The sequence below is a fragment of the Sciurus vulgaris genome (assembly GCF_902686455.1).
Source record: "Sciurus vulgaris genome assembly, contig: HiC_scaffold_139_arrow_ctg1, whole genome shotgun sequence".
Classification (NCBI taxonomy): domain Eukaryota; kingdom Metazoa; phylum Chordata; class Mammalia; order Rodentia; family Sciuridae; genus Sciurus; species Sciurus vulgaris.
Window position 1 is genome coordinate 1153931 of NW_027632914.1, and position 72089 is coordinate 1226019.

At 43.2% G+C, this 72089-nt stretch overlaps 4 pseudogenes across 4 annotated transcripts; 1 reads left to right on the plus strand and 3 right to left on the minus strand.

The window, feature by feature from the left end:
• Positions 1-31130: 31130 nt before the first annotated feature.
• On the minus strand, positions 31131-32123 carry LOC306652196 (guanine nucleotide-binding protein G(I)/G(S)/G(T) subunit beta-1-like; annotated as a pseudogene). The gene has a single exon. The product of its transcript is annotated as a guanine nucleotide-binding protein G(I)/G(S)/G(T) subunit beta-1-like (transcript).
• A 3623-nt stretch (positions 32124-35746) lies between these two features.
• On the minus strand, positions 35747-38228 carry LOC306652201 (Golgi phosphoprotein 3-like; annotated as a pseudogene). Its single transcript has 2 exons — positions 38035-38228; positions 35747-37462 (listed from the first exon to the last, which is right to left on the minus strand). The product of its transcript is annotated as a Golgi phosphoprotein 3-like (transcript).
• Positions 38229-52915: 14687 nt separating this feature from the next.
• LOC306652197 (uncharacterized protein C14orf28 homolog) lies at positions 52916-54545 on the plus strand (annotated as a pseudogene). Its single transcript has 2 exons — positions 52916-52921; positions 53627-54545. The product of its transcript is annotated as an uncharacterized protein C14orf28 homolog (transcript).
• A 12441-nt stretch (positions 54546-66986) lies between these two features.
• LOC306652200 (KH domain-containing, RNA-binding, signal transduction-associated protein 1-like) lies at positions 66987-68463 on the minus strand (annotated as a pseudogene). The gene has a single exon. The product of its transcript is annotated as a KH domain-containing, RNA-binding, signal transduction-associated protein 1-like (transcript).
• Between the last annotated feature and the right edge of the window lie 3626 nt (positions 68464-72089).

The following is a 72089-nucleotide window of genomic DNA, read 5'->3' on the forward strand; positions in this document are numbered from 1 at the left end:
CAATGTGGATCAGAGAACAATTCTTGATTCTGAGACTCTGCTGTCATTTGAATGCATTCTTGTGTTGGAATGTAATTCTCAAATTCACATATTGATGGTAGTTGGGAGTGGGGGCCTTTGGGAGACAATTGGGATTGGATATGGTCATGAGGTTTCTGTCCATAAAAACAGGTATTTCTTGACTGACACTCCAGACACCGAAGTCCTCGAACATGTTTTGTTGGTTCACATAAATTATTTAGTTCAGACTTGCTGGAGTAGTGCTAATGTCAAAATTGGGTAATATTCATAAAAATAATGTCTAATACTTAAAAAGCACTGAGATAAAACAAGGCCACATGGGAGCCTCATTCCATGAGAATTTCTGATCCTACTCTTAACATAATAATTAGGTCATATCTAGAAGCAAAATAACCCATTTATAATTCAGAGTTGAATGACCACTTCAAAAGTTAGTACCCCAAGTTCATTCCCACAAATTGATTCCTTTGATGACCTGGAGCCAATAATTTCACTTCTTTCACCCTGAGTTGCTGTATATACAAACTGAAGACAAAATTATTGATTCGAATGTCCAATAAGATGAAATGTGGAGAAACTTTTTAATCAGTAGATCAAATATAAAGACAGGATCTTCAAGTAGAACATTAGCACTACTCCAGCAAGTCTGAATTAAATAATTTATGTGAACCAATAAAACATGTTTGAGGACTTCAGTGTCTGGAGTGTCAGTCAAGAAATACCTATTTTTATGGACAGAAACCTCATGACCATATCCAATCCCAATTGCCTCCCAAAGGCCCCTGTCCCTACTGCCATCAATATGTGAATTTGAGAATTACATTTCCAACACAAGAATTGCATTAAAATGACAGCAGAATCTCAGAACTTCAAGTGTCCCTGGACATCAGCCTCCCTTCCCATGGCATTAATAGAAAAAATGAATGTAACTGGGCTTCCTCATTCCCAAGCTCCCTTGCAGCTGGGGGGAATACAGGATGAAGCTCTGGCCAATGGGACAGAGAGGAGTGTGTGTGATTTTCCAAGTCATGCCCTTAGAGCAAAGGGGATTTCTTTTTTTATTTAATTATGTTTTATTATTGCATTATAATTATACATGATAGTGGAATTCATTGTGATGTATTCATACACGCACATAATATAATTTGATCAATCTCATTCCCCACCCCTGGTCCCTCTCTATTCCACTTTCCTGCTCTTCTGCTCTACTTATCACCTGTTATTATCCTTTAATTAATGCATTATAATTATAAATATGTATACATATATGTATGTAAGTGTGATTTACTGTGGTATATTCATACATGGCCCTAACATCATTTGGTAGATTTAATTCCCATTACTTTCCCAAGCCCTCCCCTCATTGTCACTCTTGATCCCCTTCTGCTGGGACCCTCTGCATTTACAAACATCAGTACAACTACACTCTCTGTACACAAACACACACACACACACACACACACACACACACACACGCACATATACACCTTTCCACACATACAGACATTCATCCTCATGTGTGTATAACACATATGAGATGAACATGTACAGGTAGAAGCCACTCAATCATTACCTTGCCCTGACAGAAGACAACATCATCCCAGCCCCCAAATTAATGCCATGTGCCCACACACATGTGGCAACACATGCATAGCCCATTTGGAGCACACACATGGCACACCCATTTGTCAGCAGTGCAGGAAACACACACACCCTGAGGTCCTTTCTGAATGTAAACAAATGCTCGCTCATCTGTTTTCATCTATGGAGCTTCTGAGCTGCCTATAATTTGATGCAGGGCAGCTGTCAGATTCCCTGGGTGCCAGAAGATGGAGTATCAGATATGAGGGAGCTGGGGAGGGTTGGTGAAAGAGAGCAGAGGGAAATCAGACCTGAAGATGAAGGAGGACCAGGAATCCGCTATGGACAGCTGTGAAGACCATTCATGCATTCTGCTTTAAGCAATGCCTTCATTTATTTGTTTGTGAATTATATGCTTCCTCCAGTAGAATCCCAGCTCTCAAGGGGCACAAGAATGTTTTTCTGGAAGCTTCATCTCCAGTGAATAGAACAGGGTGTGACATACCTGTGCCCTTAGTGAGTAATTGCAGAATCCGTAAGTGCTAATGCCATTCTCCCTGGGCTATGAGGTATGCGACATGTCTTGCATCTGATGCGATGAGCTGTTTTAAGCCATTCATGAGCAGTTAGAATCTTATGCCCCTTCATAAGCAGGTGAGATTACTGTTCCTTTCACCTGAGAAGTGGTTTGGAATAAGTGAGTTAGGCAGAACCAAGATTCCACAACCTGTTTGGTGACTTCAAAGCTGTGGACAAAGCACAGGAGGAGGGATGAAGAGGAGGACAGAGAGAAAGGGAAGGGGCACAACTTCACAGAGAAATGGAAGAACTAAGCCTGGACACCCTCATGATCAAGTGGCCATGAACACTGGACCTAAGTGCACCTGGGAATGATGTAACCCAGAGGACAGAGGGAAGGTAGTGCAGTGTGGGCCTCACTAAGTAGGTTTTTTTTTTTAAATATTTTGCTGTCTCTGGGCCACAGTTGTCCATAATCTCAAGAACTGGTCTAGGGTGTAGTTTCTCAAAGGGTCCTTCCTGGACTGTGTCATAGTTTAGGTATGAGGTGTTCCCCAAAACTCATGTGTGAAGCAATGTCAGAATTTTCAGAGGTGAAATAATTAGATTATGAGTTGTGGACTAACCAGAGGATCAATCCATTGATATGGATTAATCTGTTGTAGCTCTGGGCAAGCATGGTGTGGCTGGATGAAGTTGGTCCCTGGGAGCCTGCCTTTAGAGTTTATATTTTGTCCCTTTTGAGTGGAGCTTTCTCTGCTTCCTTGTCATCATGTCCAGAGATGCTTTCTTGTACTACATCTTTCTACCATGATATTCTGCCTCACCTCGGACCCAGAGCAATGGAGTTGACTGACTGTAGACGGAAACTCTGAAATCAGGAGTCAAAATAAACTTTTCTTCCTCTAAGTTATTCTTATCATATCTATTGGTCATAGCAATAAAGAATTGACTAAAATTGGGAGATTTCAAGTAGTGGTATTTTAGTAGCTATCAGCAAGAAAAGAACTAGCAATAAGGTAATGATTATTATTCCCATAGATCCCATAGAGAGGAGGTATAAGACTGGGAAAATAGGTGATGTGCCCAGGTGGGAAGTAGTCACCACATACTGCCGGTGGAGGTGGGTGACCATGTGTGGGAAACACTGGCCTAGGTGACCTTGAAGGAGCCTTCTGCTCTGTGACTTTAAGGCACAAAGGTCCTGGTCAGATTGTGGACAAGTTAACTCAAGAGGGGCCCCATGGAGTTCTCTGCACCCCTCAACACCCCCACTCTTGGATGAGGAAGTGAATCATACAAGCTCACCTCAGAGCTTTCCTCAATCCTCTGGAAGCCAAGAAGTATCTTGAGAGCTTGGGAACCATTCTGAAGGCCTTAGACTCTGCCTAATATGGACTCAGAGGCTTTGAGCTAGCTATTCCCTCCTGGGCCATTCTTCCCTGTGCTCTAACTTGGTCATCCTTATCTTCAGCTCTCACTCATGTGTCACTGCTCTCTGTATGCCTGTATGTGACACATGCCTTCAACATTCTCCAGCTCATGGTGCAGACTTGTCTTCTGGGCTGTAAGCATCCTATTTACTATTTATTTGACAATGTGTTGAGAGCCCAGTGAGTTCCATAAGAGAAGAGGTGGTGTGAGAATTTGCTGATTTCTAACAAGGCTCTTGTTTTTGCTGAATGAACAAATAGCCCACCACAGCCTCCTCCTGCCTCTGCCTCCCAAATATGATCCTATTTCTTGTTCAAGTCACCTAGGGCAGCTTTCTTTCTTCAGGGCAGATGTGAGGCCTTCATAGTAGAACCTATTTGTCAGCTTATTTTAAAAACAGCTAATGGAACTGATCCTCAGTCAACCAGAACATGTGCCTATGGTTTCAAGAGAGTTAATCAAGGTCCCCAAATGGGTGTCCTGGCCTACCAGGCTCTGTGTGGCCAGGAGAGAAACTCATGCCTCTCGGGACACCTGTTAGATTTGCTTATATGGTTTGCATTCAACAAAAGTCTTGGCAAACACAAAAGTTTTACGCCCAGCTGCCCAGGAGATTGCCCTGCTGACAGGTCTTCATGGAGACCACAGATGCACATCTGTTCCCTCATACTTCCTCAGCAGGGCATCTGCTATGAATCCATAATGCAAGACCCAGGGCCTTTGGCAGGGGGACTCCCTCCAATCTTCCCCCAGAATCCCAGGGGATTCCCTCTGCCCATGGGACAGCAGAAAAGAAGGGTTTTCTGTTCTCTTCAGGATGGGGACAGCTGACAGTCTGGGAGAAAAGGCCAAAGATGGGCTGGGCAAACTTGACCCTCAGAAGACATACGCCTGTGGTGTCCAATGTGCACAACACTCATGATCCTGTGAATGTGGGGTTGGGGATCCAGGAACAAAGTGGGGTACCTGTACGTGTTCCTGGGAGGTGGAAGCAGCTTCTCATCTTGGAGTTCTGATCCCTGGAGCCTACTGCTTCCCAGCTTTCTGAAGCTCTTGGACTCTATCCCACCCCAACCTCCCTTTCTGTCCCCTGCTCTCTGGCATTTTCCTCCTCTCACCCTCACCCTCTTTTTCTGTCTCTTTCAGTCTGTCTTCCTCTGTGCACTTCTCTCTGTCTCAGTCTTTCACTTTCCATGTGTCTTGCTTCTGTGCTTGCTTTCTGGGCCCCACATACTGCCACAAATAGATCAGTGTGTTAGTAGTTGGAGAAGAAGCTGCTGGGAACTTGTGACATTGTGCAAAGTTGGCTTTGACTTGGCTGCTCATGTCTGGTTTTGAGCCTGATGAACCCCTCGTTCCTTTCCACTGAGTCCATCTTGCACAGCCAGATTGTCTCCCAGCTGGGTTCTGTCTCCTGTCTCTCTCCACATGGTGGGAGGAGTTTGCAATTGCAGGAGACTCAAGTTCATGTATAGGAGCCCTGCTTGACCTTGAGCATGTCTTTACCTCTCTAACCTCATGGGTTCCAGCAGAAAACCCTATCTAATCACTGTGCCCAGATCACAAGAGTGGAGGGAAATTAATTTGAAGAACATTCTTTGTACACCAAAGCAGGAACATAAGCAACCACCTCCAAGGTCAGGCCAGAAAAACAAATGAGGAGAGGGACTAGCTGGTACACAGGGTAGCTGGGCAGAGTAGGAACTATGGCATACTGGAGAGTCCAAGATTTGAGGATCTGCCACTTGGCTCTAGTTGATTACCACCATGCACAGTTGTGTGAATGGAACATGATCGTATCTCCAGAGTTTCTAAAGCTGGAAAACAGATCTCTGTTTAAATCTGTTCATTCAGACAGTTTAATTTTACAAACTGGGTTTGGCCTGGTTTCCACCAACCTACCATTTCTGCACATGCGCTTGAGCTCACACCTTCCCAGGGCAAGGACCTGACCTGGGTTTCCCCACTGGTCAATCAATAGGGTTGAGCTGGAATCTGTGGGGCACATGGCAATGCTGGAGCCTGAACTTCCACACACAGCCAGGCCAGCATGACTGCCCACAGCATAACCTTCACCACCAGCCTCTCCATGCCCTAGCAAGGGAAGGGCTGATGTGGAGCATGGTGGGTGGGGCCTGGGCAGTGTCTCCAGGACCTGCTCCAGAGTGTCAATTGTGATTGGTCCATAAATTCAGGCAAAGCCACACCAGCCTCTCATGTGCATCCCAGGACTGTGACCTGGGCCTTGGGTTCTGTACTGAAAATGACCTTCTTCTACCTCTCAACAAGGTGTGTGGCAGAATTCCTGCAGATGACACCTGCCAGCTGTGTGAATCATGGGTGTCTCCAGAGCCCAAGCTGGGGTCCATCTGTATGGGAGGCATAAGGACTACCCTAAAGAAATCAGCCTCTCCACATCCCAGAAGGTATGGAGCTGGCCATTTTGCAATTCCCATCCAATAAGTGGGGGCTTTCCAGAGGCAGCCTTAGAGCCATAGTCCCTGCTGCCCACCATGGAGTTCAGACCCTCCTTTCCAGGACCAGAGCCAGTGCTTCTCCTTGAGAGGGCTCCCTGGCTGTACACAGCACTGTGCTTTGATGTCTGCATCAGCCAAGGTCTGCCAGTTCTTAGGAGCTGTGTGCAAAAGAGAGGAAGAAATCAGAGAGAGGACAAAGAACATGCTATGTCTTTGAGAGACAGAGAGCCAGGATGCATATCTGTGTCCAGGTGTGCAAACCATCTGCATGCAGCTGTGGTATAACTCTGACTGGAGTAGAAACAAGTGGGGACTCATGTATACTGTATGTCCATCAGGGAAAGCAGCTGATAAACTCTACTTCACCACCTGGTGAACTGCTGTCTGCCAGGGAAACAGTGAGGCAGCTCCAAGTGCTCAGAGAAGACATGCCCTCCAACAGGAGAAGAGAAGGTAGCAAGTTGCATGCAGGTATGTTGCCAACATGCCATTTGAACAAGGCTCATGCCCATTCCTCATTGATTTATTGATCATAAGTCAGGTACCAGGTACTGGCCTTGACCCTGAAAACTCAGCAGGAAAAGAAACAGGCCAGATGCAGGACTTCATAATTTTTTATTCTTTTTCTTCCTTTATTCATTTATTTTTTGCATAGATGATCCTGTATATGAAAGCAATCTTGGAAGATCATCCAGAAAACTGGTGCCTGTGGGGATGGGAGCCAGGAAAGGGTGGGATACTTCCTCAAAGAATGTGGCACTTTGTGTTCTTTCTTCTATCTTCGGTGTCTTAGCACTACAGTGGTTTCAATAGAGGACTACAGAACTGCTGCCCTCTGCCCTGGAACCCTAGAGAGGACATTCAGAGCTGTGTTCTTGCTGTTCCCCCACCACTGGGGTCCTCTCTTTGGCTCTCTGGTACCATACTCTGGTGGATGTGCCATGTCCTCCTCCAGGGGAAGTTGGTTGACATGTTGAATCCTTCCAACAACTCCCTGAGGGAATTGCTGGAATTTGACAGATGGGAAAATGATAGATTATAGTTTAGAACTGTCCTGATTTGTGCACTGTTCTGGTTTTCTTTATTGCTCCATAATATGCCACCCACCAATCTAATAGCAGAAAATAGGAATAACCTTTATTCTGCTCATGAATCCGTGGTTTGGGGAGGTCTAGGTGGGTCAGCAGTTTCCTGCTCCTCTCTGGGGAATTGGAAATCAGCTGGAGGTTCACATTTTTTCTGGGAAGGCTGAATATAGGAGCTGCAGTGTCCCATCTTTGAGACCCGCACTGTGGTGTCTCCAACACAATTTCAGGATAGCCAAGCTTTGAACAGGTCAGCTCAGGGCTCCTGAGGCATGAGTCTGGAGAGAGAGAGAATCTTCTCAGACCAAGCCTTGAAATTTGCAATTTCACTTCCACCACATTCCACCCCTGAGGAGGACTCATTGTCAACAGAAAGGAAACTAAACTACTTCTAGAAGAAAGAATGTCAAAGAATTTGCAGACATATTGTAAAGCCACCATGTGTAGGAGGAGAATGGCAAGATGGGGGCTTGAACCAGACAGTGAGGCTACAGACATACCTGGGGCTGCTCTGCTGGGGATTAGGGGTGTCTTCTCTTTGGAGGAAGAAGGATACACTCAGGCCTCAGCACATAGCAAATAAATGTTCCTTGATTCTATTGCACAGATATAAAACCCTGAAGACTCCAGGTCTCATCAGCATAACTGGGTGAAAGAGAGGGTGGAACTAAATGAAGTGAGCAGAATTTTCCCTGGGCCCCTGGTGGGACTGGCTAATGAGGTGCTGAGATTTACTTGGAGGGGCTGAGATGCTTTGCCTTGGATAGCACTGCAACCAGGGTCTGGATAGCAGCACACTCTTCTGCAAGTGGCCACCCAGGGACAAGCTGACTGGCTTGCAGGAAGGGAAGGATGACCACCCTCCTGCAAAAGCACCAGGAGCTGTGACTTTGGAAGCAAGCAAGGTGGTGGGGTGAGGTGGCATAGGGACAGAAAGGGATATCTTCTGATTCTTGTTGGAATGCCATAGGGTGACGAAGGCTGAGCATGCCTGTGGAGGACACCTTGACCAAGATGGAAAAGGAGCTCCATCTGCACTCATGAATTCACTCATCTCAACAGGCATCTGTGGGCCATCTGAACTGTGCCAAGAGGTCTGTAAGAAGTTGAGCTGGGAATCACACCAAGGTCCTGACCTCATGGGGTCTGCACACCTGGGCGGGGAGAGAGACAGATGACACAGAATACACTGGAGGGGTGGGTGTGGCCTGGGCATATCTCAGTGATGGGCAAGTGGGTAAAGACCTGAGAGGGGAGGAAGGGCCAGCCACACCTGCTACCTCTTATTCTGTGGAAAATGGACAAATGGTCACCCTTCAATGCCCAAACCAAAGGGAAGGCCATAAGCCCCCACCCCATGGAAGCAGGCATGGCCTGTGACTCACTTTGTCCAACAAAGTGAAGGAGGGGAAGAGACCTGTTTTCTCAGGTGGGATGTTTGAGCATACTTTTCCCTGAAGGTTCTCCTATCTCAACCCAGTAGGATTCTGCCCCAAGGGCATTGACAAGGTCAAGACACATTTTTGGTCATCAGGACTTGCAGGGAGGGTGCTGCTGCATCTAGTAGATTGAATTTATTTGCTAGCACTAACAAAGTACCCCAGACTGGGGGCTTCAATGACACAAATGTATTATCTCCATGTCTGGAGGCAGGAAGTCTAAGGTCCAGGTTTTTCCCTCCTAGGGCTGCAAGAAAGATTTGTGCCATGCCCCTAACCAGTCTCTAGTGGCTTGCCACTAGGCTGTGTGTTCCGTTGCTCATAGAAGAATCACCCTGAACTCTACCTCGCATTCTCCCTGTGTGCTAGTCTCTGTCCAAATATCCCCTTTGCATAGGCCATGGGGAATTTGGATGAGGGTCTGCTTACTCCAGTATGACCTCATCTTTATGAGTCTCATTGGTGACCACTCTCTTTTCAAATGCAGTCACCTTTTGAGGAGTTAGGACTTCATCATGTCAAGGTTGGGGGGACATTATTAAACCCCTAACACAGGTGAGGCCAGAGTTGCAGCTAATACCCTGCACTGCTCAGAACAGCCTGTGCAGAGACTTAAGCTGAAGTTGGGGAATGCTGTGAGAGAGCCTGGGGTCCTGGGGTGCAGATTACCTAAAGCAGAGTAGCAGCCCACTAGCAGGGACTGCAGTCCAATGGAAATGGACACTTTTGTTTTAATGAGTCTGGAAATAATTCTCTTGTTTTTAATGCTGCATAATCCAGCCCCTGTGACAGGTACAAGTCACTTGATTGGATTTGGAGCCATCCCAACCCCAAGCAGGTTGCAATGTTATGATCATTTTGTGACATCTGCAATGGAGCAGCAAGGGAAAGTGACCCACTTCTCCTCAGGTTCTCTGGCTTTGTCCTAGCCCTCAAACTCAGAAAGGTGCTTACCCAAAGTCACAAACTCCCCCAGTTGACACTTAGCAAGGAGCATGGCACATAGAGATATTCCCTGTGTCTTGGCTGGAAACTGAGCTGCCAGTAGCATCAGACACCAGACTCTCAGTTATCACATCTGCAGGGATTGTCCTGCTCCAAAAATATGTTAAATTCTCCAAGAATAAGTGAGGCACCTTGGCGATTGGGCATCTTAAATACTTTTATATCAGGGTGGGAAGATAACAGAGAGTCACAGTCATTGGTAAAAAGACAACTGTCAGCTGGGCACAATGGTGCACACCTGCAATCCCAGTACCTCAGAGATCGAGATGGGAGATTTGCAAGTTCAAAGGCAGCCTCAGCAACAGTGAGTCACTAAGCAACTTAGAGAGACCCTGTCTCTAAATAAAATACAAAATAGGACTGGGGTGTGGTACAGTGGCTGAGTGTCCCTGAGTTCAATCCCCAGTATTAACTCACCCCTCTCCAAAAAAAAGGAAGCTGTCACTCATGTTAGCAAGGGGATGGCCTGAGAGTCAGTCTCCACCTAATTTTTTATATAATCACCATGTGGTCCTGCATGAGCTTTTCATTCCATTAGCATTGCTTGTGTTGATTTGGGGAGATTATGCCTGGGTCATGTGCTATCAGGAAGGTCATTTTTCTCTTTCTCAGTTCCCCTCAAGGTCTAGATGCAAACAGCACTGATTTTATTTTATTAATGATCATAGTGCCAAAGGCCTTGACTTCAAGTGTGAGGAGGTTTGTACTTAGTATGGTAGATGTCATGGTTTAAATAGGCAGTATCCCCTGAAAGCTCATGTGTGAGATGATGCAGAAGGGTTCAGAGGTGAAAGGATTAGATCATGAAAGTTGTAACCTAATCAGTGTGTTAATCTGTTTGGTGGGTTTGTCACTTGAATGGATTAATGGGTGGTGACTATAAGTGAGGAGGACGAAACTGGAGGAAGCAGGTATACGGAGTGTGCCTTCCAGTTTATATGTTGTCCCTGGCCAGTGAAGAGTGTGCCCTCTCTCTCTCTCTCTCTTTCCTTTCTCTCTTTCTTTCTCTCTCTTCTCTGTCTCTCTCTCTCTCTCTCTCTTTCTCTTGCCATGAGCTGAACAGCATTCCTACACACTTCCACCATGATGTTCTGCCTCACCTCAATCACAGAGCAATGAAGTCATTCAGCATGGATGGAACCTCTGAAGTTGTGAGCAGAAATAAGCTTTTCCTCATCTAGATTTTTTTGGGGGGTATTTTGGCGATGGAAAGCCAGCTAACACAGTGAATAAGAGAGCCAGCAGGACACTTGGGTGCTGGAGTGATCAGGTGAGCCTCATGCTTGAGGGATCAGGCATCAGTCAGTTTTTGATGAGACAGATGATCAGAGGCAGGTCTAGGAAGAGGCAGTTCCAGAGACACACCTGAGGGGAGGAATGGATGAGGCTGCAGCTTGGGCAGGATGCTGGAAGAGAAGGGAGCAAGTGAGAAAGCCCAGGTATGCCTCTGGACTGTGCTTGCCTCTCTGCCAGCTGCACTGTTTGGCTAGGCAAAATGGGAAGGAATTGGGAGCAGTTGAAACCAGTCCTGGCTCTCCCAGTCACTTGGTCAGATGCCTCAGGGTTCCCTTGTGTGAGCACTGCCCATGACCTCACTCTGGTCAATGGGCCCCTGAGAAATGTTCTCATTCCCGGTCAAAGTACTGGTGTAAACAGGTGGCTCCAAGAACAGACCATTTTCCCTTGTTTTGGGCAAAGATGCAGTAGATAGTACCTGGTATCATCCTTCCAGGTGTTCTTATAAACTCCTTGGCATATTCAGAACCACTTACTTCATTGGGAATATGGTTCCTTGTAGCCCAAAGTATCCAAACCAATATGGCAGTGCCAAAGACAAGTGGACTGTCTGAGTTGGTGACACCTCTAGCCATGGAACCCAAAGAGGAATGAGAAGCCCGGGAAGCAGCTCTACTGGGGACCAGTAAGGAAAAAGTATATTTTCTTAAAATCTTCCATTGATATGACAGTGAATGTCAAGGTGTGGAGCTTAGGACAGAGGCAAGAGCATGTGAATCAGCAGGGTGAGCCTTGCTAGAGGCCATGGATGATGTCAGTGGAGAGCAAGTGATCAGAAATCCTGGGTAAACAGAGACCAATTCTTCACATTTTCAGATATTGCTGTTAGGAGGCCATGAGCTCAGGGACTGGCTAGGTTTCTGCACTTCCAAGCCCTGCCTGGAAAATAAATCCACATTCCTTCTACCTATGCAACCATCATCCACTTCTCACAGGAAATATTCTTCCCCTCTTCTGTGCTTTTGTTTCCTCCACCCCCCCCCACTTGTACATTTTTCAATGTTTCAAATGCAGCTGTCACCACACACTCTGGGAATCTGTGCATCAGCAGAGTGGCCTACAGGAGAGATGAAGCCTGTGGGAGCAGGAGGAGGAGGGCCTGCATGTGTGGGGTGCAGGACTAGGACTGTGGATCAGGAAGCACAGGCTTGATGGTGAGTCAGAGTTAGAGGGTGTGCAGGAAGCCTCGAAGGACCCCTGCACTGCTAACCCCTCTCTCTCTTAAAATATCCACATCTAATGACTTAAGCAGAAATAGATGAGAGAAAACTGAGTCACAAAGAGAGGTGCCCATTTTTATATAGCCAGGGATAAAGTTGGTGTGAGAGCCAGATGTACCACTCAGTCCTGTTGTATTCCTCCCTTTCACTGAGAACGAGATGAGAAATCAAGAAAAGTTCTGAGCAGAGGACTCACAGGGTCTGTTCCATGTTGGGGGACATCATCCATAGTGCTCTGGTTAGCAGGGTAAGTTGGGAGGGGTGAATGGCTGGAGGGAAAGAGGTGAGAGGTCAGGAGAGGTGGAGCTGGGATCCAGTGGGGGACAGTGAAGGACTCCAGGGAACTGAATCCATATGTTCCAGAGATGGGACTGATTGTCCTGATGAACTGCTAAAAGCAAGGTGACAAATGTGATTCCCAGGGAAGGATGACCTTGCCATTGACTGAGATACTCCAGGGGTAGCAGGTTTACAGGAAGGTGTTCCAGTCTATTCAGGCTGCTAGAATTAAGTGTGAAAGACAGGTAGCTTATATACAATGTTAAGTCATTCCTCACTATTCCTGGAGGCTGAACAGTCTGAGATCAAGGTGCCAGCATATTCAGTGTCTTGCCCTTTCTTCTCAGGGAAAAGCTTTTCTGTATGCATCCCTTGTGGGGGAGGCAGGTGAATGAACTTCTGAGCCTCTTTGATAAGGGCACTAATTCCACTCTTGTGGCCCCACCCACATGACCTAATTCCCTCCCAGAGGCCTCTCCTGATGCCTTTATGGTCAGATTTCAGCCTATGACTTGGTGTGGGGCAACCTGCATTCAGGCCACAGTGAAGGCATGAAGATTTTCACTTTGATAGGTTTCATTTAGATTTATCTGGACAGTTGGGTGATGAGTCATCAATCAGGAGAGTTTCAAGCAAGAGGCATTAATGCAAGGGCATCTGGGAGGTGGTGAAAATCTCCAGCTTCAGAGGGTCTCCCAGGAAAGAACTACTCTTCTCAGACATGAGGGCCACTGTGCCATCCCTGGTAAGACCCACTATCACTTGAGCCTTTTCCTTGTCCATAAAGATAGAGCTTGAAGCACCTGGTCTCCAACATCCCATCCTGCCCTAAGATCCTGCAGTGGAAAGTCTTCAAGGTGGATTGGTCCAGGCTGACCAAGAGGATGCTGCCCACATATATGTACTAATCAACACTAGGTGAAGGCCTGGGTTCCCTGGGTTATCAGGGGACTGACAGTGTGGGTATACCTGGAGTGAGACCTGTGATTACCCCCACATCTTCAAGCTCTCAGCAGGAGGCATCCTCAATCAAACCGTTGGTTATCTCCAGGAAGTTGGAACCACTCAAAAAACCAGTTCAGTGATACCAGCCACTCTGCAGCCATATCCCCAAAACCAGTTTGCAGCCTGTTTCCTCCCAAATCATGAGGCTGAGAACTACAGAAACAACCAGAGCCTTCCTGTACACTGTCCCTCTTGTCACAGGGCACTTGGATTTCTACTGCAAACAATTAAGGATGCAGACTTTACAAGATAGCCATGCTCGGTGGTATCTCAGTTGATGCATTAGAAACAGGGCCCTGGAAAATGGGAAGGTCTGTCTTTGCAGGTTGGGTGGCTGTTCACAGGGTCAGAGAATTGCATGGCCACTAGAACAGAGTGAGGAGGTTTCAGAAGCTTGACTGAAAACTCTCAGCAGCCACAAGGTCAAGGTCAGGAGAGTGCCCAACAGGTTGTGCTGAGACCCACAGGAACACCTGCATATGCAGCCTTCAGTGAGAGGTTAGGTGGGGTGGCTAGGAGCCAGAACTGTTGGAATGTTGGTGCAGTTTTTTGGCACAGATCTGACTCTGGGGTCCCAGCAAGTCAGGTCCAGTCACTCACCCCAAAAGCAAACTGGAAAGTAATGGGAAAAAAAAGAAGAAACTTTCCTCACCATCACCATATTAGAGAAAGCAAATAAGCTCCATTGTCTTGCTCCTGTCCTGGGGATGCTTGCATGAGCTCTCAGATTAGATGGAGAAGGAGTTAAGATGGAGTAAGAGGACTGAACAAGGATGCAGTACATGGCAACTGATCCCATATTTGTCATCTTCCTGCGGCTCCTAGGAGGGGCTCCTTGTCTGTTGGACCTGTAGACCTGGAAGGGGCAATTGGGTTCTCATGGGATGCGTGTGTCTGCTTGGCAGTGTCAGCCTCCTCATCAGGTTATCTGTTGCAAGGATCTGCTGTTCCTGTGAGGTGCAGGGCAATGACTGGAGACTTCTAGGCTACTCCAGTGCTGTGGAACAGGACGATGTAAGAGCTGGCACTGAATGTCCTTGTCAACCTTGGAAATCCCTTAGTTATTCTTATCTGAGTCTTGAAGCGGGATGAGATGCGAGGTAAATTTAGGGATAATAAACTTTGCGCTACCAGTTTTATCAGAGCAGTCCTTAAATGAGAACATACCTCCATGCAGAGCTGAGCAGGAGTTTGAAGAAAAATACAGAAGGAAGGCTAAATGCCAGGTTTCCTCCTGCTTTGAGTTGCTCATTGGGGTATCTGCAGGCCCAAGTGAAGAGGCTGTGCTTTCAGAGTTTGTGCTAAAGGAATTAGCAGCTTCTAATTCTGTTTTAGGGACCTACACACTCCGTTGGCTGCAATCCTGCCTCTGTCATTTCCTATCTGTGTCATCTTGGTTGAGTGACTTAACCTCTCTGTGTTTAGAAGCTTGATATGAAAAAATGGATGCATACTGATGCCATTCCATCATATCATTCTGAGGACCCAAAGGGTGTAAAGCCCCAGAGTGACACTAGGAACACCATGAGTGTACTTAAGATTTGCTCTTCCCCAGGATTGACTGACCCTATAGCCAAATTACAGATTCCCCTTACTCTGAAAGCTTGCCCAAAACACATCTGGATTCAGAAGTATCTTTGTACCCCAGAGGAATATCTTAGCCATGGGTGTCTTCCCCCTCCATGAGCTCTCTCATCAGATAACATCAGGGTGATTGATTGTGGTGTGGGACACTCAGAAACTTCAGATCCAGGACCTGCAGCCAAGACACAAGGATGCACAGAAAGAGACCCCAAATGACATTCAGGATAGTGATGGTGATGTGTCAAATGGTAGCCCCTGACCAATGGTCAGATATTTGGGAGCACAGTAAGAGAGTGGGGGTGTAGAAAGAGCATCAGCAGATCATTACCATACTCAGAAAATGCCAAAGAATCAGTTACAAGTGTCAGAGCTTGCAATTGTGTGCAGAAGTCCATAGGTATGCTGGGGCTCAGTTGGTCAGAAGGACAACCATCTGAAGAAGAGAACAATAAAGGAACCCTAGGAATTGATGGAAGGAAAGGAACTTTAGAAAAAGTGCACTCCAATGGACTTGGTGTTGATTGTGGCATGGAGAAAAAGATGACAGGAGCACTTGGATGCACAAATTCATGAGTCATTTGTGTTAAGAATAAAGTGATTAAGCCTGGTTCCTGGCACATGGAGGCTGAGCCATGTTCAAAGCCAGTCTCAACAACTTAGCAAGTCCTAAGCAACAAAGGGAAACCAGGCTCAAAATACAAAAAAAAAAGTACTGGAGATGTGGCTCAGTGGTAAAGCAGCTCTGGGTTCAATTTCTGGTACCAAAATAAAAAGAAAGGACAGGGCTCTTCCTACTACTGCCTCTCCAGCTTAGTCTCCAATCAAGCTTCTTCCTTCCTCCTTCAACTTCCAATCCATATCCATCCTGACCAAGAATAAACATGATTAAATTCTGGTGGGTTGTGCTGACACCCAGAGGAACATCACCAAAATACCATTTTTTAACAACTTGCAACAGTTTTGCCTCATGCAGAGAACACTTTGCCAGGTTGTGAATTCTCGTTCTTCTTCAAAATTTCCAATATCAATTTGAATTATTTCAGATCCAATATTCTAATGAATATGATTGATATTGGTGATCAAGTCAGAGAATTTCAGTATTTTACAGTCATGTTTTAATTTTACATGGATAACATTTGCCCCACCCAACTCAGGATTAGGTACTATAAATCTCTTGAATTGATAGAGTCAATTCATAAAGTTCTACTGAAAGTAAATACAAATAAAACCAGTAATTAGCTAGTTTTATTTTATTTTTTCTAGTTTTGGCTATTTGCTTCTTCTTGATCTTTAATTATAAAACATATTTGTTCCATATTATTTGTTCACACTTGTATTTCAATTTTGCCAAGTACTTTTTAGTGATATTACCTGCAATGCTTCACAAGGTGGTTCCAAATCAGGCCTTGATTTTTCATCCCAATTATATCCCACACATCCACCTCACATAACTACTTTCTGGCATAACTGCAAGAGAGAGATGACTAACATATGGTCCCTGTCTCTCAACTTTTGGAAAAAATTGTTTTGAAGTAGTAAAGGATAAGGGATCACTTGACACAGGTCCTGAAGAACACAGAACAGGTATGTTTTTGAATAATGTTTTATGTATTGAGAAATTTTGTTTACTTGCTTTTTTTTTTTTTTTCTGAGTTCTCTTCTTTCTCTCTCTCTGTTTCACTTTTTTTGTTTTGTTTTGTTTTTTTTGAAACAGGAATGGAACCCAGGGATTTGCCATTTAGCTACATTCCAGTCCATTCATTCACAAGTTGATTGACATTGGGGTTATTCTCAGTATGGGAGTTTGGGGGCAGCTATGAAGGAATGTTTGGAAAAAAAAAGTACTGACCAATAGCATTAGTATGTGTCATACTCTAATTAGCATAAGTTTGGACCAATAGCATTGGTACTTCTTTCAAACCCTAATTAGCATAAGTTTGGACCAATAGCAGTGGTACTTCTTTCAAACCCTAATTAGCATAAGTTTGGACCAATAACAGTGGACCAAGTGCTATATTAACCCTTGGCAGCGCATTCTGACAGAGAGAGGTGCTGTGGCACCAGGTTTGCAGCGTGGAGTGTTTCGGTTCTGTGGAGCTTATTCCCTGTCATGAGACCAGTTTCGCGGAGGTTATTCCTGGATGTGGAGGAGAATCCAGAAAGAAGAAGCAGTGGTTGGTGCATGCTGGGGTCTGCTGCGACACCGGGTGGTATGGCCCGCCTTCAGGAGCTGCAACACATCTAGGCGTCAGAGCCCTGCCCCTTGTGCAGATGCCCACTGGCCAGCAGAAGCAGTGACTTTTCATCACAGAACTCCAGTTTTGAAGGTATCGTTATACGTTAGGTGATTAGTAAGTAACTATTTCAATTTCTCAGTTTTAATTCCTATTAGTGAAATCTCAGATTCGTGAAGAACAGAAAATTGTTCCCCACAGTTCTGGAGGTCAGAGTGGGAAAATTCTGTCCTAACAGCTGTGTCCTCATTTGGCAGAAAGTTGGAAGAGGGTAAACCCATTCTAGAAAGCCCTTTTACTTTTCATTTCCTTTTAATTTTATTTTAGTGCTATAAAAAGGTTTACAGAAACCCAGAAATACTTCCTCTATTTTTTTATTCATTGGTTCTTTGTAGTTATACATGATAGATGAATTGATTTTGATATAAATACACAAGCATAGAATATACCTTATTCTGGTTAGCATTGTGTTCTTATGAATGTACACAGTGGTGGGATTCATCTGTTGTTTTCACATATCTACGGGGGAAAACTGTGTGATTCTTTCCACTGTCTCTCCGTTGCTTATCCCTACTCCCTTTCCTCCATTCCCTCTTGTTTAATCTCCTGCTCTTTTGTTCTTCCCCTCACCCTTTCCATTATGGGTCAGCTTCCACACATCAGAGAAAATATGTGACCTTTGGTTTTATGGAAGTGGCTTACTTCACTTAGCCTGTAAGTCTCCATAGCCACCCATTTGATGCCAAATATTATTGTCATTCTTTTATTTTTCTGAAAGTTGGTATCTTTTTTAAGTCTACTTTAAAAAATTGTTCTAATTAGTTATACACCACAGTAGAATGCACGTTGACATATCCTACATAAATGGAGTATAGTTACTCATGCTTCTGGATGTACATGATTTATAATCACACAGTCATGTAGTCATATATGTATGTAGGATAATAATGTTTGATTCATTCTACCATCCGTCCTACTGCCCACACCCTCTCCTCTCCCTTCACTCCACTCTACCTAATCTAAAGTAACTCTCTTCTTCCCTAGCCCTCCCTATTGTGAATTAGTATCTGCATATCAGAGAAAACTTTCAATCTTTGGTTTTCTGGGATTGGTTTATCACTTGGTATGATATTCTCCAGTTCCATCTAATTACAAGTGAATGCTATAATTTTATTCTTCTTTAAGGCTGATTAATGTTCCATTATATACATACACACATTTTCTTTATCCATTCATCTGTTGAGGTCACCTAGGTTGGTTCCATAGTTTAGCTATTATGAGTTGAGCTGCTATAACATTGATTTGATTATATCACTGTAGTATGCTGAGTTTAAGTCCTTTGAGCATAGATGGAGGAGTGGGATAACTGGGTCAAATAGTGGTCCTTTTCCATGGTTTCTAAGGAATCTACATTCTGTTGTCCTTAATGGTTGCACCATTTTGCATGCCCACCAACAATGTATGAATGCATCTTTTTCCCCACATCCTTGCCAACATTTATTTTTGCTTGTATTCTTGATAGTTGTCATTCTGATTACAGTGAGATGAAATCAGAGTAGTTTTGATTTGCTTTTATGTAGTTGCTAAATAACGTTGAACATTTTTTGATACATTTGTTGATTGATTGTATTACTTCTGTGAAGTGTCTGTTCAGTTCCATAACCCATCTATTTAGATTGGATTATTTGTTTTATGGGTGTTTTTCAGTTCTTTATATATCCTGGAGATTAATGCTCCATGTGAGGTGCATGTTGTTCCCACTCTGTAGAGTCTCCTTTTACAGTATTGTTTCCTTTGCTGAGAAAAAGTTTCTTAGTTTGATTCCATCCCATTTATTCTTGTTTCTATTTCTTGTGCTCTGGGAGTCTTGTTAAGGAAGTCTGGTCCTAAGCCACCAACATGATGAAGATTTGGGCCTACTTTTTTTTCTATTTGGTAAAGGGTCTTAGGTCTAATTCATAGATCCTTGATCCATTTTGAGTTGAGTATTGTGCAGGGTGAGAGATAGGGGTTTAATTTCATCTGACTGCATAGGTATTTCCATTTTGCCAGCCCCATTTGTTGAACAGCCTATATTTTCTCCATTGTATGTTTTTGGCACCCTAGTCTAGTATGAGATAATCATATTTATGTGGGTTTTTCTCTGTTTTCTATTCTGTACCATTGGTCTATCTGTCTGTTTTTGTGTCAATACCATGTGGCTTTTGTTACTATTGCTCTGTAGCAGAGTTTAAGGTCTGGTATGGTGATACCTCCTGCATCACTTTTCTTGCTAAGAATTGCTTTGGCTATTCTGGGTCTCTTATTTTTCCAAATGAAATTCATTAATGCTTTTTGTAGTTCTATGAAAAATTTCATTGGGGCTTAATATAAATTGCATTAAAATTCATGCCCAAACAAATTAGTTAAAACTATGAAAAAGAATCTTGCCTTGCATTGACTTGAACAAATATTTCATGAATTAAATGGCTTTAATCCTGGAAATATGTTGAAACATTGTGCATGGAATGTTATTAGAATGATATGTTCGCTACTAATTCTTTTTTGTGTCATTATAATTGGCTGTGGTACCCTGAAAACAAGGATCTAGGAACTCAAAGTAACTGCCCACCACTTGCATTTAAAAATTAAAGATGTGGGATATGTGGAAAGCCATCTATGAGCCCTGTGTGAAATGAGAAATATTTTAGTCAGTAGGCAGGAAAGCCCTGTTCTGGGAACTCCCAGGTGGAAACTCCCAGGGGTAAGAATGCCCATCTCTCTCTGCCACCCTTTTCTAGCTCACAGCTCAAGTTCAAACACAGCCCTGGGGCCAAATAACCTATTTTCAGTAAGACCCTGCCACATGAAGAAGCAAGCACTGAAATAAGACTCCCCCACACTGAAACTTTTTACCTACTGGTCCCCTTTGTTCTGTACTACTACAAATACATCTGTCACAGGCTGCTTCTTTGTTAGAGACAGGCCCTTCTGGACAGCTCAACCAATCATGCCCCTGCTTTAAAAATATCCTTGCCTTTTTGTCTTATTTTCTGATATGTTACTTTCATACTTTTTATTTCACAGACAGCCATCCCTCCGATGGGTACTCAATACCTAGACCATGTGGGACATGAGCAAGATGACCCTACTGTGTACATCACATCCCTGGATTAAAACAGGGTTCCCTCTCTCTAGACAAACAGAGAACTCAGGTCCTTCACAGCTGGACATGCAGCAGGGAAAAGAGGCCATGGAGTACATCCCTAGAGAAACCCAACACAACACACCAAATCATCACCAGCCTACAGAAACAATACAAGGCTGCTTATAAGAGTGGATCGAATGAAAGCGGGAGAGAGCTGGGCATGGTAGTGCATGCCTATGGGCCAAGCAGATTAGGAGGCTGAGGCAGGAGGATCACAAGTTCAAAGCCAGACTCAATAATTCAGTCATGCCCTAAACAATTTAGTGATAGTTTGGTGAAACTGAAAACAAGAGAAAGACCTTGGTACAAGGCTCACTTCTTAAGCTCCTCTGTGTTCCATCCCTGATTAAGATTAAAAAAAACAAAACAAAACAACAAAAACAACAACAACAAAAAATGAAAGAGACATTTGCCCCATCAGCAGTGCAAATTTCTATACAAATAAAAGATATTTCACAAAACAAGGCCATTTGACACCTCCTACATTCCATAATTTTCTTAGCACCAAGACCAAATGTTTTACAGTGAATGAAATGCCAGACGAACCACTCAGAAGAATAACCCTTTGAAAAAATCAATGTAAACCAAGAGAGTGCAAAGGACAGCTGAAAGTATGAAGGGAAATAAGACAGTGAATGAGCACTTGAGTCTAGAGAGAGAGAGATTTTGAAAACAAATCAAGTAGTAATCTGGGAAAGCAGAAGTTCAGTATGTCACATAAAACTGCAGGTGAAAGACTCAATGACAGCCAGATCAAGCAGAAGACAGAATTTCAGTGCTTGAGGACAACTTTACCAAACTAGTACCTTCAGACAGCAATGAGGAAAAGAAATAGGAACAAAACAAGGAACAGAAGAGACCTCAAGGATACCATTAAATGACCAAACATCTAAAAACCAGGCATGTCACTGGGAGAAGAGCTACCAGCTGTGGACAGAAAGAGCATATTTGGAGGAGTTACAACAGAACTCTTGTTAAATCTGGGCCAATACATGGTCAGTCCTCTTTACTGTGTACCCAGAGCTGCCAGGGTGAGAGGCCAGGGCATGGGTGTAAGAATATATACAGCCTTGCTCATGGTAGTGTAGGTGCCCCAAGGTGGACTTGGGAGTTTCTTCAGTGGGGGGACTTAAAATGGCCCCCATCAGCCCCAGGGACAGAGTTGTTTTTTCTCCCATTTAAGGTGGTCACTATGCAGATGGTCTGGTTAGTGGGACTGAAGGTGTTGAAGCCCAAGTTGCCCCATTAGCCCTGTCTCGGTCTTCTTTTTCCTCCAATTTGGGAGGAGAGAAACATGGCCCCAAAGGCAGATATGAAATCCGAGTCTAGTCTGGGCTCCCAGATCCCTTTGATTGCATGAGGACAGACTCACGAGTACAAGTGGCCTTTCTGTGTGTGGTGCTGGTTCCCCCAGGAGAGCTTAAGGGGTTCTGCTTGGACAGACTTTGTGGGATGGCGGTATATGTAGGAAGGTTGTTTGCCATTGTTTGCACTTTACCTTCTGTCCCTTTGTCCCCATGGTGGTCATTTGCCTATGGACACTGGAGGTGCTCTGTCACAAGCTTGGCCCAGGTTGCTGTCTGTTGCTTGGGGTCCATCCTCTTTAAGAAGAGAGGCACAAGGCCCCAAACGCTGATATGAGATCTGGGAGCAAGTCTGGGCTCCCAGATCCCCCTGATGTCACAGGGACAGATGAGCTACTGGAGGTAGCCTTTCTGGGGGTGATGTTGGTCCCCTGAGATGAGCTTAGGTGTTCCTGGTGGACAGGTGTTGGGGGGGGGTGGTGGTACTCAGGGTAGAAACTCCAGTGTTTCCTTGTCTTTGTTTCCTCTTGTTCTTTTATTTTTGGGGGACAGAGGTAGTCCTCTGGCCAGGGGCACTGTTAGTGTTCTGTCACAAACTTGCCTCATTTTGCTCTCCAGTTTTGGGGGTTCCTCTACTTTTTGAGTAGGTGTTTATTGCTGCCCTGGGACATGTGAGACCTGGGAACAAGCCTGGGCTCCCAGATCCCATTGGTGATATGGGAGCAGACCTGTAAGTAGAGGAGGTCTCTCTTGGGGTGGTCATTGTTCCCCCAGGAGAGCCTAAGGGTTTCTGCATGGGCAGGCTTCGGGGGTGGCAGTAACTGTACAAACACCAGTGTTTGCTTGTCCTGATTTGCACTTTACCTTCTGTCCCTTGGTCCCCATGGTGGTCATCTGCCTATGGACATTGGCATTACTGTGTTCCAAACTTGCCCCAGGTTGCTCTCTGTTGTTTGGGGTCCCTCCTCCTTGGGAAGAGATACACATGTTCCCCAAGACTGATATGAGATCTGGGAGCAAGTCTGGGCTCCCAGATCCCATTGATGTGAAAGGGACAGATGAGCTACTAGAAGTAGCCTTTCTGGGGGTGGTGTTGGTCCCCTGAGATGAGCCTAGGTGTTCCTGGGTGGGCAGGTGTTGGGGGGTGGCATTCAGGGTAGGAACACCACTGCTTCCTTGCCCCTATTTGCTCTTGCTTTTGTGTTTTCAGGGTGCAGTGGTAGTGCTCAGGCCAGGGGCAATGTTGTTGTTCTGTCCCAAACTTGCCCCATGTTGCTCTCTGGTTTTGGGGGTTGCTCTACTTTCTGAGCAAATGCTCACTGCTGTCCTGGGAGTAGTCAGGCCTGGGGTCAAGTCTGTCCTTCCAGTGGCCTTTAATGGAACTAACTCTGTCAGCTTGGAAGGGGATGGAACTTGTTTGTCACAGGTTGACTAGGGCTGCCTGTAGTCAGGACAAACTCTGGCCACAGGCCCTGGCCAGTGGGGGGCAGCTGCAGAGGGAGAGACCAATGCATTTGATGACCCAGCAGGCCTTGCAGCCTGGCTGCCAGGAGAATATGCCTGGGTGCTGACATGGGAACCCATGGTGGGTTTCTAAGTGTGTCAGGCCCAAGGGCCGAGTGCCTTGGTCTGGCCAAGGCTGGGGAACCTGCAGTCAATGGTGGGATTGGGGCTGCCCCTGGACCTGGAGCTGCCAGGTGTCCAGACTAAGGACTGGCAAAGGAGAGGGACCTGGGCGTCTTCCCATGAGGAACCCCAGGAATTGGTGGAATGGAGGCTCCTCAGATGACAGGCTGTTTCTCAAGTGGACCCTGTTGCCACACCCTTGGAGCTGGCCTACTGGTGCTGTCCACAGGTGAGGCCATGTGCGTTCTATTTGGCTTTGGGCCCTGGTGAGAGGGGAGGAAGCTCCTACCCGAGCTGGATGGAGGCCCCACATGGAGGGACTGGGAAAGCAAACTGGTGTTCATGAGGGTGGCCCCAAAGGGAGCCACTGGCTGTGGAGCCAAGCCTGCCAGCATGCTGGGAGAGGGCCTGGGAGGAAGGGCCAAAGAAGCAACTGGCAGGCTGGTGGGGAAGAGGACACTAAGGTTGGAGGTGGGAGGGTGTCTCTGGGATGAGACAGCAGAGCCCACCTAAATTGATGTGGAGGCTGCCACAGTGGTGGTACTGGGATGGTGGAACAAGTTCTAGCTAAGGCCCAGGGATGCCACAGTCCTGGCCCTCCCAATGTAGCGAGGTCCCATGAATGGGCTTGGGGGGCCATGGTAGTGCTGTCACACATGGCCTGAGTCTCACTCATCAGAAAGCATTTGATGTGCTGTAGAACTTTCTCCTTCTCCCGATCTAAGTCCTCAGCACTGACTGGACAGGCCAGTTCCAGAGGGGGTGGCAGCTTCAGAGGTTCCCCTTTGCAGTGAGGCAGCAAAAGAAACTTCCATTTCTGTGACCTGCCGGCATCCACAGTGCTTCAACCCTTCTTCCTGGCCAATGGCTGTCCCACCCTCCCTTCTGCACCTTCTCAGTATTGGCCTACTTCAGTGGCATCCCTGGGGATGAAGAGCATCCCAGGGACAGCTCACTGTTGGAAGGGCCTGGAGCCCTCCTCTCCCATCCTGGGAGACCTCAATTGGGGCTGTATGAGCTGCTGATGGCATTTCTTTTGTGGCAGGAGCTCGTACAGGTGGTGTGGGAGATGCCAGCTCTGTCTTGGGAGATCTGGGTGCAGACATTTACCTGCAGAGTCCCAGGCCTAGGGATAAAGGAAGGCAGGTGGCCATGGGACACCAGGGGCCTGAAGGCAGATTGTGCTCCTCCAGTCACCTGGAAGATCCCCCTCTGATATTATCTTTCTTCAGGGTCTTCTGCCTTCTCAGGCTCCCCTTGGGCACTGTCTCCAGGGGCTCCATGCACAGTCTTCCCTGGACAGTGGTCTTGGACAGGCGTCAGTGCTGCAAGCTGGCAAACAGCCCCTTCCTGCTCCTGTGCCATAGGAGGCACGTGCTTGATGATTTGATGGTCTGTGCTGCAGGAATCAGTGGAAGATGCAGCAGACAGCAACATCTTCCTCACCAGACCTGGCATGCAGAGGATGGAGGACAAGTCCATGTCTCCCAGGAAGTGTAGAACGGTCTTCAGGACCCCGAACAAGCACCTATGAGGTGCTTGACTCAACCGCCAATGTGCCCTTGCAAGCTGGCAGCAGGATGACTTCTGAGTGTCCCTGTGGGACCAGACAGCCAGAGTGGCCAACCAGAGTAGCAAAGTCTGCTGGAGCTGTGATAGGATTTCATGGGGGATGCCACTGGCCAGTCCCTGGGGGACAACAGTGAGGAACAAAACTTTTCCTGGGACATACCCATGGCAGCGATTAGAGACTGCACGATTCAGAAATACAGCGGCGAGCACAAAGGGTCTTTCTACAGCAGCCAACTCAGCTTCAGGAGAAAAGGCAGTGAGACCTGTTACCAGGATGCATTTATGGAGGGTAATGATTAGAAAACGCTGGGCACGTGCAGAAAACTGTCCACACAGGGCAAGAGGCACGGTCGTGCCAGGAACAGACATGCACGTGCAAACTTCACGTGCATGTACCGGACGCAAGAGGGATAGTTGTAGAAACCACGTGCCTGGAGTATACCTAGATCCTCGGGGGACTGTGGATTGTGGGCACTGGGGTTTTGGATCCAGAGCCTGCTGATCCACCAGCTGACCCATTGAGGTTTCCTGGGCCTCTGGGAAGGGTTGTAGATATTGGTTGAGGTCAGCAGCTGTGACAATAGCAGGGATCCCTCCCCTAAACCTAACCCTAACCCTAACCCTCCCCAGAGGTTGCCAGGATGGCTGCACAGCTGGCTGGAGTCCTGTGGAGGTGGCAGGTGGCAGGAGGGCTGAGCAGACTCTAGCTGGCAGGTAGAGGGCGGCTCTTGGTGCATGCAGCAGGTGGGGACTAGGGTGACACATGTGGGTTTTTGCTGGTGGTACCTATGCCTCCAGTACAGGGACAGGCCCGTACCCCCTTCAGGGTGCTCTTCTCTGGAAAGGTGGGCAATGGCGCAGGCCCCAATATGAACACTCCACATACCACAAAGGGTGGAGGAGGGTGGTGGGCTGGAGCAGAGTTGCCAGCAGGAGAAGCCATGGGCCTCTGAAGCGGGGAGCAAGGACAGGAGATGGGCGGTGCACCAGCACAGGACTGGTTCTGCAGGTGTGCAGCCAGTGAGCAAGTGGGGATGTTGCCACCAGGATCTTACTCACTGGGACTGGGACAGGACACTGTCCTCCACTGTCGCAGTGAAGGTGTGATCTTGCCTTTGTGTCTTGCCTTGCTCTGGTGAGGGTGGGCGGTGGGGTTTGACAGCTAGGTGCTCTTGCGATGGCAGGAATCCCTCCACCCTTGTTCCACCCCAGAGCTGTCAGAGAGCTGTCCGTGGTCCTGCAAGTGCTTGGCCAGACACAAGGGGAACTGCTGGGGAGCAAGTTTCCTGGTGGTGGCAGTTTTGGGATCAGGGTCTGTGTCTTCCTGCACTTCCTCTGGGAAGATTGGATGGGACACCTGCTGAGAACATACTATGGGTGCCACCCAGTCTCTGGCCGGGGGCTTTAGCAGGGTCCAATCCCAAGGCACACTGATATTGCTCCCTCTGCCACTCCATAGAAGGTGCGACCCAAGAAGCCATGTGTCTGTAGTTGCCCATGTTATTGAATATCCATGAAATATCGAATGGCACTGTGACTTATGGAGGTATTAACCATGCCTCATTACTGCACATCAACTGTGAAAATAGGTCCTCCTTGGTGAGGACTATTTTGAGCAGATTTAGGAAATATTCGAAGCATGAGAATAAATAGTTGGAAAACTAAGACTCTTCATTGTTTTTTATTATAATTATAAATTGATATTATTTATCATAATTACAATCTTTTATGATTGTACAGATTAAGGGGTTTTTCTGTGATATTTACAGACACATTCAGTCCCACCAGGAAGTGTCCATCATTATGAAATATTGTTCACAAAATGAAGTGTCCCTGTTTATTTTACCATCTTAGCAAATGGTGCCTTAGAAATGAAAGTAGAGACATCTTGGATTACTCTAACAAATCCCATCTGCCAAGATGAACATTGCTGCCACTTACATCTAATCTCCTAAGGTGAAAAATTTAATAATGATAATTGATAGCAGTATTTTCCTAACTTTTTCACTTTATGACACACATAAAATCATAATTTCATGAGTAGAGTAAGTTGGAAAGAATCTGGGAAACTGTAGAAGAGGCTTAGTAATCAAATTAATTTTACATCTTTTACCACTGTAAGACACTTTCAGTTATCAGTATCTCAATCAGTAATATAAGTAAGTCATTACAGCCACCTCTGGATCACCCAGCATGACTGGGAATGTCAACCTTATAGAAACCGACCACAGCAAGCTTCCACCCTGGCCCATAGCTAGCCTACGCTGATACTGCAAGCACATTTAAAATGAATGAGTACCAAGGAAGAGGAATATTTTTACCAAATAAAAATCTTCCCCAAATATTGAGGATGGTAAAACATTGAGGTGAATTGCCCATGGAAAACTCAGGGACAGTCTTTCTTCCCTAGTCAGTGTGACTATGTGGACAGAATTAGTGCCACCATCTCATTCAGTCACACTTGCTGAGCAACTACAGAATGCCAATTAGAGGGGTGAGCCCTGGAGAGAGAAAAAAATACAAAATCCTTGGTCTTATTCATAGCTACTTGCAGCTCATATAGTGAGATTAACACACAAGCAGAGATTCAACGTTTTACCTGTTGTCAGGTTTAATAATCCTTAATTCAGGGATTCTTCTCTGCCCTACCCGATTAATGCTCTAACCATGCACTCATTACTTCACAGAGCATCTTGCTGCCATTCTCCTGAATAATTCTCTTTTTTCTCAAGAATATGCCTTAAATTTCACTCCTAAGTGTTTTTCTGCATGGAAGAGTATGCCACTTTCTTTCTCTCACTCACAGCTAGCCCAGACAGGTTCAGAGCTTGGAAATATGGGCACAGCACTGCCAGGCACCATTTTGTGAATACAGTACCTTCCTATATGCCTGGCATGTAAACTCAAGCAGCTGAATCCTGGGCTGAAAATAAACACAATGGTATTAAAGGAAAAAGAGTTTTCTTTACTCATCCCACTTCCCAGGTCTCAGCAGAGTTTCCATGAGCAGATGACTTGGAAATTGCCAGCCAAATTGAGGGGCTTCTCAAGAGCCCCTCTCCTTTAGTTCCAACCCTGAAAGGATCACAGCATTGAGCTGTGTGCTTTCCTTGACTCTGTCATGGATGGCACATCCATCAGGGAGTCCCATCTGAGACCCCAGCAAAACAAAATTAACTAATGTGCATAAATTAGCACTAAATGTCTACTCAGTGGAGTAATGCCAAAACCATTCTTTTTACAACAAGTAATTAACCATCGCTCGGTCTCCATCAGCCTCTTTCTTCAACCATAACTCCTCACCACATTTCAGGTTAACAATTATACTTTACAAAATGATTTTAAATGCATTTCCTCATTTGAACTTTGACACCTGGGAAGCAGACAATGTAGAGTTTTCATTGTTATTATATAAGTGAGGGAAATAAAGTTCAGAGGAGATAAATAGCAAGTCATACAGTTAAATCTTGAAGAGATAGTTGTTGAATTAAGATCTTCTGACTGAATTCAGAGTTCTTTCCACTATACCATTTACATCCAGCAAGGAACCAAAAGAAAGTTTGAGAGGAATAACATTAAAGAAGATACCATAACCCTGTTCTGTCAAACTCTAGCACACAATTCACCAGAAGTATTGAACAAAAGTATATGAGTCAACTTTGATGTATAGTTGATTCTGAGAAAACCACACACACAAATACACACACACACACACACACTTATATATGTATAAAATGTATCATCCCAGTATTTAAAACTGGGAACTACTCTCTGCATTTTCATAATTCAATATGGTAAGTGCATACAGACCATAGTAGATAGCTAGATCAGTTTATTCTTTCCATAATAACTGCTTGTTGATTGAATAAGCTAATGCTTATCTCTCACGGTTCCATCCTTTTTTGTATCTTACAATTGATCTTCAACGTCAGCTGGCCCCATCTCCTAACTGCCCACCAACTTTGATCCAGTACTGGAATAAGCTTAGCAGAAGGGGATGCCATTGATGTGGAATGAGTGAGAACCAGACAGAAATAAAACAGTGGTCTCTGCTCTGCTTACTCTGCTGAAACACAACCTACAGACTCCAGCTTCAGAGGTCACTGGGGACAGGTAATCTTTTGGGAAATAGATATTTAAATCTCTTGTTACAGATGAAGGGCTATACACTTGGAGAAATTAAATAAAAAGCCAAAGATGACATGATAGGCAGGCGATGGAGGCAGAGTTTGAATGCAGTTCAGCTTACTCTTCCATCTCCAGGGTGGTCACCCTCCCCATCCCCTGTGCTTCATAAAGGTTTCTAGCACATTCCACTTGAGCATCTTTGTTCCAGATATTTGTTCAACTCTTCCCAGATGTCTCTGGATGATGGCTAACTCCCTCACTCCTTTGGGGCTTCCCTTACATTTTACCTACTCAAGGAGCCCTTCCCTGACTACCCAAAATTGCAACTCATCATTTATTTCCTCTACGTCCATGGTTCTAGATCCCTCTTACTCATTTTTCTCTTTTTCCATAGGACATATTATTATATCTAACACAAAAACATTTAGTTATTGATTGTGTTTATAGTTATCGTCCACAGAGGTTTTGCTATATGAATTTTTGTCTTTTAAAACTCATGGATGCATCCAGAACACTAAGAATAGCAGGAATATAGCAGGTATTCAAAAATGTTTGCTGAATTTGGATGGTAGGTGTGAGAAACATGCTCACCTGTCAATTCAAAAGAATGGATTGGGCATCAAAAAGTACAGAGAAAGTGAGATTTTTAAGATTTTCTTGCAAGATCCATGTCTGAAAAAGCAGACACACCCAGGGAAGTCACAATCAGCATTTTATTCCCTAGTGTAAAAGGCCCCTCCCCCCAACCCTGATTCCTCAGTGTCTGGGTGAGCAGCCTTCCCAAACATAACCTCAACCTAGGTTTTACTGTCTCCTTTTGGGTTATTTAAAGTAATACACCTTTATGTGTGCCCATCTCGCTTTGCTCACTTGTGGCCAGAAGTCCTTCTTGGGTTGAGTGTGTCTTGTAGTTTTTCTCTGCTGGTCAGATCAGTCCTTCCCCCTCACCTCCTGTTTATCAAGGGGCCATGAATTTGTCACACTCTGGTGTTATCTGCTTTTACTTCTCCATTCTGTTCTCCCCTCCATCTGCTTTCCTTACATCTCGGTCTAACCTATAAGGCTAAACACTGTGTTCTGCAAAAGGATTATTGGACTTTCTATTTCTGACAGTAGACAGTTAATATGTGTTGAGTGGGCTCCATTTATTAAACACCTCCTGAATGCAAGACCCCAATGACACATAAGGGATCTCATTTAATTAGCCCCTAAATCCTTTGAGATAGAGAATCAAATCCCATATTATAGATATGCAGGCTGGGAGCAATAAAATTAAATTAGCCAACAATCATATGACTGGTAAGTGACAGAAGCAGATTCTGAACTCTGTTGTGTACAGCCCTAAAGCTCAGGGGTCATCCTACCCTGTCACAGCAATTCTCAATGAACTCGCTCTTAGAAAGATACTACGTCTACTAGGGAAATTTTGGCCCATGTAAATAGGTAAGTTTTAGCCGTTCATTGTTATTATTATTTTCTCACTAAACTCAGGATAAACTTAAGATGAGCCTGGTCATTTCCTTGACTTATTATTCTGGAGACAGGCAGCAATAACTGTTGCTAAAGGAGGCCTGATAATTTGCATTTCTAATCATTCAAGAATTTAATTAGTATCATCTCCTTAATCAAGTGCTGCAAATATAGCTGATGTCATCAGAGCTCACTTAATTAGTTTGAAGGGGAAGAAAGTTTTTTTTTTACATTCCGAATATGCCTCCACTGGTATAAAGATGGAGAGCCTCAGGGGTTTGAAGAGAAGGAAAGAAACCAACTTAAAAATCTAGATTCTGTGATTAAAGACTTTTTTTTTTTACTTTTTTTTTTTTTTTTACCTTCTGGTTAACATGTTTATTGTAGTATTTTCTTTTAAAACTCATCCAAGACAAAAAAGAAAACAAAGACAATGGCCCCAGAAGGAATGCACAATTTGTTTTAGTTTACAGCACAGAGACCTTCTCTTAATGGGAATTGCGCTCTTGGTTTCAGCAATAGGTGAAGGAAAAAGATCTTTCCCTTTGAAGTTCTGAGGGGAGTGTGGGTGTCCACATTAGTGAAGTTGGATAGGATTTGCTATCACTGCAGCGCTGCAAGGTTGGAATGGTCTTCCAGTCTCCATGGTAGTCCACCTGTGGTGTTAGTTCCAGATCTTGAGGAAGCTGTCCCAGGACCCCCAGGGAGCTGACATAGTTGTTGTGTCCAGCCAAGACATTTCCCTGTCTGCTTTGAGTGCATCCCAGACATTGCAATTGAAGTCATCGTACCTGGTGAGCAGCAGGCACCTGCTTTTGGAGAAGGACACAGAGGTGATCCTACAAATGATGTCATGGGAGTAGGTCATGAGCTCCTGGTCTGCATGGAGGTCAAACAGCCTGCAGGTGGCATCTTCTGAGCCGGTGGCAAATGCATTGCCATTTGGAAAGAAGCAAATGGCATTGATGTCTGACTTGTGGCCTGTGAAGTTCTGTCTGCACATCCCCTCCTGGACATCCCAGAGCTTGGCCGAGGCATCACAAGCACCAGAGACAAACAGTCTGGTGTCAGGAGCAAGAGACAGGCTCATGACATCTCCAGTGTGTCCAGTAAATGTGGTCGTCTGCTGGCAGGTCTCCATGTCCCAAAGAGCACACGTGGTGTCTCCAGAGCTGGTGATGATCTGATTGTCATTCAAGAATAGGCAGCAGGATAAGTAACCTGTATGTCCCACCAGCTCACAACCCACATGCACATTCCTTTCATGAGTTTTCAGGTTGTAAATGGAGCAAATGTTGTACATGCCACCACAGGCCACGTGTTTCCAGAAGGGGCGTAAGCACAGGTCATGACCCAGGAGGAGCACTGAGGGATGGTGTGAATCTTGTTTGTGGTGTAGCTATCCCAGATGATGAGCTTTCTCTCCTGTGAGGTGCTGACGAGAAGCCTGGAATCTGTGCCCCAATGCATCGCGTAGATTTGGCCAGGCGCCCCCTCAGTGTTCTCTTGGTGCGCATCTGTATTCGTCATGCTTCATCTTCATCTTCATGATGTTTGTGATCTGGAAGCGAGTTGCATCTGCACACGCTTTTCGAGCAACTCTAATTTGGTTTTTAAGTTGTTCCACCTCATGCCGAAACTGGTCAAGTTCATTCATCTTCTGGTCTTAGTGCTCCAATGTCACTTCAAAGACTCCACGATCTTGTCCTTGCTGGGCCTGATGCGCCCACGCTGCTGCCTGGTCATCGCACTTGTGGTCCACGGGCAGAGCCAGTGAGGCTGGTCGGGTTCGCTGCCGTGCTCCTGTCCCAGCCTGCTGCCCTTGCCGCCCACACATGCCACCACTGCCATCCCTAAAGACTTTTTTTTTTTTTTTTTTTTTTACATTTCCTGGGAAAGGTTTTTGAAACTACACTATCACTGAAATAAAAATATGATGGTAACCAAGTGTCAACCTCACCATTTCTTACAATTTCATTGAGGCATAATTTCCATAACACAGTGTAGGCATCATAAGTGAATAAACGCTGTGGTCTATCAATTCAATGATTATTTGTAAATTTGTAGAACTTGGTAAATATCACCATGACCTAATTTCTGAACATTTCTAGCACCCTCAGAATTTCCTCAAGTCTGTTTGTGATCAATTCCTTCTGTCCCACCCTATGACCCCTTTCAACCCCAGGCCAACAACTGATTTGCTTTCTATGTCTATAAATTTGTCTTTTCTGGATATTCCATATAAATTGAACACAACAATATGCACTCATTTTGAAAAGACACCATTCTTTTTAAGTGACTTTTTTCCTTTAACATGATTTTGAGGTTCATCTATGTTCCAGCATGTATCAGTATTTTGCTTCCTTTTATTGTTGAATAGTATTTCATTGTATGGATATACTCCATTTTGCTTGTTCATTCATCAGTTGATGCGCATTTAGGTTGCTTTCCCCCTTTGGCTATTATGAATAATGCTGCTATGAACATTCATGTACAAGTCTTTTAGTGGGCATAGTTGTCAAATTCTCTTGAGTAGATTCCTAGGAGTGGTATTAACAACTCTTACTTTATGTTTCCATTTAACTTTTTAAGAAGCAAACTGTTTTTCCAAAGTAACTGTTCCATTTTACATTCCCATTAATAACATGTAAGGGCAAGCATTGATTCTTAAAATTACTTCAGATGGTACAATTGGAAGTCTTTGGCTTCTTATGTTTGGTCTCTGAACTGTAACCTTATAAGAAAACTGTGAAAGACCCAAATCACACTGTATACTGTTAAAAAGAAGGAATGATGGAAATTAATTGAAATAAATTAAGTTTAGATAAGAGAAGGGAATTTTAGCAAATAAGTAGTACTCAGTTTTCAGGAAATTAAATCAACCAATTAAGTAAAATAACTCTCAAGAAAGATCAGTGAGATTTTCCATATAGATTGCTCATTTACTCTAATTCGCTCAGAGGTTTATATAACAAAGACACTGGTTTCATTTATTTCATTCTCCTTCTGTCATATCCATATCATGAAAGAATATTTTATGGACTTCATCTAGTTCTAGCATGTATCAGTAAAGCTGGGTTGAGTCAGTTTGCATATGGAAAGCTCCAAGCTGTTTTATTTTGTGTGTGTCCTTTAGACAAGATTCTGATGAGATCTACAACAGCAAAAGAAGGGTGATGCACCCAACTCCTGATCTGCAAATTTACTTGGATTTCTATTACTCAGTTCATGAGTTCATCCACTTATTTGGGAAAACATGAATATATTCTTTGAGATGCCAAGAGAAATAAGACATGAGCTGGGACTTCAAATGAGCAATGAACCTGTTCACAAATATTGTGGCACATGGAAGAAAATGCAGATCAGAAGAGAAGTGAGAACAAAGAAGGAACTAGACTAGGAAAGTCAGCACAGAAGAGGTCATTTTTGAGCTGTTGTGTTAAAGAGGAGTGGGCGTTTGTTAGAAAACCAGGAAGGGGATGAGATATGGTCCTTGTAACAAGAGGCTCCCACAGGAGCAAAGGCCTGGAGCTTTGGCCCAGCAAAGAGTTCAGAGAACAGCAAAAGCCTTCAGCACAGCTGCGTCAGCCCAAGGACAGGTGAGTGGATGGAGCAGGAAAGGAAGGTTGCCAAGGGCCTTATCTGTCTTAGTAAAGAGATCATGTTATCCCAGGAACTACTGCTGGATTTTGTGCTGGATTCAACATTGTAAGATTTGAATTTGCTCCAGTTGGTTTTAATACAGTAAAGAGGATAACTAGGATGACAACTAGGAAGCCATGTGAGTAGCCAGGCTAGAGACAGAATTAAAGAAGCAGCAGCAGATGTAACAAGGAGGCAGAGGACAGGAAATTTGCTCAGCAGGTGCGATCAACAGTCAAAGTAACTGGGGACAGAGAATGAGGACCGAAGGCCCATGATAAAATGCCGACTTCCAAGTCCTTCAGCAGGTGGGCCTTCGGCCTGGGAATCGGCATTTTAACAAGAGTTCCAGGTGATTCTAATGCAGCTTGATTACAGATACTCACCTGCAGAGTATAAAGATTCACAATTCACTGAAGCCCAGCAGAGAACCATGGATTTCACAGCTCACTGCAAGCAATGGAACCCGGAAAGCCCTAGGGATAAATAAAGTGGCAAATATTGGGTGAACTTTGCCCCTGGCCTCTCATGTCAGTCCTGTTAACTCTAGAAAAAAAATTGCACTTAAAAAATTAAAATTAGTCACCACAGACAACTAAATTTAATTGGAGTCTCTTAGCCCATATTTAAGATTCCAAAGAGGCTGTGTCATCTAATGAATTTATATCTGGTCATACAGGTAAGTAAGTTAATATTTATATGAATTAACTTTTGGTACAAAAATGCTAGTCTGCCTTTAAAATATCCTCTCTCCCCCTCTCCTTTTCTTTATTCTCTCTGCCTACCTGGAAGACAGATTTCAGTATAATTCCTTTTATACCATAAACCCCAAAAGTGAAGGAACTGTAATTGTCGAAAATTATTTTCTTTTGGTGGGCCTGTGAAAAATAAGCACCGAATACATACTTTCTGATGATGAATCTGCAGATATGCTGATGCCTTATTGCATATTGCCATAGATGTGGAATGTATAATTTGTGTGTTATGTGAATTTAAGAAAGTGGGTACTGTGCTGCTTTGTTTTGCACATTTTTAAATTAAAAAAATGTAATAAATTAAGCATTTTAATTAAGTGCTGTGGCACACTATTAGTATATTTCACTGTTTAGCTCTCTTGTGACTCAGATAACTGTATGTCCAATAATGTCCTTATTAAACATCTACATTCACTATAAGCCTGATGGAATATATTTATTTATTTTTAAGCACTTTCAAGATCATAGTTTATTTATTATTTCAGATAACAGATAGTATACATATTAGGGAATCCCTTAAAATTCAATTCTAGAGTTATACACCATCTAGTACTTTTGCAATGAAGGTTAACCAAAGAAATTCCTAAATACCTGAGAGCCCCATTATTAACATCAACTGTAGTAATAAAGGAAGACATTTAATTTTTTCAATGTATAGTATTTACATTATGAACCCAATGGTGATACGATAAACAGTGATAAGAAATAGTAAAAATAAACTTTAAAAGCAAAGGTTTCTAGTCTTACAATGTGCTAATTATCATAAGTGTGTATAAAAAATTAAAACAGCAGAGGTTTCTGTTACAAAATGCTTAATCATCTGAGTTGTAGTCATTACTTGCTACCAATTTACATGCAACATCTGCTAGGACTGACATTTGTGTTTTTCCCCCCAAGGAAGTATAAGTAGATAAATGACATTTCAGAGCAGACATTAATTTACTTGTTGACAGAAAAAAACTGTACTCAAGATTAGTACTGGTCACAAGCCTCTTCCCTACAGAAATCATAAGAACAGTTAAGACCACCCCCCAAAAAAATAATCCAAAAAGAGATGCTTAGGCAAAGAGTACCATGAACGGCAGAGTTCAAAAAAATCCCAGCATGAATCAGGTACACATTTTATTCTCTCTTTCAGTGATGAGAGGTCTATTCTGCCATCAAATAACAGTGACTAAAGCCAAGTAAGGGGCACCAGGTGTACAACTAATCAAATCTTGCAAAATACTAAGATGAGGGCAGGGTGACAAGAAATAATTTATATATAATTCAAACTATATACAGCATAACTGGAATGCAGCTCATTCCAAACTGGCTTTGTGAAATAACTGGACCTTTATGATTTAATAGTTAAAATTATAACAAGTGTAATAATACAATAGATTTAAATGGGAAGCAAAAATCCAAGGGGCATTTTATATTAAGTATTTACTGTGCTGTTTCAATTTAAAAATAATTTTGCTAAGTATACATCTCAACTGAGGTCTATGTATAAAATTTCCTAATAGATACAGATATTACCTTTGGTGAGTTGAAGCCCTTGTTGTGACTTCTGTCTGAACTGTAGGCAGAATACTAGATGTACACGCACATGTGGGAAAACTCAGTTTGATGTAATCCAAAAACTGTGCATGGAAGGTGACTGGAAGTACTTTGAAAGACCAAGTACACCAGAAACTCAAAACAGATAACAGTGAGAATGCCAACAGGGATGGAGTGCCAGTATGGCAGTGAAATCTGTTAAAAACAGAAAGAGGAAGGCCTCTCATACCAGCAGAATCCTGCATACATACAAAAAAGAAAAAGCCACCCAACATTTCATAAAACAAAAGCCAATTATAGTGTGGGAAAATACAAACTGCAGAAAACCAGAAGTCAATAGAAGAAAAACTACTGGTTCACATGAGAAAGGAAACATTTCCTTCCGACAGAGTTACTTTGTGAATGCCGCCACCACTGCCCACAGAACTTCGTTGGTGTTGGCCTTCAGACATTCCACTTCTGGGTCTAAGTCAAGAAGCTACTGCACTTTCTTGGTAGCTAAATCATACTGCTCATCCAGAAGAGGTGCAAACGTGCTTTCCAGGACATCCAAAGCATGAGCTGAGCAAATGAGAGCCAGCAAGCGATTGTGGTGAGGGTCATTCACCCATTTGTCAAGAACAGCTTCTTGTACCTTCTTGATGAGGCGCTGCTTAATGTTGTTATTGGTGAGAGGATGTGTCCTCATGTGAAAACGTAGGAAGTTCTGTTTCTCTGTTGTCAGTATACCCCTTTCCACCAAGTTTTTAGCTAATCTTTCCCACACGTTTCTTAATTGATAATGCAATTTTAATGGATTCCATGTCTCTGCAGTAAGTAATTCAATCCAGTTCTGAACTCTTTCTGGAAGCTGAGTCTCCTTAACATGCTTTAGAACTTCATCAAGAAGAACATCCCCTGTTGGCACATCAGACTTACAGATCACCTTTCTTGTTAAAATACTTTTACATCTCATTCCACAAGCCTCTAGTTGAAACCTTCCTCTCAATGCTAATTCAATTAACATACAGCCACGTAATCCAGATGATATACAGTCATTCCAAAATGATATGTAACTCTGAATCAAGATCACCTAGAAAGTCGTTTTCCAAATTTCATGACAACTTTGACTTTGAACTTTAATGGGAAAAATAACTTTTTCCTCCGAATTTTTTCATAACACCAAATGGTGTACCTTAATTTGTCTAAACAATACGAATCCCCTGACAAGCGGATCTGTGGACCCCTCCAGATTCTAAAACCGGCAAAACGCAAGAGTTCGGGGCGCTGGAGGTCCTGGGTGTTAGGTCTATTGGGCAGTCTCCAGGGTGGAATTGCAATCTAGGATCTACACAGGCTGAACATACAGAAAAAAAGCCAGGAAGAAATGCAGACTGCCGGGGTGTTGAAATGAAAAGACTGAAAGGGGGAAGGAAAAATCCAAGCAATCTGTGCAAGGAGGACCTGGAAAGAATCGGGCCGCACGGGGGAGCGCCAACTCAACACTCCTCCCGGCAAGCTGGGCGCTCCGGGCTGCTGGGCTCAAGAGCGAGGAGGGCAGGTGCGCGGCCCAGGCCAGCGCCCACCTGGAGCCCACCTGGGGTCCGGCCCCCAGCGCAGTCGCGCCCGCTCTCTCCGCCGCGACCGCACCTCTTGGTCCTTGAGGCCCAGCGGGAGCACCTCCTCCATCAGTGTCAGCCGCATTTCCTTGGAGTCACCCTCCTCGTAGTCGTCCTGCTCATCGCTGTGGCTCCAAGCTTCGTCCTCGCCACTGCAGCCACCCAGTCCTTGTCCTCAGTGCGCCGCTGCACCATGGCCGAACTGCGCTGGGTCAGCGAGGTCATGGCACCGGCCGAGCAGCTGCGCCAACCCCAGAGGGACGCGGAGCCCACCAGGTCTTCCTCCTTCTCCTCCTCCTCCTCCCCGCAGCCCCCGACCTGGTTTCCGTGTTAAATCCCGGCTGTGGGGCGACATCGGTTGGCAGCAGGGCTGGGAGCAGTCTTGAGGAGACCGGTCGCGGTGAATCCGGGGGGCCAGCGTTTGCAGGACCGGAGAGGAGCGCCTTCCTGCCCGAGACAGGGGCCCAACCCAACCCGAGCTTCCTGGTGGAGGCGGAGGCGGAGGCTGTGACGGCCTTCCAATACGGCGGCACTCTGGAATATATTTAGTTGGCACCCAATCAATTTGTATTATGTTCTCCAACCAGAATCACAAACACCGACTAATAAAGTTCCCCATGTTTACTGCCTAATCATTTCCATGCTAGGTACTAAGTGCTAGGTGCTTTACGTGAACAATATCATTGAATATTCACAGTGACCTTAAGTCTTCAGTGTTATTATTGTTCCCATTTTACAGATGAGAAAACTGAGGTTTAGAATAATTGGGTGAACATGGTCAAAGCCATGGACAAGTAATTTAAAATAGAGGGATTTTAACTTAGGTCAATCTGAATAGTCTTTTAAAATTATTACATGTTGCCTCTCAAGTTTCCATTCTAAACAAGCAATGAAATGAATGAATTTAATTTAATGGAAATGAAACAAAATTTGGAGTATGGAAAATCTTGTCTCACGATAATTACCTGCACCGATTACCAAGTGGGAATTAATCCTGCCTTTCTTCCAGGAATGTGATGTTCAATACTAAACATGGCGATGTCCAGGGAAATAAAGCCCTGATCTGTAGCATTTGCAGATTTCCATGGCATCTAGATTCGCACTAATCTCCACTACTGAAGGTAGATGTGGGAAGAGATCATGTAGAGAGTTAGTTAGCTCATGAGCTGTTCAAAGCTGGTTCCCAGATACCACTGTGCCTGTTCCCTGCTAAAGATCAAGTTTCTCGTGGTTTCTGGACTGGCCCCAAAGATCTTGGAGGAGGAAAAAGTTCATTGGAAAGCACTATTACAACAGAGTGCTGGGATGTACATGCCACCAAGCTATTTTTAATTAAAAAGTGATGACAGCTGAACATATTCCCTGACTCTGTAGCTAATAACTTCCTGACCTAGACCTCACTTGTTAGACTCACTCCTGAAAACAGACCACATCTGTCCCTGTGGGGCTTCTATTACTGGCTAGCTGTCTCAAAAGATGCAGGTCTAACCAAATCCATGTCTAATAGCAGCATGCAAATGGGGAGATAAGAGGGAAAATTTTATATGCTAAATCACAGTCCACAAAGGGAGAAGTGAGTATAAGCAGCTGTGTGGAAGGGAGAACACCAAAGGTCATTGTCAGAGAAGTCCTAAAAGGCAAGGATTAATTCCACTGGCCATAATTCATAGCTGTAATTTTTATCTACTCATTTCTCACAGTGAAAAAAAATTGCCTGGCTGTCCTGTTATGAAGGCAATGTATGTGTTAGTTAAAACGTGGTTTCTTTAGTCACACTTACCTTAAGCATTTTATCTACTTTTGATATCATTTAATCCGCACTATTATGCTCATTTTATAGCTAAGGAAACTGAGATGCAAGGATTTAAATGATGATTTCTGAATTGAAACCAGGATATGCCTAGTACTAGGGCCTTTTACAATGTACCTGAAGCTTTTCCCTTCCTTCAACAGCCTCCTTACCCTCTCCTCTTCTCCTTTCCCCACCCCTCCTCCCTTCCCCACCCCTCCTCCCTTCCCCTCCTCTTCTCCCTTCTCTCCTCTCCACAGCTTTCTCCTAACAGCGTTCCAATCCTGCTACTTCCACCTGGAAGGAGATGCTGTCTTCTTAACTCTGTCTTCTAAATCTATCTGAATCCTAGTCATTCTTTAAGACTCTTATTGAGTCCCAACCTTCCTGTTACATTTTCACAGATGGTTCTATGTACATAGATTTCCTACTCATATTATACTTCTTAAATCCACACAATTGGCATTAATTTTTGCCTTGCCTTAGTTGCTTCCCACATTATGAATCATTTGTTTTAGAAATCATTTGTCTTTTGTCTGCCCTAAAGTGTAAATTATCATGGGCAGAAGCTATATTTAGATCTCCTAATGCCAAGCTTTAGGTAGATTATTTTATTTTATTTTTTATATCAGGGATTGAGCCCAGGGGTGCTTAGCCACTGAGCCACATCCCCAGCCTTTACAGTTATTTCATTTTTGTATTTTGAGACAGAGTCTTGCTAAGTTGTTTAGGATTTTACTAAGTTGCTGAGGCTGACTTTGAACTTGTGGTTCTCCCGCCTCAGACTCTGGAGCTACTGGGATTATAGGCATGTGCCACCATGTCTGGCTTTAGGTAGATATTTAAAACATTTTGAAATAACTAATAGTATGGTGTCCATGGGTCTATTGAGGGAAAAAATGCTCTGAGAATTTTAAAATTGGAAGATCCAAACATTGTTGAGTACTTACTATATGCTAAACCCTAAGTTGTGTATTCTATACATAGGATTTGATAAAAACCTAATGGTTGATAGAATGACTTCCATTTCACAGATTTAAAAAAAGGCCAAAAGAAGTTAAGAAATTAGCCAACACCACATTATTAGCTGAGCTATGGCTCAAAATCTAGACCCGTCTGATCCATACCACAATACCATGTAAGACACCGTGTTCACTCTTGGTTTTGCTTGTTCATTTTATTTTGGGTTTTTTTTTTTGTTTCTCAGTACTGAGAATCAGACCTAGGACCTCTCCCATGCTAGATGAATGCTTTACCACTGAGCTGCACCCTGTCATGCAGTTTCTGTTGCATTCATGAGAAAGCACCTGAACAAAACCTCAGGAAAGGGAATTGGAGCCACCCCAGAAAGAAGTGCCAAATGACCACTTGATAATATGTCCTACTGTCTACAAACCCTAATATGCAGAATACTGTTCTTCATGTCTCCCTAACTCTCTCCTGTTTCCATTCCATGCCATTTTCTTTTGTTTTGAAGTCAAGAATATGGAAAACAACCAGCTTCCATCTCATAGCCAATAATCTTTCTTGGAATGGACAATTCCTATGATATCATCCCAACTTCCTTTTCTCTAGTACAAAATATAGTCACTTGCTTCTCAGAGTGAATGCTATCCCCTGTGGTAGGTTTTTCCACCCAGAGAGAATTATAACTGTCATCAGGGACATTAGAGAAAGCCACCAGCAGGACTGGCTAATCCATGGGCAGATGCTCTCAGATCAAAGAATCACACTGAAAGCAGCCATTGGGGCAAAGGAACATAGTTCATACAGGCAGAAATGATGCTGGGAGCCAACGTGCACCCCAGTTACCTGCCATCACCACTGCCCTCAAAATAGACCCAGAGCCAGGGCATGGGTGTGGGTGCAGAAATGAAGCAAGAAGGCCATGGCAGCTACTCACCTGAGGAAACCAATGATTGGCAGGCAGCCGGATCCTGGCCTCTGGGGAACAAGGGCAGCTCAGGAAACATGAAAACTCAGTGGAAACCAGAGGAGGGGAGTCTTTCAAATGAGAATGTTAAATGCCTAAAGCCCAGTGGCTAGGAACGATGCTGCCAAACGCTACATTGCAAACAGGAGAGCTTTCCTGGGCTCTAGATTTGGAGGCCACAGAGCAATGACAGGGGAAGCCTGTGAGGAAAATGGCGACGACAATGGAGCCTGCTTTAACGTGCAAAATCCTCCCTCCATTCTTACAGGAAGTGTAAGAAACAGCCTCCAGCCAGTGGGCTCAATCCCAGGCTGCACCCCCTTCTCAGCTGGCTGCTTGGATCAGGAAGGGCAGTGGTGTGGCCAGCTCCCTGGAACAGATCAGATAGTCCATTTCAAGAACAGAGCCTGCGCATTTACCTGCAGATCAAAGTTCACTCTTAATAAGGGGTGTGCTGGAGAGGGCAGAGGACAGTATTGCCCCTACATTCCATTAAAAAGGGATTATGGGCTGTCTGACCAGGTAAGCAGTGTGATCTGAGATCAGAAACTTGTCCTTTGGAGGTGGGGTGGGGGCTGTGGCTAAACAAAAGCCTTAAGAGAAACAATCAGCAACTGTTCTGCAGCAGGATGGTAGCGTGGTGTCTGTGCTTCTGTGTGTGTGCAAGGGCATGTGCAATATTTTCTGCTGTTGCTAAGATGGTTTCCCCCTTCTCTAACCTCTCACCTAATCAAAAGGTAGCTGTTCCTCATTGGCTGCCTAGCTTTATCAAATGACCATGATGAGCTGTAGTAGTTGAGTCCACCTCATTCGTTTATTCCTGTGGCCCATTGTCAGGGGAGAGAAAATCAGACACCTAATCAATATTTTGTGTAGTGGCACTAGACTCCTCACAAAATTTGCATTAAATTTCTCCCTGTCTGTGCCTTTGCACTCAGATAAGCATCATATTAACTTTGAGGATACAGAGAGAGGAAAGCAATCAAATACTGTCACCCTTCAACTATTTTGGATATATTCCTGAGCCTAGGCAAAAATCTTGGAATGCTACATATGAAATGGTGGAGTTAGTTGTAAATAATACACAAATCTCCTGAGCATAAACATATTTAAAGAAGCTAGATTAGCAGTGGTCCTTCTCAATGAAACCTGGATTTCCCTTTTCTTCCACAAATGAGTCAGGTTAGATGGTAGCCCTGGGCACATTTTGTGCCAGGCAAGAACTGTTTCCTTGCTCCATCATTCTACAGCAAAGCAGAACAGGGTTTGACACTTTGGAAGCTACCTGACTCTGAAGGAAATGGGGTTTTCATTGTCCATGGAATGAGAGGAAACATGCTTCCTCAGATAAGAGGGAACAATGGTGGAGGAGGGATTCTAGGATTGCCTAGAATCTTTAATCCCCAAGTTTTTATATTTACTAATCACCTTTTCTAGTATACTGTGCTTTAAAATGCCAATTCCCCATCTCTTGGAAGGTAGAAACATATTGCCACTTTCTGGAGATGCTCTTAAGCCCATGGGAGGCTAAATCTAATTACTGATTTTTTGTTGTCAAGTTTTGTTAGTTGAATGTGAAAAAAATCTAAACAAATTAAAAATCTGTGCATATGCACTTATTTGTTCTGATATAATTCAGTAAAGAATAATGTTCACTGTATATGAAAATCCCCTAGAATTCATGGTACTTTTGAGAATCAAATTTCTGTTAACTAATCATTACTTGCCCTTATTTGTACCCAAAATGTCCCTTTTTGTTAGGAACCTGTATTAAATGATTCTTCTGTGGTCAAGGGAAGAGCCAAAAAGAAAAATGCTAAGGAGGAAACAAAACAACAGAGTGACAGTGAGTCACCTCTGACAAAAGAGGACAGATCACCTACGCCAGGTAAATATGAAGCCAAAATTGCCCAAATGAATCAAGATGAAAATACAGCTATTAGGAGATGCATAGCTTCATTTCAGTTCTACAAAGGTGAGTAGGGGACAGTAATACACAGAGCTCTGCAATGGGGTCAATTTCATGGACCAAGTAAGTGAATGAATGGCCATTCAGTTATTCAACAAGTAGACCTGCAGCTTTTAAGTCCCTATTGTCAGTATTACAAAGGGAAATTCTCCATGAAGCTCTCCTAGCAAGCACAAGTTGTATATAAATAGCCACTCAGGTTGAACTTTGCTCCTATGTACTTCAACACTTGTATGCCTGCACATTCCACTGAAATTCATATCAGGGTTAGAGAAATAGTATGGTGACTATCCTGTTAGTATGGTCTACTGAAATAATTTTAATACATGTAAACACACAATTCTGACTAATAAAAACAGATAAACTTCTTGTAAATGAATGGCTAAGCTCACAGGTTAGTTAGAGGAAATATTTTGAGACAAAGGCAAGCCCAGTGGTATCACAAGGTAGATGATCCCAACTTAATTGTCCAAGAACCCAAATAAGTACATTTTTCAAAAAAGGATCGGGAGTCTGATTTGGATTACTAAAATTAGTCTTGCAGCTGCCTTTTCAGAAATTTGTTTTCTTAAGATGATATGGTAGATGCTATCACATTCATTCAGTTAATAAGCTTTCTTCCCAGTATTTCCATGTATATGATGTATGATCCTAAGGTTCCTGAGGGCAGCACTGGAGTTACCTTTCTGCTGGGGAAGTTTCTTGTCCTGAATCATTTTATTAGTGCTGAATATAGAAAGGAGTCTTAGGGAAATTCCAAAGCCTAAATCAATTATTTCACAAATGGGAACACTTCTGCAGACTGGAAAAGGGTTACCATGACAGAAATAAACATGTACATTTGAGACATACCAACTATGTGATTCAGGGTTGGAAAGACACTGGGTAAGTCCTTCCTGCTCCTCTTGGTATCTCCATGAAAACTGTAGTGCTCTGCAGAGAATAGTTTGAAGACTACTGACAGAGCTGATATCCTCATTTCTCAAAGAGAGAAACTGAGACCAAGAACAACAAGATGGCTTGTCCAAAATCATATAACCAGGTATTGCCAAGCTGGAACTATCTTCCTGATTTCCAAGATAGCACTTTTACTCATACCAGACTCCTCTCAATTTCAGAGCCTACTATGGTCTCCTTACATAAAACTTTTCTATTTCAGGCGACCAGAGGAGGCCAGGTTGAGTCTGTGCCACCCAAGGACATTTGTCAATGCCAGTCTCCTGCAATGCAGTGCCAAATACAGCCTCTCTTCCTGGTACTTAGCATTATGTTCTTGTAATGAAAGAGCTGATGCATCTAAACAAACCATAACTTAAGTGCCACACGGTCAGGCAGTAGAGAGGCCAAATGTGGATGGGTGCTGACTCATAAGGTAAGAAGGAGCCAGTTTATAAATTTTCAGACTTGTTTGTCTCTGGTGATAGGTACATAAATATTGCAATTGCTAGAGATGGCTTTTTGTAAAACTTAGCTCCAGATAGTTCTCATCCCTAAGCAATTTGAACAAAATCTACTCTGTACCATTTTGGCTAGGTGCAGTGGCTTGCAAACCAGTGGAAAGGAGTTGTTTTCAAATTTGAGACAAGGGGGTTTTCAAGATGGCGGCCTAGAGGGTGGCTGCATTACGTGTTGCTCCAGAACTCAGGATTCAAGAGAGGAGATATTGAGACGCTTGGGACCAACTCAAAGTAGCCGGGTGACTCTCACCCCCTGGGGGGGCATCCCGGATGGGACGGGGGTCCCGGAACGCAGGAAACTTTGTGAAGTAGAACTGCCGGCGAGACGCCCCTCCCCCCGCTGGAGCGCCATAGAGGAGGCAGCTCGGCACAGCGCTGGGACTCGGAGCAGCCACCGGGGCTCCGGCGGCTGCCCGGGGGAGGAGTGGCGGGGAGAACTGTGTGGACTCAGGACACCGGGGCCTGCCCTGAGGAGGAGGAGAGGAGCGTGGCCACTTGGATTCGGAGAGACTGCGCCAGAGCTGCAGGCGGTTGCCAGAGGAGAAGCCGCGCGGCGAGCTGTTTGGAATCAGAACGACGCTTCTGAACCCCGGGGCCTGCCCTGAGGACGAGGAGGAAGAGGAGCGGCCGCTTGGATTCGGGTGACTACGCGGGAGCTACAGGCGGTTGCCAGAGAAGGGGCTGCGTGGCGAGCTGTTTGGACCCTGACCACTTCTGAACCCCGGGGCCTGCCCGGAGGAGTAGGAGAAGGAGGAGAAGGAGCGCGGCGGGTCCTTTGGACTCGCAGTGACTGCATTAGCGCTCCAGGCGGCTGCTCAGAGGAGAAGGCGAGTGGTGAGTTGTTTGGTCTTAAAGTGACAGCTCCTGAACACAGGGGGCTGCCTGGAGGAGAAGCGTGGTGGGACGCTTGGTCTTGAGGGGCCACACCAGAGCTCCGGGCGGTTGCCCAGAGGACCCGTGCAGCGGGTCACGTGGATTCAGAGCCACTCAGAGGGACTGCTCCTGAACACCCGGGGGGTTATCTGGAGAAGGAGGAGGAACGGGCAGGGTCACTTCGACTCCGAGTGATTGATTGCCCCGGGCTACGGGTGGTTGGTGGGAGGAGGAGGCACGAAGTGAGTTTCTTGGACTCCTAGTGACCGCACCGGCATACTGGGCGGCTGCCTGGAGGAAGAGGCCTGTGGCGGGTCTCTGAGACTCAGAGCGATTGTTCGGGGCCACAGGTGGCTGCTCAGAGGAGGGGCCACGCAGCCAGGCGATTAGGTGCAGAACAGGGTCCCAGGATCTAGGAGGCTTCTGGGTGGAAGAGCCGCACAGAGACAGGCTTAGGGCGGAGCGAAGGTTCCAGGCCTATCGGCAAATTCTCTGAGGAGGGGCAGCCTAAGGAGATTCATCTGCGAAGGGTGAGGCTCCCAGGCCCAGGAGGTAGGGCCGGGCCCCTGGAAACTTTGCAGAGGAAGGCAGCCCAGCCCAGGCAGTAGCTGTAAATTGAGGGGAACCTCTAGGAGGAAACTGACCAGCGAGACCTCCCCACCGGGTGAGTCTTCCCTGCCTGGTGAGGTTTCCCACAAGGACGGTAAAACCAGAGACTCAGGCCCAAACAGGCCTTGCCTCAGCCCACAGCCTAGGTCCCCTTTGGATGACCATTGGTCAACAAGTGGAGGCACCTCTGCCCACTAGCAGGGAATATACCCCACCTGAAGGCCACCACTCCTAGAGAGGCAGCTTCCTTGTGGAGCACCGCATTATCAACCTCCTCCAGGACTTCAGCCTACTGAAGGCTAAGAGGGGATATATATAGAAATCTTCAGGGTCATTGTAAATCAACAGAGGAAATCTGCAATATCTCAGCGGTCCACTGATATCTGAACAACATGAGAAAACAAGGAAAGAAAATGCTGCAAACAAATCTAGATGTTACATCAATAAAACCCAATGACAGCATGGCAGAAGAAATGACAGAAAAGGAGTTCAGAATGTACATAATTAAAATGATCAGAGAAGCAAACGAGGAGATGAAAGAGCAAATGCAAGCATTGAATGATGAGATGAAAGAGCAAATGCAAGCATTGATTGATCGCACCAATCGACAGTTAAAAGAGCAAATACAGGAAGCAAAAGATCATTTCAATAAAGAGTTAGAGATATTGAAAAAAAAACAAACAGAAATCCTTGACATGAAGGAAACAATAAACCAAATTAAGAACTCCATAGAAAGCATATCCAATAGGATAGAACACCTGGAAGACAGAACCTCAGACATTGAAGACAAAATATTTAACCTTGAAAACAAAGCTGAACAAACAGAGAAGATGGTAAGAAATCATGAACAGAATCTACAAGAACTATGGGATATCATGAAAAGGCCAAATTTAAGAATTATTGGGATTGAGGAAGGCCTAGAGAAACAAGCCAAAGGAATGAACAACCTATTCAATGAAATAATATCAGAAAATTTCCCAAATCTGAAGAATGAAATGGAAAATCAAGTTCAAGAGGCTTACAGGACTCCAAATACACAAAATTACAACAGACCCACACCAAGGCACATTATAATGAAAATACCTAACATACAAAATAAAGACAGAATTTTAAAGGCTGTGAGAGAAAAGAACCAAATTACATTCAGGGGGAAACCAATACGCATATCAGCAGATTTTCAATCCAGACCCTAAAAGCTAGAAGGTCCTGGAACAACATTTTTCAAGCCCTGAAAGAAAATGGATGCCAACCAAGAATCTTATACCCAGCAAAACTTACCTTCAAATTTGACGATGAAATAAAATCCTTCCATGATAAACAAAAGCTAAAAGAATTTACAAAAAGAAAGCCAGCATTACAGAACATTCTCAACAAAATATTCCATGAGGAAGAGATGAAAAACAAAGAAGCAAATCAGCAAAGGGAGGAATTATCCTAAAGGAATTGTCAAATAAAGGAGGAAACAAGTTGCGTCAAACAAATAAACAAAATTTTAAAAATGAACCAAATGACCGGGAAACCAAATCATTTCTCTATAATAACCCTGAATGTTAATGGCCTGAATTCATCAATCAAAAGACATAGACTGGCAGACTGGATTAAAAAGAAAGATCCAACAATATGTTGCCTGCAAGAGACTCACCTCATAGAAAAAGATACCCATAGATTAAAGGTGAAAGGATGGGGAAAAACATACCATGCACATGGACTCAGCAAAAAAGCTGGAGTATCCATCCTCATTTCCGATAATGTGGACTTCAAGCCAAAGTTAGTCAGAAGGGATAAAGAAGGTCATTTCATACTGCTTAAGGGAAGGATAAATCAGCAAGATATAACAATCATAAACATCTATGCCCCAAACAGTGGCTCATCTATGTATGTCAAACAAATCCTTCTCAATTTCAGAAACCAAATAGACCACAACACAATAATACTAGGTGATTTTAACACGGCGCTCTCACCACTGGACAGATCTTCCAGACAAAAATTGAGCAAAGAAACCATAGATCTCAACAACACAATCAATAATTTAGACTTAACGGACATTTATAGAATATTCCATCCAACCAAGAGCGAATACACTTTCTTCTCAGCAGCACATGGATCCTTCTCTAAAATAGACCATATATTATGCCACAAAGCTAATGTTAGCAAATACAAGAAGATAGAGACACTAGCATGTATTCTATCAGATCATAATGGATTGAAGTTAGAAATAAATGAAAGAGTAAAACACAGAAACTATTCCAACATCTGGAGATTAAACAATATGCTATTATATGATGAATGGACAACAGAAGATATTAGGAAGGAAATTAAAAAATTCTTAGAGGTAAATGAGAACAAAGAAACATCATATCAAAACCTCTGGGACACTATGAAAGCAGTACTTAGAGGGAAATTTATTTCATGGAGCGCATTTAATAAAAGAAGTAAAACTCAACAAATAAACAACCTAACACTACAGCTCAAAGCCTTAGAAAAAGAAGAACAGAACAGCAACAAAAGTAGTAGAAGACAGGAAATAGTTAAACTCAGAGCTGAAATCAATGAAATTGAAACAAAAGAAACAATACAAAAAATTGACAAAATAAATAGTTGGTTCTTCGAAAAAATAAACAAAATTGATAAACCTTTAGCCACACTAACAAAGAGAAGACGAGAGAAAACCCAAATCACTAAAATTCGGAATGAACAAGGAAATATCACAACAGACAGGATGGAAATACAAAACATAATTAGAAGCTATTTTGAAAATCTATACTCCAACAAAATAGAAAATTTCGAAGACATCAACAGGTTTCTAGAGACATATGAATTGCCTAAACTGAATGAGGAGGACATAAACAATTTAAATAGACCAATTTCAAGTACTGAAATAGAAGAAGTCATCAAAAGCCTACCAACTAAGAAAAGTCCGGGACCAGATGGGTTCTCAGCCGAGTTCTACAAAACCTTTTAGGAAGAGCTCATTCCAATACTTCTCAAAGTATTCCATAAAATAGAAGAGGAGGGAACCCTCCCAAACTCATTCTATGAAGCCAATATCACACTGATACCTAAAACAGACAGAGACTCATCAAGGAAAGAAAATTTCAGACCAATATCCTTAATGAACATCGACGCAAAAATTCTCAACAAAATTTTAGCAAATCGCATACAAAAACATATTAAAAAGATAGTGCACCATGATCAAGTGGGTTTCATCCCAGGGATGCAAGGTTGGTTCAACATCAGGAAATCAATAAACGTAATTCACCATATTAATAGACTTAAAGTCAAGAATCACATGATTATTTCAATAGATGCAGAAAAAGCATTTGATAAAATACAGCACCCCTTCATGCTCAAAACACTAGAAAAAATAGGGATAGTGGGAACATTCCTTAATATTGTAAAGGCCATTTATGCTAAGCCCATGGCTAATATCATTCTAAATGGTGAAAAACTGAAAGCATTCCCCCTAAAAACTGGAACAAGGCAGGGATGCCCTCTTTCACCACTTCTATTCAACATCGTTCTTGAGACTCTGGCCAGAGCAATTAGACAAACCAAAGAAATTAAAGGGATACGAATTGGAAAAGAAGAACTCAAACTATCCCTGTTCGCTGATGACATGATTATATATTTAGAGGAACCTGGAAATTCCACCAGAAAACTCTTAGAACTCATAAGTGATTTCAGTAAAGTAGCAGGTTACAAGATCAATGCCCATAAATCCAACGCATTTTTATACATAAGTGATGAATCTTCAGAAAGAGAAATTAGGAAAACTACCCCATTCACAATAGCCTCGAAAAAAATAAAATACTTGGGAATCAATCTCACAAAAGAGGTGAAAGACCTCTACAATGAGAACTATACAACACTAAAGAAAGAAATTAAAGAACACCTTAGAAGATGGAAAGATCTTCCATGTTCTTGGATAGGAAGAATTAATATTGTCAAAATGGCCATACTACCTAAAGTGCTATACAAATTCAATGCAATTCCAATTAAAATCCCAATGACGTACCTTACAGAAATAGAGCAGGCAATTATGAAATTCATCTGGAAGAATAAGAAACCCAGAATAGCTAAAGCAATCCTTAGCAGGAAGAGTGAAACAGGGGGTATTGCAATACCAGATCTTCAACTCTACTACAAAGCAATAGTAACAAAAACGGCATGGTATTGGTACCAAAATAGAAAGGTAGATCAATGGTACAGAATAGAGGACACGGATACAAACCCAAATAAATACAATTTTCTCATACTAGACAAAGGGGCCAAAAATATGCAATGGAGAAAAGATAGCCTCTTCAACAAATGGTGCTGGGAGAATTGGAAATCCATATGCAACAGAATGAAACTAAACCCATATCTCTCACCATGCACGAAACTAAACTCAAAATGGATTAAGGACCTCGGAATCAGACCAGAGACCCTGCAGATTATAGAAGAAAAAGTAGGTCCAAATCTTCATCTTGTTGGTCTAGGACCAGACTTCCTTAACAGGACTCCCATAGCACAAGAAATAAAAGCGAGAATCAACCACTGGGATAGATTCAAACTAAAAAGCTTTCTCTCAGCAAAGGAAACTATCAGCAATGCGAAGAAAGAGCCTACAGAGTGGGAGAATATCTTTGCCAATCATACTTCAGATAGAGCACTAATCTCCAGAATCTATAAAGAACTCAAAAAACTCTACTCCAAGAATTCAAACAGTCCAGTCAACAAATGGGCTAAGGAAATGAATAGACACTTCACAGAAGAAGATCTACAAGCAATCAACAAACATATGGAAAAATGTTCAACATCTCTAGTAATAAGAGAAATGCAAATCAAAACCACCCTAAGGTTCCATCTCACCCCAATTAGAATGGCGATTATCAAAAATACGAGCAACAACAGGTGTTGGCGAGGATGTGGGGAGAAAGGTACACTCATACACTGCTGGTGGGGCTGCAAATTAGTGCAGCCACTATGGAAAGCAGTGTGGAGATTCCTTAGAAAACTTGGAATGGAACCACCATTTGACCCAGCTATCCCACTCCTTGGCCTATACCCAAAGGACTTAAAATCTGCATACTACAGAAATACAGCCACATCAATGTTCATAGCTGCTCAATTCACAATAGCCAGACTGTGGAACCAACCTAGATGCCCTTCAATTGATGAGTGGATAAGAAACTGTGGTATATATATACTATGGAATATTACTCAGCCATAAAGAATGATAAAATTATGACATTTGCAGGCAAATGGATGAAATTGGAGAATATCATGCTAAGTGAGATAAGCCAATCTCAAAAAGCCAAAGGACGAATGATATCGCTAATAAGTGGAGGTTGACACATAATGGGGGGGAGGGAAGGGTTAGAGTTAGGGTTAGGGAGGGGGGCAAGCATGGAGGAAGGAACTACTGTATAGAGGGTAAAGAGGGGTGGGAGGGGTGGGGGGAAGGGAAAAAAATAACAGAATGAATCAAACAACATTGCTCTATGTAAATTTATGATTACACAAATGGTATGCCTTTACGCCATGTACAAACAGAAACAACATGTATCCCATTTGTTTACAATAAAAAAAAAAAAAAAATTTGAGACAAGGTTTGATTACTCAGTGAGACATGCCAGGGCAGTGTGGCTCTTCATGGATGCCTTGCCAACCTTATTGGCTGAGAGCATATATGACTTCACCAGCTCTCTTCTTGGGACAGACACCAATCCCATGAGGTCACACCCAAACACAATCTGAAAGCAAGATCTGAAAGATTTACAGCAGTAGCAGCCTAATTTGAGACTTGTATTGATTTCTTCCATTGCTCCAACCTGGTTGTGGTCCTTTTATTGTACTAATAAGTTTTATTTTCCTCTTTGTAAAACAATCTATAGCCTTGCTATTCAAATCATGAGTAAGTGTAGCTGCATCACCTGGGAGTTGGTTTAACTCACAGAATTCCACACTTCAGAGACTCAGACCTACCTCATCAGAATCTGATTTTAACAAGCTCTCCAGATGATTTTGTATGCACATTAAACTTGAGAAGCACTGATCTAGAGATTTAGACCTTGATCCTCTGGCTTCACCATTAGTTCCTGAGCATAATTTTTCAGCTAATGGACAACTTTAGTTTGGGGTATTTAAATAGAAAAGGAAAGGATCCCCATCTGGTATCTGCTGATATAAAATTTTCTTTGATCACCAGTGGGGACTTGGAGGGGGTGGTGTACACCGTGAACTCTGGTAACTGCTAGGAAATATATTTGTTACTAAGGAATGTCTCCTTCACTTCTAGACATGCAGGTGGCCACTACATCTTTTGGAATTCACTTCTTACATACTTTTCTAATCAGTGTGTTCCCTTCTACCACTACTGTTTGAGTCCTTGTCATCTGTGGCATGAACATTAAAATAGTCTTTCAATTGCATGCTTTTACTTTCCTATGTTGTTTTGCTCTCATATAATGCATCCTCCTCCAAACTGACATAACAAAGAACCTTATCAAAGGCAAATATGATCATGTTGCCTTTTGCTTCATCTTCCAACGATATCTGGTAAAGTTAATATTGTCAGTTGCACTTTTCTGCCTGCCTAATTTCATTTCTTTTACTTCCCTATTTTTACTCAAACCTCCCAACACACATGCTCCATGTCACCTCCTTTGCCCAGGCTGCCTCTCTGATGCTAATACTCTTTTTTCTTTCTTTTTCAGATAATTTTCTTCTTATAAGACTTGTAATTCGGGACACTGGAGTCAGTGGAAGGGGGGGGTGGAGGTGTAATAGGAAGTGACGTGTCCTGCTTCCCATGGTCCTGGCTCCTTGGGTCCTGTTGGAACTGGTCTGGGGGCTGGAGCTGCTGTGGCTCCCACCGCGGTGGATGCAATGAAGGCCACCCAGCACTCACGTCGGGGGAGGCCGAATCAACCCTCTGTGCTAGTAGATGAGACAGTGGCACAGTGGCAGCCTGGGCTTTACATGAGCAAGTGGCGGCAGTGATGGGTGCAGTGGCACCAGCAGTTTTCGGTCCCCGGGGAGTATGAAGAACTGTTTGAAGAAATCAAAGCATCAATTAAAAATAACTATAACCAAGATGGATTATTTTGGAGGTCTGTTCTTCCTTGGGGAGGTGATTTTACTCTCAAAGCTGGCCACAAAGCAGTGTCCTGTACACCACTCTATGTTGAAATAAGACTGAAAAACACCTGCACCATAGATGGATTCTTGATGTTATTATATGTCATTCTTAATGAAAATGAAAATTTTCCTAGGGAACTCTCTCTTCATTTTGGTAGAGAGTTTGTAGTCTGTTTTCTTTATTTAATGGACACCTATAGTTTTACAACTGTGAAGCTACTTTGGATTTGGGACAACATGGAAAAACAGCAATACAAATCTGAAGTTCATAAAGCTTCATTAATAATTGATTTTGGGGGGGGAATGAGCATGATAACTTTACAAAAAATCTTGAAAATCTCATGTCTACCATTCAAGAGAGTTACTGTTCCAACTGGCGATGCCCAACTCAAGTACAGGAAGACCAACAGCACACAATTAATATAAATCCTTCTCAAGAAATTCCACATGGAAACTTGACACACTGGCTGTGGATGAGTTATTCTGTTCTAAGATTGGACTATGTGAAGAGCGTGGCTGTGGTGGTTTGAGAGAATTTTCCCAGCGAGTTTTCTGCCATGGAGCTCCCCCTTTTGTTGTCCTAAACATGCAGCATTGGAAATCTGAAGATCTGGCATATGTACCATATTATTTGGATTTTTCTGATTACAAGTATTTGTTGGAAGGTGCCATGTTATTTAATAAAGAAGAACATCATTATTCTGCAGCTTTCCAGATTGATGGACATTGGGTGCACTATGATGGCCTCAGAAATGTGAATTTAATTTTGTTAAGTACACCCCAGAGTTAAAAAAAAAAAAAAAAAGATTTGTAATTCTTTTTTTTCTTCTGTGAACCTGTTCTTGACCATGATTCTCTACCGTGGATGTAGAGGTGAGTATCCTTGGTGTCTGACTGCACCTCATCTCCATCAGCAGTGCTTCCATGAACTGTAGTATTTGTGTAAACACATCTCCTTCTTTACTCTCTGAGACCTTGAGGCCAGGAACCCTGCCACATCCTTCTTCTGTATCTTGAGTATCAAGTACTATTGCCAACATAAATAGGCACTCAATAAAATAAGTAAATGAATATAGTCACTGTGCAAAATAATGGTCACATTAACCCTCAAAACTTTGAAAAATATACAATAACCACATACCTAATGATATAGTCAAGGGATTAATCTTTGAGTTTCTCCAATGATGTATCTTGAGAATTAAAAGGATATTGATTGTAAAAAGTTCCTATGTGAGCTCTGCCAGTGTCCCAAAGGGACACAAGCTACCTCTGATCATTTACTAAACTTCTGTGACATTTAACAAACAGCAGAATTACAACCTATGGCACAGACAAGTCATGAGAATAAAGGTCTAAAACAGTAAACACAAACGCCAGCCACTCTCCCAGGTGGCCTCGAACTCTTGCCTTGTGGGTCTGATGGTGTTGTCAGAGGGAATAAAGACAAGAGGATATCTCAGTTGGAGAAAACAGTTATAGATATTAGGTATCAGCCTCTACTTCCTCAGATCCCCACACTGAGGTCCAGTGAATTCCCTGCATCTAGCTCAGCTCACAACATCTTCTAAAGCTATTTGGGCCTTGAACAGGAAGAAATTCAGAAGCCCCAGTCCAGCATTCCTTCTCAGAGGTCACTTTCTATCTCCCACCTCATATTTCCAGTCCCTGTTCCAGAGGCCCAGAAACCCCCTAATAACCCAGTTTATGTTGTTGAAAACAATGATAATGTTATTTCACATGAATGCAGCCTCACAATATGCCAGGTATGATTCTGGGTACTTTACACATTTGTATTAATTTAACCTTCACAATGGACTGCTTTACTAAACTGTGCATGTATTACAGAGGAGGAAAATGAAGACACCCAAAATTTCCCTGTTTTGTTTGCCTCTGTTTTATCATCATTATGTTGCATCTTATTACTGCAGAATCCGTAATGCTGATTGCTTAGGGGTTGCCTGACCCTTCAGATATTGTGCCCTGTACTTCTGAAACTGAATCTGCACACCATTACCCCCATGCCCCATGCTCTCTGTCACCTTTCATTCTGGCCAGTCACCTGCTCACTGCAGTTCTGAAATGGAGAGGAAAGGATAGATTTAAGCTCATTTATTCTTTACTGTATTTAATATGAAAAGATAATGCTGATAGAATGAATTAAACTCAGGATGTATAATATGAGTAAAATGACTAGTGGTGACAGGTATTTATGCTATATAATATCTGAATTGGTCAAAAATAGTTAAGGTGCTATGTTAAAATAGGTTATATTGTAGAAGTCGTTTATGCATCCAGGATCTGTAAACTTTCTTTGTAATAAAACACAAGACATTCATTAACAAATAAAGTATCAGTACAGAGCAAGAACCAAACCATCACAGCTCCATTATGCAGAGAGAGAAGCTATAGAAACACCAGACTCAGGGTTTCAATGACCCATGAAGAGCCTTGCCTCTGAATGACACACTCACTCTCACATTTTCATACTTCAGATAATAGCAGCTCTCCATTTCATTTTCAGTTTTGAGGTCATTGTCAGCATAAGCTGTTTCAGCGATGATTTCCCTTTTTAGTCAGGTGGAGTCAGGTGGGATAGGCAACTTGGGGAGTGGGGAACTAAGCCATCAACATAGTGCAGGGCTTGGAGTTGTATTGCAGACTGCATCTGCATTTCTCACAGTGATAGACTCCATTGCCCTAGTTCATACTTCTAAGTCAGAATCTCCTAAGTGTGACCCAGTTTTATCCACATGTATAAAACTATGAATATACAAAGATGATTCTAATACTTATCACTGAATCAAAAATACTGCTAGGATTATCACCTCAGAAGAGAAAGAAAGCTACTAGCATATTAGCATATATGTTCTGTTCCAATAAGATTAAGAAATATGAATGAGCTACTGATAAAGCAAAAGGATTAGGAAACCAGAGACAGTCCTTCAGTAGAGAAGAGTTCTGATCATGTGAAAATGGACTCTGCAAAGTCTCCTAAATGGTGACTGTTACACAGAGCTCCAACTTGAGAAAATAAGGGAGAAATGACTGTTCAGCTGGCCCTCACCTAAAAGAAACATATATTAAATTTTTTTAAAGAATAAGAGATAAAATATCAGTAAGAATATGAGTTTTAGAAAAGTTTCAAGGAGAATTTTTTTCTTTTTTTTTGTAATTTACTGATTATCCAACACATTTAAACTGCAATGGAATTTGCAAATGTTTGATTAATACAATTTGAGGAGGGACATATTCAACTATCTACTCCACAACAGTAGGTTGAGTTCTGGATCTGTAAGTGTCCAAACCCACAAAGGTAAATTTCCAGATTTTTCTTCCCATTGTCTGCCAACTTCTGCTCCCCTGCTGATGACAGTGTTTGCCTGGATCAGTGGTGTCATCAAAGACAAAGCTCTGGTTTCATACAAGCAGTACACACACTGAATTTCAGGAGCTTTGGGTCCTTTTTAACCAAGACAGGTCATTAAAAGAAATGAAAATATTTGTTCTGCAGGCTTAATTAAGGAAGTTAATTTCAGGCCCTATCAGGCCCATTAACCTTTCTCTGTTCCTAAAATATCTTATGTAAAGTCAGAAAGAAGCAAAGGTGGGAAAATGAGCAGTGTAATTAAACCTGCTTAACCTTAAAATGGAAATGTGTCAGGGGATAGAAGTAATTGGTATGATGCTCCTTACCTGTATTTATGACCTCAAAACACAGAACCCATATGCCTCGTTTTGCTATGCTCTATCACTTTTCCTTTGCTATGGTTGGACAATTTGGCTGACTGATTTACTTGGGATGTCTGATCCAAACCATGAGAACTCAGTTCTGAAAAATCTGGAAGGGTATTGCTGCCTTGGTATAGGAAACAAACAAATATTGCTGGTTTCTATAAAGATTTCTTACTTCACAGAACATATCTAGTTTTTTAAGGAGATAGTTTTCCTTGACTCAGAAATACCTGGTCACTGGCTTCTCTTTCCCTGCTATGAGAATATGGTCTGGCTAGGGTTGAGTTTAGTTCAAGATCTGGGAGAACCTTATGGATATAGTTTTGAGAATATATCATAAATCCTTCTGAAATGATAAATTTTATGATCTGGATAGGTTCAGGGGTAAAATGATTGGATTATGAAATCTTTAACTTCACAGTGAATTAATCGTTTGATGGATTAATAATTTCAGTGTACTATTGGGTGGTAACTAGGCAGGCGGGCATGGCTGAAGGAAGTAGGTCACTGTGGGTGTGCTCTTGGGGTTTTTATTTTATCCTTGGCTCCTCAGGTTCTCTTTCTCTCTGTGTCTCTCTGTCTCTCTGTCTCTCTCTCTTCCTCTCTCTCCACCGTCCCACATCTCTCCTCTCTCCTCTCTCTTTCCTGTCTTCCACACCTTTCCACCATGACGTTCTGCCTCACTTGAGGCCCACAGAAATGGAGTTGGCCAGCAATGGACCAAACCTCTGAAACCATGAGCCCAGGATGAACCTTCCCTCCTCTAAGTTGTTCTCATCAGGTATTTTGGTCACAGTGATGAATAAAACAATAATGTAAGACTGAGTATGAAAGGGAAAGGTCATAGCAAAAATCAAGCTGCCTATCAATCCCAGCAGAGCCTCTCAGGGAGGTTCTTGCCATCAGGCTTAAGCCCTCATGGGGTACCATTGACAGTGGGGAAGATAGCTGCAGCAGCTATTTCTCTTTTGTTCAGTCTCCTCACTTCCTCTAAGTTCAGGGTCCTGGGTTAAACCATGTAGGAGGCAAGCATTTCCCACCAATCCAAACCAATCAGAAATACTGCAAGTTCTGAAAATTACCATATGCTTTCAGGTCTTTATTAAATACAAGCAGATCATGCCTACTACAAATTAATTGTAATGACTTGGTATTCCCCAGGAGCCTCTCAGTCCAATCTCTAATATCAGGGTTGTCAAAAAATAAAGAACACTTGTTTTTTTAATTGCTAAACTATATATAATCTCCAAATGGTAATCATCACTCATCACCATAAAATGGAGAAAACCTGGAACCAGTCTTACTGGCTTATTTTATATATGAGCAATTGGAGATGCAAAGCTCTACTTTTTTTTAATTAAAAAAGGGCTAAACTTTATTGACAAACTGCTGCAGACATTTTGACATAAGTTTAAGCTACCTATTTAGGCAGACTTACACATGTGGCATTTAATCTTCCAAGAATGAAATGGGAGGCAGTACAAATCTAATTAGAACTTTAACTTATGTACAAAGTGGATTTTGATTCCTTTTTCATTCAGCTGCAGTGTCCCTTTTTGTATCAAGCTAGTGTTGAGACATACTTGACTACCTTGGGAACAGTTCAATATTGATAACTGTCAACTTAATGAAAAACTTCAGCTTTTGGCCCCGGTGTCCAAATGAGCTTTTTGTGGAGTGCAGATCTGAAATGGACAAAATACTTTTAGTCTTCCTGAATACTGCAACTTTAATTATGAGTACTACTACTGAAAGAATGTAGCTAAAAAGCTCTACATCAAATTAAATTTAGATGGCCAGCTCCTCTGCCCCAATCATCCTCTTCAAAACTTACTTCTCACTAAGTATCTCTCAACACTATATGTCTGTTGCTAGATTTCAAAACCCACATCATGAAAAAGTCAGTTTTACAAAGCTAATTTTGTTGTTTTCTTTTTTAAATCAGTTAATGTTAAAATTGTATCAACTATGTAATTCATGAGGATCTTTCATATTAAAATTTAACTTAAGGCCAAAGAACCTCTATAGTCTCATCTTTCATTGCTAGTACTATTTACAGTATTCAAGAGATGGAAACAGAGGTTTTCAAGATGGCGGCCTAGAGGGTGGCTGCATTACGTGTTGCTCCAGAACTCAGGATTCAAGAGAGGAGATATTGAGACGCTTGGGACCAACTCAAAGTAGCTGGGTGACTCTCACCCCCTGGGGGGGCATCCCGGATGGGACGGGGGTCCCGGAACGCAGGAAACTTTGTGAAGTAGAACTGCCGGCGAGACACCCCTCCCCCCGCTGGAGCGCCATAGAGGAGGCCGCTCGGCACAGCGCTGGGACTCGGAGCAGCCACTGGGGCTCCGGCGGCTGCCCGGGGGAGGAGTGGCGGGGAGAACTGTGTGGACTCAGGACACCGGGGCCTGCCCTGAGGAGGAGGAGAGGAGCGTGGCCACTTGGATTCGGAGAGACTGCGCCAGAGCTGCAGGCGGTTGCCAGAGGAGAAGCCGCGCGGCGAGCTGTTTGGAATCAGAACGACGCTTCTGAACCCCGGGGCCTGCCCTGAGGATGAGGAGGAAGAGGAGCAGCCACTTGGATTCGGGTGACTATACGGGAACTACAGGCGGTTGCCAGAGAAGGGGCTGCGTGGCGAGCTGTTTGGACCCTGACCACTTCTGAACCCCGGGGCCTGCCCGGAGGAGTAGGAGAAGGAGGAGAAGGAGCGCGGCGGGTCGTTTGGACTCGCAGTGACTGCATTAGCGCTCCAGGCGGCTGCTCAGAGGAGAAGGCGAGTGGTGAGTTGTTTGGTCTTAAAGTGACAGCTCCTGAACACAGGGGGGCTGCCTGGAGGAGAAGCGTGGTGGGACGCTTGGTCTTGAGGGACCACACCAGAGCTCCGGGCGGTTGCCCAGAGGACCCGTGCAGCGGGTCACGTGGATTCAGAGCCACTCAGAGGGACTGCTCCTGAACACCCGGGGGGTTATCTGGAGAAGGAGGAGGAACGGGCAGGGTCACGTCGACTCCGAGTGATTGATTGCCCTGGGCTATGGGTGGTTGGTGGGAGGAAGAGGAACGAAGTGAGTTTCTTGGACTCCTAGTGACCGCACCGGCATACTGGGTGGCTGTCTGAAGGAAGAGGCCTGTGGCGGGTCTCTGGGACTCAGAGCGATTGTTCGGGGCCACAGGTGGCTGCTCAGAGGAGGGGCCACGCAGCCAGGCGATTAGGTGCAGAACAGGGTCCCAGGATCTAGGAGGCTTCTGGGTGGAAGAGCCGCACAGAGACAGGCTTAGGGCGGAGCGAAGGTTCCAGGCCTATCGGCAAATTCTCTGAGGAGGGGCAGCCTAAGGAGATTCATCTGCGAAGGGTGAGGCTCCCAGGCCCAGGAGGTAGGGCCGGGCCCCTGGAAACTTTGCAGAGGAAGGCAGCCCAGCCCAGGCAGTAGCTGTAAATTGAGGGGAACCTCTAGGAGGAAACTGACCAGCGAGACCTCCCCACCGGGTGAGTCTTCCCTGCTGGGTGAGGTTTCCCACAAGGATGGTAAAACCAGAGGCTCAGGCCCAAACAGGCCTTGCCTCAGCCCACAGCCTAGGTCCCCTTTGGATGACCATTGGTCAACAAGTGGAGGCACCTCTGCCCACTAGCAGGGAATATACCCCACCTGAAGGCCACCACTCCTAGAGAGGCAGCTTCCTTGTGGAGCACCGCATTATCAACCTCCTCCAGGACTTCAGCCTACTGAAGGCTAAGAGGGGATATATATAGAAATCTTCAGGGTCATTGTAAATCAACAGAGGAAATCTGCAATATCTCAGCGGTCCACTGATATCTGAACAACATGAGAAAACAAGGAAAGAAAATGCTGCAAACAAATCTAGATGTTACATCAATAAAACCCAATGACAGCATGGCAGAAGAAATGACAGAAAAGGAGTTCAGAATGTACATAATTAAAATGATCAGAGAAGCAAACGAGGAGATGAAAGAGCAAATGCAAGCATTGAATGATGAGATGAAAGAGCAAATGCAAGCATTGATTGATCGCACCAATCGACAGTTAAAAGAGCAAATACAGGAAGCAAAAGATCATTTCAATAAAGAGTTAGAGATATTGAAAAAAAAACCAAACAGAAATCCTTGACATGAAGAAAACAATAAACCAAATTAAGAACTCCATAGAAAGCATATCCAATAGGATAGAACACCTGGAAGACAGAACCTCAGACATTGAAGACAAAATATTTAACCTTGAAAACAAAGCTGAACAAACAGAGAAGATGGTAAGAAATCATGAACAGAATCTACAAGAACTATGGGATATCATGAAAAGGCCAAATTTAAGAATTATTGGGATTGAGGAAGGCCTAGAGAAACAAGCCAAAGGAATGAACAACCTATTCAATGAAATAATATCAGAAAATTTCCCAAATCTGAAGAATGAAATGGAAAATCAAGTTCAAGAGGCTTATAGGACTCCAAATACACAAAATTACAACAGACCCACACCAAGGCACATTATAATGAAAATACCTAACATACAAAATAAAGACAGAATTTTAAAGGCTGTGAGAGAAAAGAACCAAATTACATTCAGGGGGAAACCAATACGCATATCAGCAGATTTTTCAATCCAGACCCTAAAAGCTAGAAGGTCCTGGAACAACATTTTTCAAGCCCTGAAAGAAAATGGATGCCAACCAAGAATCTTATACCCAGCAAAACTTACCTTCAAATTTGACGATGAAATAAAATCCTTCCATGATAAACAAAAGCTAAAAGAATTTACAAAAAGAAAGCCAGCATTACAGAACATTCTCAACAAAATATTCCATGAGGAAGAGATGAAAAACAAAGAAGCAAATCAGCAAAGGGAGGAATTATCCTAAAGGAATTGTCAAATAAAGGAGGAAACAAGTTGTGTCAAACAAATAAATAAACAAAATTTTTAAAAATGAACCAAATGACCGGGAAACCAAATCATTTCTCTATAATAACCCTGAACGTTAATGGCCTGAATTCATCAATCAAAAGACATAGACTGGCAGACTGGATTAAAAAGAAAGATCCAACAATATGTTGCCTGCAAGAGACTCACCTCATAGAAAAAGATACCCATAGATTAAAGGTGAAAGGATGGGGAAAAACATACCATGCACATGGACTCAGCAAAAAAGCTGGAGTATCCATCCTCATTTCCGATAATGTGGACTTCAAGCCAAAGTTAGTCAGAAGGGATAAAGAAGGTCATTTCATACTGCTTAAGGGAAGCATAAATCAGCAAGATATAACAATCATAAACATCTATGCCCCAAACAGTGGCTCATCTATGTATGTCAAACAAATCCTTCTCAATTTCAGAAACCAAATAGACCACAACACAATAATACTAGGTGATTTTAACACGCCGCTCTCACCACTGGACAGATCTTCCAGACAAAAATTGAGCAAAGAAACCATAGATCTCAACAACACAATCAATAATTTAGACTTAACGGACATTTATAGAATATTCCATCCAACCAAGAGTGAATACACTTTCTTCTCAGCAGCACATGGATCCTTCTCTAAAATAGACCATATATTATGCCACAAAGCTAATGTTAGCAAATACAAGAAGATAGAGACACTAGCATGTATTCTATCAGATCATAATGGATTGAAGTTAGAAATAAATGAAAGAGTAAAACACAGAAACTATTCCAACATCTGGAGATTAAACAATATGCTATTATATGATGAATGGATAACAGAAGATATTAGGAAGGAAATTAAAAAATTCTTAGAGGTAAATGAGAACAAAGAAACATCATATCAAAACCTCTGGGACACTATGAAAGCAGTACTTAGAGGGAAATTTATTTCATGGAGCGCATTTAATAAAAGAAGTAAAACTCAACAAATAAACAACCTAACACTACAGCTCAAAGCCTTAGAAAAAGAAGAACAGAACAGCACCAAAAGTAGTAGAAGACAGGAAATTGTTAAACTCAGAGCTGAAATCAATGAAATTGAAACAAAAGAAACAATACAAAAAATAGACAAAATAAATAGTTGGTTCTTCGAAAAAATAAACAAAATTGATAAACCTTTAGCCACACTAACAAAGAGAAGACGAGAGAAAACCCAAATCACTAAAATTCGGAATGAACAAGGAAATATCACTACAGACAGGATGGAAATACAAAACATAATTAGAAGCTATTTTGAAAATCTATACTCCAACAAAATAGAAAATTTCGAAGACATCAACAGGTTTCTAGAGACATATGAATTGCCTAAACTGAATGAGGAGGACATAAACAATTTAAATAGACCAATTTCAAGTACTGAAATAGAAGAAGTCATCAAAAGCCTACCAACAAAGAAAAGTCCGGGACCAGATGTGTTCTCAGCCGAGTTCTACAAAACCTTTAAGGAAGAGCTCATTCCAATACTTCTCAAAGTATTCCATAAAATAGAAGAGGAGGGAACCTTCCCAAACTCATTCTATGAAGCCAATATCACACTGATACCTAAACCAGACAGAGACTCATCAAGGAAAGAAAATTTCAGACCAATATCCTTAATGAACATCGACGCAAAAATTCTCAACAAAATTTTATCAAATCGCATACAAAAACATATTAAAAAGATAGTGCACCATGATCAAGTGGGTTTCATCCCAGGGATGCAAGGTTGGTTCAACATCAGGAAATCAATAAACGTAATTCACCATATTAATAGACTTAAAGTCAAGAATCACATGATTATTTCAATAGATGCAGAAAAAGCATTTGATAAAATACAGCACCCCTTCATGCTCAAAACACTAGAAAAAATAGGGATAGTGGGAACATTCCTTAATATTGTAAAGGCCATTTATGCTAAACCCATGGCTAATATCATTCTAAATGGTGAAAAACTGAAAGCATTCCCCCTAAAAACTGGAACAAGGCAGGGATGCCCTCTTTCACCACTTCTATTCAACATCGTTCTTGAGACTCTGGCCAGAGCAATTAGACAAACCAAAGAAATTAAAGGGATACGAATTGGAAAAGAAGAACTCAAACTATCCCTGTTCGCTGATGACATGATTATATATTTAGAGGAACCTGGAAATTCCACCAGAAAACTCTTAGAACTCATAAGTGATTTCAGTAAAGTAGCAGGTTACAAGATCAATGCCCATAAATCCAACGCATTTTTATACATAAGTGATGAATCTTCAGAAAGAGAAATTAGGAAAACTACCCCATTCACAATAGCCTCGAAAAAAATAAAATACTTGGGAATCAATCTCACAAAAGAGGTGAAAGACCTCTACAATGAGAACTATACAACACTAAAGAAAGAAATTAAAGAACACCTTAGAAGATGGAAAGATCTTCCATGTTCTTGGAAAGGAAGAATTAATATTGTCAAAATGGCCATACTACCTAAAGTGCTATACAAATTCAATGCAATTCCAATTAAAATCCCAATGACGTACCTTACAGAAATAGAGCAGGCAATTATGAAATTCATCTGGAAGAATAAGAAACCCAGAATAGCTAAAGCAATCCTTAGCAGGAAGAGTGAAACAGGGGGTATTGCAATACCAGATCTTCAACTCTACTACAAAGCAATAGTAACAAAAACGGCATGGTATTGGTACCAAAATAGAAAGGTAGATCAATGGTACAGAATAGAGGACACGGACACAAACCCAAATAAATACAATTTTCTCATACTAGACAAAGGGGCCAAAAATATGCAATGGAGAAAAGATAGCCTCTTCAACAAATGGTGCTGGGAGAATTGGAAATCCATATGCAACAGAATGAAACTAAACCCATATCTCTCACCATGCACGAAACTAAACTCAAAATGGATTAAGGACCTCGGAATCAGACCAGAGACCCTGCAGATTATAGAAGAAAAAGTAGGTCCAAATCTTCATCTTGTTGGTCTAGGACCAGACTTCCTTAACAGGACTCCCATAGCACAAGAAATAAAAGCGAGAATCAACCACTGGGATAGATTCAAACTAAAAAGCTTTCTCTCAGCAAAGGAAACTATCAGCAATGCGAAGAAAGAGCCTACAGAGTGGGAGAATATCTTTGCCAATCATACTTCAGATAGAGCACTAATCTCCAGAATCTATAAAGAACTCAAAAAACTCTACTCCAAGAATTCAAACAGTCCAGTCAACAAATGGGCTAAGGAAATGAATAGACACTTCACAGAAGAAGATCTACAAGCAATCAACAAACATATGGAAAAATGTTCAACATCTCTAGTAATAAGAGAAATGCAAATCAAAACCACCCTAAGGTTCCATCTCACCCCAATTAGAATGGCGATTATCAAGAATACGAGCAACAACAGGTGTTGGCGAGGACGTGGGGAGAAAGGTACACTCATACACTGCTGGTGGGGCTGCAAATTAGTGCAGCCGCTATGGAAAGCAGTGTGGAGATTCCTTAGAAAACTTGGAATGGAACCACCATTTGACCCAGCTATCCCACTCCTTGGCCTATACCCAAAGGACTTAAAATCTGCATACTACAGAAATACAGCCACATCAATGTTCATAGCTGCTCAATTCACAATAGCCAGACTGTGGAACCAACCTAGATGCCCTTCAATTGATGAGTGGATAAAGAAACTGTGGTATATATATACTATGGAATATTACTCAGCCATAAAGAATGATAAAATTATGACATTTGCAGGCAAATGGATGAAATTGGAGAATATCATGCTAAGTGAGATAAGCCAATCTCAAAAAGCCAAAGGACGAATGATATCGCTAATAAGTGGAGGTTGACACATAATGGGGGGGAGGGAAGGGTTAGAGTTAGGGTTAGGGAGGGGGGCAAGTATGGAGGAAGGAACTACTGTATAGAGGGTAAAGAGGGGTGGGAGGGTGGGGGGAAGGGAAAAAAATAACAGAATGAATCAAACAACATTGCTCTATGTAAATTTATGATTACACAAATGGTATGCCTTTACGCCATGTACAAACAGAGAAACAACATGTATCCCATTTGTTTACAATAAAAAAAAAAGAAAAAAAAAAAGAGATGGAAACAATCTAAGTGTTCATCATCAACTGGTGAACAGATAAAAGAAAATGTAGTACATATTCCCAATGGAATACTATTTGACCATAAAAAATGTCATTTGCAACATAAAAAAAAAAAAAATTTAACTTAAGAATCAACTGCCATGTGCTTTTAAAGAAAACATTTCTAGAGATTTCTGAGCTCACTTTTGCATAGTGGCACCTACTGCCATTAACATTTGTAATTTTAAATCTTAAACAGCTCTGAATTTTGAAATGTAGCCCAGTTTGGGATTCTGCAACTACAACTTTATGGGATGCCTCAAATCAAAATTAAGAGAAAGTTAACAAGCCTTTACTTTAGAACCTTTAAGCAAGCAATGTCACTTTTGAAACTAACAGGTTTGTGTTTTTTTTTTCTCAACTTCTTCTTTTATTATAAAAAGTACTCATCTGTTTATATTTAAACAAATAAGAAAAAAGCATCTACACACTTAAAAAATTAATTTGATATTCCTAAATATATTTTAACTCATTTTAAAATGCTGCATACAGAAGTCAGAATGCAGAGTTAAGAATGGAGGAAGGTGGGGAGAAGGGGACCATGAAGAAAAACACTTAGACAATTACTTGTCTGTTGTGGGTAAAGCAACAGGAATCCTGGGAGACACAAGAAATCAGTAACAACTTTGCTCATAACTGATAGTTTTCCCCTCCTGTTTGTTTTTAACAATGTCCATATGGGCGCTTTCTGTATGTTCCCTTCACTGGCCTAGCTGGAGGGGCCGTCAGTGATGGTCTGGCCCCATTCCAGTCTTGGCCATAAGCTTCATAAAAATCTTGAACCTCCCCATGTCCATGTCATAATATTCTGAGTCCCCTTGGCTCTGGCTGTAATAGCCTTCATATGTATCATCATATCCATATTCTTCATATATTTCTGGTGCAGGGGGTGGAGGCAAAGGTGTTCTCTGGATGCCTCCTGTCCATGCTCTTGGTGCTGGAGCACTCCTCACAATAGGTGGGGGTGGCACTCCTCGGGTCACAGTGGCACCTCTGTGATGGCACCTCTCACTGGGGCACCACACACCAAAGCTCCCCACGGTGGTCCAACACCTCAGCCCCTGGGAACAGGTGGAGGGGGAGGTACAGCATCCCCACCTCTCACTGGCACCCCACGTCCACGAGAGGGCTCAGGTACTCTATTCAAGTAGGACAGCTCTAGAAATAGCTCCTGGCAGATATCATCCATCATATCTGGTGGTAAAATTTCCTTGTTTCTTCCATGGCATGGGCCATAAGAGCATAAGCCTCACATGGGGGTCCAAAGACTTGAATGAAGTCATGCAGATCCATATTCAAGTGGGCATACCTTGGGTCTCCACCTTTGGGAAGCTCGTCTTCCTTGGCTTTGACTCTCATTGAGCCCTTTCCCAACACAGAGATCTTTGCACAGTTTCTTCCAGCAGTCTTTTGATCATATTCCCTTGTGGTCCAAGAATCTTCCCCACCAAATTGAACTTTGGGTCCTGCTTGACAGGTATCAGCACCCACTCTTTTAGCTTCATGTTCTTATGAGAAAATAAATCCAAGTGATTCTCCTCCTCATCCATTTTTGAATTACTTTCTGAATCTTCTCAATTTCTGCCATCAGAAGCTGCATGGCATGAGTGAAGGATGGGTCCAGCGAGTCTTTCCCAGTCATAAGTTTGGGCAGGTACTTGTTTTCCGGCTCCATCTTGACCTTGGCCCTGGCTGAGGGGGGTCAACAGTGGTGGTGGCTGCTTGGCTGGTGAGGCCCAGGCACCCCCTCGGAACCCCCTCTGCCTCCCCGGGGCAGGTGAGGCAGTGGCGGCTACCCAGACAGCATCTGATGCACCGAGGGGTGGGCACCTGAGGGTCCATGGAGCAGCTGCGGCCCGAGGACCGGGTCATGCATGCAGCAGGATCTTCCAGGTGCTGCATCGGGGAGGATGTGCAAGCGAGAGAGCAAGCGAGGAAGTGACACGGCAGAGGCCCTAGCGGCAGTTGGCAGGGGTAGGAGAGCAGGAAGGACAGTGAAGGAAGCTGACCAAGTGACCCAGAGAAAGAGCACCAGAAATGACCAAAGCTTTGTTTTTTGATTTGGAGGAACAGAGGTAGGAGGGCTGCTTGTTTTTAAGACTCAGAGATAGACTTAGAATTTGGACCAGAATTCATTTGGGTTTCTACCTATTTCCCCTCCAATGCTCATGCTGCTTTACTAATAAATATGCAATGTTTTTATTGTTGTTTAATTAGATTTTCCAAAATCTCTCCAAAAATAGAACATTTCTTCAGCATTGCTCTGCTTGAAACTCTGCTACATACTGTGCATAGACAAAAAAAGATGTGCCCTGATCTGTATTATAACATCTATTTTTTTTTTATTTAAGTGCTAAGAAACATCAAACTTAAAATTTTTCAAGTACTGACAGAGGGCCACAAAGTAATTTTTGAAACCCAAATATATGCCATTGGAATTTATTTGGGCCCTTGTACCCCTCCATCAACATTAATGATTGATTCATCCTTCTTTTCCAAGCAGTCATAAATATAGTGCAGCCTAAATCCACCATTACATTCATCTATTCTGTCGCAGTTGTTAAAAAATTATTCATTTTCCATCAAGATTCAGCTGGATTATGTGGCATACCTGCAGTCTCTATCAACTCATTAATCACTGCTGAGCAGGCGGCATTCTTCTCCCAGAGCCCATGGGAAGCTCAGCAGCTGGACCTCAGTCTGCCTGTGGGATGGATTTGTCACCTGGGAGGAAAATAACTGATTTTCTGCTCTTTGCCTATTTCCTTATTTTCATGTTGGCCAGTGGGGAGTCCTCAGGGGTCGGGGTCCTCCAGGTCCCCTTCCTCTTCTTTTGCTCCTATTTCTCCTTGACTCTCTATCTCTTGTCTCTGGTTGTCTTTCCCACTCTCTGTGCCCCTTCCTCTACCTCTCTGATATTTGGGTCCTGTTGAGACCTGCCCCAGGAGGCAGCTCCTTTCTTGGATCCAGGCTTCGTGACCACTCTGCACCTGGCTTCAGTCCACCATGCCACATCCAGACAGGGAGCTGGGAGTGAATGAGCTGGCTGTGTCGTTGCTTTATTTTGCTTAACAACTTTTTAAAAATTGAGATGATATTCACATAGCCCAGAATTAACCATTTAAAATAGACTTTTACCACATTCACAGAGGCATGCAAACACTCCCTCTACCCACTTCCAAAACATTTCCATCACTCCAAATAAACCCTATGGCCATTAAGCAGTCACTTCCCATGCATTCACCCCTGGCAACCCTCATCTATGTTCTCTTTCTCTGAATTTTCCAATCCTGTATATTTTGAATAAATGGAATCATGCAATATCTGACCTTGTGCATCTGGTTTCTTTTACTTAGCATAATGTTTTAAAGGTTTGCCTTATCGTAGCATGTATTAGTACTTGATTCATTTTCATGACTGAATAATATTCCACTGTATGGACATACCATATGTGTTTATCCATTTATTTGTTTTTGGACTTTTGGGTTATTTCCACCTTTTGCAGTGAACATCTGGGAAAAAGGATTTTAGGGGGGATTACTGATTTTAATTATTTGGGATACATAATAAGGAGTGAAATATTTGGGTCATATGATAATTAATTTTGTGCTTCAGTTTTTGAGGAACTTCTAGACTTCCTTACCATTTGGCTGTGCAGAAATTGATCATGTGTTTAAAGTACTCATGTTGCATCCTGAAGTCTTCTGCCGCTTACTGTCCTGCCAGGTCTTATTTGAGGGAAAGCACTTATAGCCTTGAAATGTGCACTAGATATTCAGCAGTAAACTCCTGGATGGACTATAGAGGAGAGTTTGGTGCAGCATAGGACAGGGATAGAAAGCCAAGACTCATCCTCCTGTTCATCCAATAATCCATCCTTTCACTTATCCCTCCATTCACTAATCCATCCATTCACTAATTCACCATTCATTAATTCACCCATTCACTAATTCATACAGTCATTAACTCATTGTTCATTGTTCATTGTCCCATGCTGGACATGGGAAGAGGTGCATAAGATACAGGTGATTCCTCAAGAGGCTTATGATTGTGGGTTGCAAAAAACCAACATATCAAAAAACAATCAGGCCAGGCAAGGTGGCCTATACCTGTAATCCCAGCTCCTCAGTAGGCCAAGGCAGGAAGATCACTGAGATCATTTCTGGGAAGATAAAACACAGAAGTGTGAACAGGAACCACCTGGGGATAGGGCTGGATCAGGGATGCCATTCTGCTCACTTGTGTGACTCAAGATCCCAGCACATAGTAGGTGCTCAGTAAATAATTGTCAGTTATACCAGTGAAGATTTCCAAGGAGAGACCTGACTTCATTTCGGGCCCTTCTCAGCAGTTATCATCTGTTTTAATCATACATGAATGTAAACAAAATGTTGATTCTGATTTTTTAAATGTGATCCCTCCATCTTCTGATCTTCCTCACCCATCACTGTGCTGAGAGGAGGATTGGGGATCACATTTGTATGAAGATGCACAATGGTCGGTAAATAAGTGTTGCTTTGAAAAATCAGGAGAAAAGCAGCACATCAGCCATATATACATATATATACGTATATATGTATATATATACGTATATATATGTATATATGTATTTTTTTTTATAAATCCCAGCAAGTGAACGAGGGCCTCCCTACTTCCCACTCTGGGTTCTGCCAAGGCATTTGTCTTCCCCAGTGTTCTCTGGACCTCCTCCCTTGCCTCCCCGAGAGTGCCTGCAGGGGAGACGATTGCTCCCGAGTGCCCCCAGCCCACATGGCACCAGGTCATCAGTGGAAGGCCAGCAATCCCAGAATATGCTACAGACAGCACCCAGCCCAGCAGGACCCTCCACAGCACATGCAGGGGAGGCAGGTGACATGTCAATCTAAACCCTGTTTGTTTTGACTTCTACATGCTGATTTCTTTTGTACCCCCATCTCCCCACCCACCCTCCCAATGCCAAACCCCACATAGCTTGGAGAATGATGTCCTGCAGGGATTGGGGACCTTGAAGTGGCATTTCCAGGGGTGGGTGTGGCCACAGTTGTGGCCAATGACTGGTGGCAGGGGAAGGAGCCCAGCCGTTGGGTCCTGGAAGCCTGGGTTCCTTGCCTCCTCCACCTGGACCAGCAGGAGGAACCCTGGACAAGTGACTCTGCCTCCCGGACCTTGGTTTTCTCTTCTGAAAAATGGGTAGAAGAGTGGCAGCCACCTCCTAGGATGTCGTGAGCAGGGAAGGAGGAAACAGGGCAGATAAGCACAGAGGCGGTTCCTGACCAGTGTCCGTTCTGTGGCAATGCCACTTTTTGGTAGCCTGGCCACAGATGGAAGACCCAGTGGGAGGTGGAAGCCACATCCCCATGCTAGGAGGGTCAGACTCTGAAGCACACAGCCAGTTTGGGGGTCGCTCTGTGCACCTGTGGGAGCAGAAATGATTTTGGACCAATGACCTCAAAAGTTGGTCCTGGAACTTACATTTAAGTGGAAATAGAGAACATGATGTTGAGTGGGGGATTTGGGGACCAGGGACA